At 45.6% G+C, this 72,089-nt stretch overlaps 1 protein-coding gene and 2 pseudogenes across 1 annotated transcript; 1 reads left to right on the top strand and 2 right to left on the bottom strand.

The window, feature by feature from the left end:
• The first annotated feature begins 18,186 nt into the window (after nucleotides 1-18,186).
• On the top strand, nucleotides 18,187-39,324 carry LOC146183670 (anaphase-promoting complex subunit 10-like). Its single transcript, XM_084608744.1, has 4 exons — nucleotides 18,187-18,589; nucleotides 22,803-22,897; nucleotides 22,984-23,146; nucleotides 38,968-39,324. Exons 2-4 carry the CDS (start codon nucleotides 22,807-22,809, stop codon nucleotides 39,203-39,205), a joined length of 492 nt encoding a protein of 163 aa, XP_084464870.1. The 5' UTR covers nucleotides 18,187-18,589; nucleotides 22,803-22,806; the 3' UTR covers nucleotides 39,206-39,324.
• Nucleotides 39,325-48,059: 8,735 nt separating this feature from the next.
• Nucleotides 48,060-54,085, bottom strand: LOC146183669 (uncharacterized; annotated as a pseudogene).
• Nucleotides 54,085-60,537, bottom strand: LOC146183668 (uncharacterized; annotated as a pseudogene).
• Between the last annotated feature and the right edge of the window lie 11,552 nt (nucleotides 60,538-72,089).

Here is a 72,089-nt window from a genome sequence, read left to right as displayed (position 1 = left end):
CCGTCTCAACTGTTGACTTGATTGCGTCAAGCTCATCTTGGCACGTAGTAAGTAATAGTAAATTAGCTAAGACAACTGTACCTACCTGGCTCGGCCTTGCGCAATGCGCGAACTCGCGGTATCGTGTGCCGGCATTGGCAGCTTTCGGCCCCTGATACTGGCGCAGATTGCGGGTTCGCATTGTACGCAGCAGCAACGAATTAAGCACCCTTACCTAACTTACTACGAGCAAATAAAAGTTACCGCAATATCAAAGCTCCGTGTGCAGTTTCACCACAAACGACTGAGCGGTTGAGTCGGAGAGATACAAGCCACCGCGGTAAACACGTAGGATACGTATGCTGTATCTGCCCCTTGCAAGGTTTCACATGACGTGCAGTGATGAGGAGGCACCGAAGAAACAAAGAAAACAACTTTATTTCGAGAGAAGGCCTACAGCATTTCTCTAGATAAGTCCTAGGGCATATTCCATTATGCCCTGAGGCAGTACACAACGTCATTAAAAAAAAATATTTCTTTCCGCGGCGAAGCGCTGTGCTTTCTTAGTCGCTCAGCGGTATAAATTACCGCTAAGAACACAGTATTTTTTCGCGCACATAATAATGATCAGCGCAATTACACTGTTGTCTTGCAAACTGTGTAGCTTAACGGGTGGAGAACTGCGAGCCCGTGAAAAGAGAGATGTGATATGGTCACTCGTGAAGTCGGCTCACTTTAATTACTTCCATTTACTTCCAGCTTGGCCTCAAGAAGCTGAACAACTCTGATCGGCATAATTATTCGAAATCTAGCTCTACACACACTCTGAATCCACATTTGCTTTGCCTTTTCTAATTCTTGTGTCAAGCGGCAGCTTTGATGCAACACTTGAAGGGCCTGTGGGCGGTCGCACACCATGTGGAGTTGCCGAGATAAGCAAACAGCATCATGTTTTGTGTGCACGTTTTCTTGGCCGCAGCCAGAAGCGAAACACAGAGGCATGGGTACAAGACTGCACTCACTCGGACAGAAAAAGTCACATGAAACTGCGCTCCAGCTATTGTTAGTCGCAGCAAATATATTGAAACAATTGTTTCGGCTCCAGCGGCCAATGCTTTACGGCGCTGATACCAGTCTGTTGAGCATTTCGATTAAGTATACTGTCAGTTGTACTGGGCAATTGAATAGTCGTGATGAGACGCTAATCTGTGCCTGTGGGCAGTAATTAGTTCTTCTTTTGACGGTCTTTCATAGGCATCAGTCATAAAGTGGCGCTCTGAAGCTATGCTTGCAGCTTTCTCTGTGTGGAGAGCCGAGACCGTTTCTCCGGATCCTGGAGGAGCCTGTGGATGTGCACTGCCTGAAATAGTCATCGAGATTGCAACAGTTTGCTTAGTTTTTCGTAGAATATTATACGTAGAAAAAAGTTTTAACTTACAAAAGGTAGGCTTCATTTTCACTGGAGCGGCACTGAAATGTCATTTTCTTGATTTTGCCATTTTCACTTTCCAGCGGTCTTCTCCTTTTTTTGTGTGTGTGTGTGTGCCGGGAGCCTTGAAGAATTTTCATTGAAGCGAATAACAGCCACATGTGACCTAAAAATAAGGTAAATATGAATGATTTTCTCAGACTTTGTAAAAAAATGTGTTTCTTGTTGCCTACTATCAAAATGATGCCGAGTAGAGGCTACTATATGGAACCATTATGCATTATATTCACATCACTGCAGCAGAGATTGCTTCTGTTTTAGCTTCTATATTCAGCGCCTTTATATCGAATTAAGAATGTGATACAGTGATCTTCAAGCAGCAAAATGAATTTATGACATGGGCTATACAGCATCATATCGTGAATCATCCGTGTTCTCCCTGCTGCTGTATTCTAGCGATCATCATTAGTCCAAGTGATCAACTGAACCTTGAGCATTCTTTCAGTTTCAATACAGCAGCTTCAGGACATTCGAGACGGTTCTAGAGGGGTCGAAAACTTGCGCTGATAACTTTCAGTTCTTTAAAAACTACCTTTGTCTTGGGAGTTCACCAAGATGAGGAGCACAAAAGAGAGACGAGGTGTTTTTCCAGTCTTGCCTCTATGCTTGCCCTCAACTTTGTGTCATTGCAGTGTCTCAGCTCTTGTCATTTCTGTCTGTATGTATTCCTGGTGCGCTGTTCTTTATCTTGTTCCATCTGCCTATTCTCACATAACAGCAATGACTTTCAATGAGGACCCTTGGGTGGCCTGTGCAGTACGTCTATAGCCTCCTGTCTCACTTTTTCCATGGAAGGAGATTACAGAATGGCTAGTGCTACCATCGTACCAAATATGTTTTTACCATATTATTGGTTTGTTTTGTGGGGTTTAACGTCCCAAAGCGACTCAGGCTATGAGAGACGCCGTAGTGGAGGACTCCGGAAATTTTGACCACCTGGGGTTCTTTAACGTGTACTGACATCGCACAGCACACGGACGCCACTTCGTTCCGCCACCATCGAAACGCAGCCGCCGAGGCCGGGTTTCGATCCCGCTTCCTTGGGCACAGTATTCGAGCGCCGTAACCACTGCGCTCCGAAGCGTCCTCGAATGTCACAAGTGTGCACCGCACTTTCCTCCAAATGCATGAAAACTACCTTTGACATAGCAGTGTTCCAAGTTTTGAAAAGGAAGACACAAGATAAGTTCATGTAATTTTACAATAGTGTATTTAATATCAGGATGGAAGGATTGTGGGAACTGGCTCATTGGGTGCCTACATTATGCAAAAGTTGGGACTGGGTAACGTGGCGGGCACATTTTTTTTTTGGCAGATGTCAGGGCCAACTGCTGTGAATCGCAATTGTAGGGTCTCATTTTACCTGGCCTGATAACATGAGAGCTCCAGATCAAGCACTGCACTAAGGAGACTGAAGTCAAGTCCAACTTCCATAAAAAGAAGGCACCCAATGCGTCCAGTAACACAGCAGCTGCTCCCTCCTCACATAAAAAACAAAAAAAAAAAACAAAAGACGAACTATTTTCTCTTTTTCTCCACACCTCAGCACTGCATCATAAGAAAGACTGTTTTGAGGTGTTTGGAATAGGTCACAGTGCAATTTTTCAGCCCTCCAGGGCTATTCCATAGCCAGAACTAAAAGCCACCTGTTTAGCTGCAACTTCCAATGGGCTGCTTAGCAAGTTGAAGAATCAAAAGGAGCAAAGGGAAATGGAGCAAATGAAGCACAAGCTTTCATAGATGAACTTCTGTTTTTCGTTTTCGCTCTGTGTTCTATTTCATTTGGCTGCTGTTCCTTTTATAATAATAATATTATTTATGTACGTACATTAAAAGCTTCGTGCAAGGATTTATTGTTTGCACATGCCATGCAGAAAGGTTGGATTGCATAGTCACACTGGAGTGAAAAATAATTTCTTGGTCTTCTTTTTCCTTCAACTTACCTTACTTGCATCCCACCATCCGAGTATGCAATTGATTTGGGAGCAAACCTGATGACCAAGTTGTGAAAAGATTTAAGGGAACATGTTTGGGCTTTGGGAGACAGTTGTTGAATGTCGTTCAAAAACCAGGAGTTCTTATGGAGTTCAGCTTCTTGAAAGCACATGAATCTGGTAATAATATATACATAAAAAATTTATATATATATATATATATATATATATATATATATATATATATATATATATATATATATATATATATATATATATATATATATATATATATATACAGCCACACAGTCGTGCCCCGTTAATATGGACGACCCGAATTATGGACAGTTTTTCTGGGGACGAAACGTTTTCAATGTATTTATGCCTCGTTAATATGGAAACTCGTTGTCTGGGCACTGGACAGGGGAAGAACGCACACAGCCCACTTGGGCTCATGTATTTTGGTCTCGTTAATATGGACAGCGTTTCAAAAAGCAGAGGAGTCGCGAACGCACGTGAAAGAAGGGCGCGCAGGCCGCGAACCTACGCAACAGCCAATACGGCCGGATGCCTGAACGAGTCCTGTGGCCCGTGGGGTTGCAAAGAACCAATGTGGGCGTGTCGTCGTTTTAGGAAGGGGGGGGGGGGGGGGGGGGGGGGGGTGTACGAAGAGCGGAAAGGAACGTACACAGAAACCGTGGGTCAGCTAAGAAAGACGCCGAAAGGAGGGAACCGGGAGATTTCTGGGTGCAGCGGAAGCGCCGCAACGAGAGACCGCAGCCAGGAAAACAGCAAAACTTGGTTGCAATATAGGTATATCTGCTGAACGTGAACAAACAGGCCGGTAAGAGCGTAAGAAAGAAATCACAGAAAGACAAGCGCCTAAAGTGGCGGCGGGAACTGAAGTTCCATGAAGCCGTTAATGCTTTTCGGTCAGAGTTAAGAACACTCACGAAATAGAACGACAAAAGAAAGCGACGAGCACGCAACCGGGACCGGGCGTCCCCTCCTGGAATCCCTTCCTTCTCATTCTCCTGGTTTTCGTCACTGTTGCTATTCCGAACTGCCACATTTCGCACCCTAGGCGGTCCCCCGCATATGTCGGCTTCGCTTTCAGTCAATGATGCGGCCTTGACAAGGTAGTCGGCTAGCCGTCTTTCTAAACTGTACAGCTTGCAGTGTTTGTTTGATAGGAACACATACAAACGGCGCCAGGAAGGGGCTGTTCGATAGTCCTCTGCATAGCAGCCTGCCACCTTGACTCTCTCGCTTCCTTGCGGATACAGTACAAGGCAAAAAAAGAGAGAATCTGATGAATAGAAAGGCAGAAAGGTTAACTAGGCAAAAAAAAAGTACAAAGATTCAGGAGCCTGCAACCCTCAACTTTAGTTTGACTTTTGGTATGGCGGGAGTTAAACGCAAAAGAGCGGAGCTGAAAGTAGGCCCGAAGCGGGAAATCTGAAGACAAGCGGCAAAAGCCATCTCAGTTACTTCAAGCCGTGAGGGACTGGGCCCAAGTTAAACTAGGCCTCAACCTCACCTGGTATAGAGTAGCATCGATACTACAGGACTCCGATAAATGGCTCAACGTATGCATCGCAGCGTCAACCACAGTCCGACCGCGTCCAGTACAGTTCGAAGAAATGGAGTTAGCCTTGCTAATGTGGTTCGGGAATGCGCGCGAATGGTGCTGTCGTGAGCTATGAAATACTTCAAGAAAAGGCTCGCTGCCTCGGCAAAATTATTGGTACGTACAGTTCCTTCTCCTCCGTCTTGATAGGTATTCGCTGTGATGACTTACGAAATGCTTTTTCAGTAAAACAGGACGATGTTTACTGCGAAAAATTATTCTACACTCTATCTAGGCATTACTAACTTTAGCTATTCAAGAGGATGGCTGACAAGTTTTAAGTACAGACATGGCATTTCGGGTCGACGGATTCATAGAGAAGGGGGTAGCATCAACATCTCGGCAGATTTTAATTACAACTTTAATTACAAACGCAGTCATTTTTACAATTTTTTTCTCAATAAAATACTTTTCGCTTTTATTCATGACTCGTTATTATGAATGACTCGCTTTATGGACAGTTTCGGTGGGAAACCAACGTGTCCATATTAACGGGGCTCAGCTATATATATATATATTCCCACCGTCGGCGCGTTGTTTTTCCTCCCGCTTTGCATTTACTGCTGTTTATTCCCAAAATCACCATATGACAAATTCCTGTAAATGTAAACAGTATAAACATAAAAAAAAACAAGAAAAAAAAAACCCCGAGGTTTACCTTGCACTCGTAGACTGTTCGCTCCTTTATATATATATATATATATATATATATATATATATATATATATATATATATATATATATATATATATATATATATATATATATATATTTCCCTGATGAGTTGCATTGTTGCTAGTATTCTAGTGAATCGTAGATGCTGAATTACAGCTGAAGACAGTTTTAGCATGACATTTATAAAAAAGACCCCAGGTCTTGTACTACTATATTACTGTGAAAAGAAATCTAAGAGATGTTGTCGAGCAAACATGCTGCACTTTGTCTCCTTTAAACTTGTCAGTATAAGACAGTATGGAAAATCCCACTGTATTTGTGTTCCGTACTTGCATGTATAACCAAGTTGCCTCAGTGTTAAAATATCTTGCAGTCTCAGCAGTCACACTTACATCATTTTGTTTCTTCACTTCATTATGGGTTTCCTTCTCTACTAGGTCATATGTCAACTTGCTGTTATGTGCAGATGTGTGGAAAGTTTTTCCGTGAAGTTCTATTTGCGTTACCTATCCCTTAAATTTATCATTGGTTGACAAATGCCACAAATGTGAGCCGTGAACCTGCCAAACAACATCAAAGTGAAAACTTTAGAAAAAAAAAAAACCTATACAAAACAGATTACCTCTGCTCATTCATTGCTTGTTTGCAAGGAGCTCATGTAGGCATTTGCTGTATGGTCCATCATGGCCTTCATGCTTATCGCATGTGGTTCAACAGCCTGCACCACATGATGATGATCAGGTCACCATTACCCTGGCCCAGGGCAGCAACACAGACTTGTGATTGTCTGGATCCATGGTTCTATTGCTTCACAGCCCTTTGACCTGCTCACAGCTTCCAACTTCTTAAATGCAGTATAGAATAATGTTATTACCATGTATTCGCCCTAATTATTAAAGCAAGCAACTGCATGCATCTTTAGTAATGCGCCAAGCATCAAAATAGTGCTGTATGGACAATTTGCTGCTCTTGCAATATGTCCGGATAGTTGGGTGGCGGTCTGTAGATAGATGAAATTAAAAACTTATTACATAATAATATATGTCAGCAACGTACCTTTTCCCCAATGGTTTACAACGATGAAACATTCTGTAATTCAATTGTTTGCATTGTATAATCATTAATTTGATTGTTTTTATGTATAGACATGCAAGCAGCACTTGCCAAGGACACTCTTGGTGAGGTTGAAAATAATTTCTCCTAATATTACGCAGAAACTGTCGCCTTTTGTTAAAGACTGCATTGATACTCGTTAAGGCCAGGACCCATGCTCGCGCTAATGGGCACTGCAGCTGACTTCACTCAGGTAATATGAATTGCAGCTTGCCAATTTTCGTATCGCAGCATTGCCTTACCTCTCCTATTCTTACCTGTTCCCCATTGTAGGATATGGTCAGTCTGAATGACAACAACGCTGTACGTGCATACTTGGTGCTGTAGCCTTGGGAGTCGCAACGCCCATCTCCTGCGAGGTCCACTTCCATTCCATCCAGCTGGCTTATGATCTGCACCTGCTGTTCCTGGAATAGCTGGGACAAAAATAAGTGTGCATTTGTGAGCCACTTGTAACATTGCGCCAAACTGTGTCACTCGATCGTTGCACTGCTGCAATCGCGTGCGCTGTTTATTTTTTCCTTTTTACGCAAGCTTGCCATAAGGCAGATTATAAAAACGCGCGTAAATAATTTTCCGTTACTAACAGGAGAAGGCTCCTGCTCTTATTGTTATCTGCAGACCTCTTCCCTTGTTGCGGGTTATCTCCTCCTCCGGCCCCCCTTCCCGCAGAAAAGATCTAGCTGTGTATAACTCCTGTCTATGCTCCTGTCAAAAATCCAACACTTACACTTCCGATCGGCAGCTGATCGCTTAGCGATTAAGGGGCACAACTTTGAGCGACTAAGCCAGTTCACGCAAGTTATAACGTTACATTCGCGAGCCCCCCCCCCCCCCCCCCCCCCCCCCCCCCCCCCCCCCCCCCCCCCCTTCCTCTTGCTGAAGGATAAAGCCCCTTGGCGCGTGTTTTTTATTTATTTCTATCTCTTCATTGCTGACAGTGTCCCTTCTCTTTTCTTCTTCGTTCTTTATCAACCGCCCATCTCGGTTCTCACGTGTTCCTTCCCTGGCCGCCTCGGTTGGTGAACTTGAATGCGGCTCCATCCGCGTGACATTTCAGGGTGCGCTCTGTACAAGCACCATACGGTGTAAAAAAAAAAAAAAAAAAAAGAAAAAAAAAAAAAAAAAAGGCTTCAGGGCAGGAGTCATGCTGCGATAATAATCGGGCACCGAACAGAGTTTGTTTACTTCCTGTCGGCGCGCGCGTTCGCCGTTTCCCCGCAGTCAGCTGACGCCGAACGGCGGCTCACAAACTACACCACAGCGCACAACTAGGCAGCCCCCTTCTCCTCATCCCTTCTTTTTTTCTTCTTTACAATCGATCGTTATCTTTCACGAAGGGGATCGTAAAGTCAAACGCAAGAGGAGCCTAAACACGAAGGTTTCAAGGTTCGAGCAAGTTGCAAGAGAGTTTCCCTCTAAGACGCCCGGAAGGCCGCTCTCCGCGATCAGGATTCTGAATTTTGTAGTCTTTCGCTTGCATCTCATACTCTTGTTACGGCACGGATATTATAGACCCCGATCTCGAAAAGATAGTATACGGCTTATATGGGTGCATTGGTGCATGGGGTCAACTGGCATAACAGTAAAAAATATAAAAATCCCGTCGTAAGCTCGCCACTGGTTTATTTTGAGCAGTGTAATTCTCAGTGATCATGACAAATCTCGTTTATGCACGCCACAACATCGAGCAAGATCGCCTGAGTTAAAAAATACAAAAATCCACGCTGTACTGTGATAACGCGTGTAAAGCTAATATCACAATCTTTTCATTTTACACTTACCGGCAGCGTTGGAAGAAACAGCGTTGGTACCGCTCCTTCACGCAGACGCAGTCATGTGGAATCCCCAAATCGCGAACCACATCCGGATAAAATTTATACGCATCGGGAGAGAAATGCCGTCCACAAACGTAGCTAAACGCTTTCTTCACCGATGCTAGCTATCCGATAAGCTGTAGCCACTGTTTCCGGAGGTTGGCGTCTCGAGGCACTTTATGCAGAATGTTTTTCCCGCCGTCACTAGCAAAACCTTCGCAGCCAGGGTCTGCACACTGTAGCAACGCTCATGTCCCGTCAAAACAAAAATTCAGCGCTTCGATAACTGCCTTCGCGAACTCAAGAGAGGGGCCAATCTAGCCCAGAACTGTCCTGCACCCGTCGCGCACAGGACGTAACACAAAGTCGAGGGTGAGGAAGGCCATTTTCAGAATGGAAATCTTAGAAAACAGGAAAGACTGCTTTCTAATGTGTACAGTGTGTATCAGTGACAAACATAAGAACGCCACATTTGAAAGGGGTGTCAGGAGACGTCGGTTTCATCGCCCTCAACGTCGGCCAAGCGGCCGGTCGCAAGTTTGTTTGTGTGGGTGTGTGTGTGCACGCGCTGGATGCCTAACCAGATGCGTACGCCAGACCACCCAGACATCCGAACCGAGAAGGGGCCGTGAACGGACGCCGATGAGGCGACGAGGATTCCTGTTACCGCCGACGCCGAACAATATTGGCTCCGCGACTGCCAGGTTCCAAAAGTCCACGGAAGCTGGGCGTCTCACTAGTACAAAGAAGGAGGCAAAAAGGAAAAGGAAACAAATTAAGGCCTTCAGAGTGGAACACGGCCAAGTGCCGGCGCAGAGAGTGGTTTGTGTCAATTTGTGTACATTTTTTTTTGTCATTCGTGTAACCGAGTCAATCAGTTGTTAAGTTTACCGGGTAATTTTTTTTTTTTTGTAACGATATTCATTGTCTCATGAACATGCGATACACACAAGCGCCGGAAACCTGCCGCTGGTAAATCTGTTTCGAGTTGTTTTGCTGCTAATGCGGATTGCCTCAAAACAAATTGGCTAAAATTATATCCTGCCAATTGCGTGCGGCACTGTCAGATTCATTTAACATTGCCGCCAAACTGCGCTGTCTCCTGACGCGTGAAAAGCAGCCAGCAAGTCGGATTTTAGGCCGGGCATGCAAGCTTTGATGAGAGGCCACACCCTGACAGAAGGTAAGTTGTGCTGCAATGTGTATATAGCTGTAAATAAATTCTGTGTGCTGTAATTAGAGTGAATGTTCCATGTAATCGGGAGAGTAGTGAAATCGGAAGTAAAGAAGAAAAATAAAAGAAGAACCTTTTCGTAGCTCAAATGAAAGCCGTTCTGTCTGCAAAGTTTCGCAGATGAAAAAAAAAAAAAAAATCTTACCGTGATCAAGAGCTCGAACTTGTAGCCATCGTCGGTGTGAGGCGTCGCTTCAACATCTAAGCTATCTTTCTTTAGCTTCGAAGTTTCCCCGAAATCTGCGCATCATTGCTTTGTACAAGTATGGCAGTGCTTGAGCGAATGGTATAATAATTCCCTCGCTGTAATGTGTATTTTAATAATAATAATAATAATAATAATAATAATAATAATAATAATAATAATAATAATAATAATAATAATAATAATAATAATAATAATAATTGATTCACAGGAAGGGAAAGGCACAGTGTCTGTCAAAGTTGTTTCTGTCGACACCTGAACCGCGCCGTACGGGAAGGGAGGAAGGTGAGAGTGAAAGTGGAAAAAGAGAAAGGAGGATCCGTAGTGGAGGGCTACGGAGTAATTTCGACCACCTGGGGATCTTTAACGTGCGCTGACATCGCACAGCACACGGACGCCACTTCGTTTCGCCTCCATCGAAACGCAGCCGCCGAGGTCACAATCGAACCCGGGTACTCCGGCACAGTAGGTGTGTGTTATCCCTTGAACGTTTCTGAAAAGCGTGATTCATGATGCGAATATGAACGGTTCTCGAGGAGCCTTGCAAAATACTTCTAGTTGTTCTGCTTTATTTGAGCCACTCATTGTTTCAGAAATTATTTTCGTATATTTCCGGATTTTCGTATGCTTGTGGTCATGAGGCACCTCGTGTATAATGGAGGCCGATTGGCTCACCTAGCATGATGTCTCCCCGCCCGCCTGCTGCAACATGAGCAGAGATATCACACGGAATCACAATCCACCCTTTTAAATTGGTCAGTTCATTATTTCATTTTGCGAGAAATAACCTCACAGTTAAGCATTCTTACGAACACTCAGCAGCAGCTGTTAAATGCTGCACAAACTTTTGCGACGGGGGGCGTACTTCGCCAGGCATTTTGACCGCAGTGGCGGAGCGGGACGAACGTGGGATCCTCACTGTGTTCTTCACTGTGTTTTACAGATTGGTCAATTTCTTCTATAATATGTTCGTGCAAGTTCCTTAGTTTCCGTCGCTGCTGCCAACCTGCTAGTGTTTTCTTTGCCTGTGTATAGCCCAACATGTCTCGGTGTTGCAAGTGCCGGAAAAGATTGAAAGATGAAGAAAATGTCATTACATGCAAGGAGTGTGAATTTTGTTTTCATGGCTCGGTATGCTCCGGAATGAGTGAAACGACATTCGCTTCAAAACGAGAAGCGGCCAAAAAGGCATGGAAGTGTGAGGCATGTAGACTCTTAGGTGGAGGGAAGGGCGACACCTCAAATAGAGACCCGAATTCAGATTACGATCTGAGACTTCTTTTTGTGGAAATAAACAAAAAGCTGACTTCCCTTCTGCCTCTAAACGGAAAGCCAGACGACTTAGAGAGCTCACTCCAGATGTTACATGAAGAGTTTGCTTCTGTAAAAGAACGCCTTGACACGCAGGATAAAGAAATCAAGGGTAATAAAAGTAGAGTTGACAAACTAGAAAGGAATGCGGACTCAAAAGTTATAGCCCAGCTAAAGCTTAGCGTACATTACTTAGAATGGCGCAGCAGGCGCTTGAACATCGAAATTAACGGGATTCCTGAGGCGCACGAAGAGGACCTCTTGGCAAAGGTCAACGAAGTGGCAAAAAAAACAAAAAAAAAAAAACATGGCATGCAGCACCTCACCCAGAAAGACGTACTAGCCCTTCATAGGATGTCTGCGAAACCCGGAATGATAAAAGGTGTGATTGCCCGTTTTGTGAGGCAGAGGGCGTACGCGACACTTGGCTAAAGAAGAGGAAGACCTTGAAGGACATAGACGATACATTATTTATCACAGAAAACATGACTACCCACTCGAGGGCGTTGTTGAAAGCAACAGAAGACTGGGCTAAACAGGCCGGCTTGACATACGCGTGGCATGCCAACGGGAAAGTTTTGGTGCGTAGAAAGCATGGTGACTCGGCAAAGGTTGTAAATAGCGTGATTGATCTGTGCCCTATCAGCAGCTGAGTACGTCGCCGTGCAGTTGGAACTCTGAGTACCTCTATCCTGAAATGGAGGACCTAGGACTTGTGACACTGGAAAAACTTAGGAACGATCTTGGTGGACAGAAACGCGGTTATCTACGCTTTCATTCAAATACTCAATCCATATTCAACAAGATTGCTGAGCTGTAATATTTGTTTAATAGACTTCAAAAATGTGTTGATGTGCTGATGGTAACCGAAACATGCAGACAAGCAGTTGTGGTTCCATTGACCAATCTAATATGAAAACTTTTTATGTTAATAGAACGACGCGTAGAGGTGGTGATGCGTCGGTGCTAGTAAGCTGTCTTCTGCAGCCTGCCTTGCTTTCAGAATTTACTTGCGTTACAGACGATTATGAGGTTGTTTGTCTGCAAGTGAATGACGTCGTAGTTGCCACTTGCTACCGCCCTTCGGACGGTTCGGTCTCTGAAATCTTTGTGTTCTTAGATAATCTTTTGTCATTTGTTAACCAAAATAGGTACAATGTGATACTTGCCGGTAATTTTGTGTGCTTAGATAATCTTTTGTCATTTGTTAACCAAAATAGGTACAATGTGATATTTGCCGGTGATTTTAATCTTGATATGAGCAATTATAGCCTCCCAAAAATAGATTTTGAAATTGTGTTGGTATCTAATTGTTGTACAAATAACATAGCCTGTCCCACTCGAATAACACTGTCAACGCAAACAATTCTAGATTTGGTAATAACCAGTTACGATCAGAACTTTGTTACCGCTGGTGTTGTTTTTATGAAATTAGTGACCACTTGCCTGTGTTTTGTAGCATAACAATCGGTAATCGGGCAAACCTCCGCCACAAAATGGCTACTATTTATCAACCTGTTACACCAACCCTCTTAGAAGCTTTCCACAAGCAGTTAGGAACAGTCTGTTGGGACGTTTTTCAAGCAGCAGACGCTAATGTCACTAATGACACTTCTTTAAGCTTGTTTCTTTTGGTCTATATCAACGTCATTTTGTTTTAAACGCTGCACGACAGACAAGATATGTCGAGAACCTTGGGTGACAAAGGACCTATTGAAGAAGACAAAAAAAAAAAAAAAAAAAGAGCGTCTTTTTAAGAATTTCATCGGATCTCGTGCACAATCTGATCTCGCTGCGTTCAAGAGATTTGGCAATGGTTTAACTAAGAAGTTGAAAAAAGCAAGGGACCTCTACTACCAAAACTTGTTCAGTTCTAGCGGAAAACGCACCGGCCTAATGTGGAACAACTTAAATACGCTAATGGGCCAATGTAAGAAAAAGGAGACAGTTGATGAAATTCTTCACGAAGGACAAAAGGGGAATGGGGAAGCACTGGTTAATATTTTCGATAATTGTTTTGTTCACAGGGACTTAAACACAACCAAGACAGCATCCTATAATACTAGGGAACGATAACTCTGATAAACTATTTTTCGAACCAACAGATGCAAATGAGGTGTGTTCTGTTTTCTTGAGTTTAAGTAATTCTCAAACCGTTGATGCCGACGGTTTACAAATAAGACCTGTGAAGGATACCATACATATAATCAGTCCTATTTTGGCACATATATTTGATCTTTGTATTTCTACAGGAGTTTTTTCTTCAAAAATGCAAGTTGCTCGAGTGATAGCTTTATTTAAAAAAGGTGATAAGAGTGTCATATCTGACTACAGACCTTTATCAATTCTTCCTGCTTTTTCTAAAGGTCTAGAGAAAATTATATTAAACCGCATATCGCGCTTCTGCTCCAAAAATAATCTTATCACTACCTCGCAGTACTGCTTCAGAAAGAACAGGTCTACAGAGTTGGCGTTGCTGGACCAAAAGGAATATATTCTACAAAATTGTGAGGACAAACGCATTGTTACAGGCATTTTTGTTGATTTCACTCAGGCTTTTAATTATGTTAGTTATAAAATCGTGTTTGAAAAACTGAATCCTTGTGGAATACATGGACTTGTTTTGGCACTGTTGAAGATCTACCTGTCAAACAGGTTTCAATATATTGAAATGAATAGATTCGCTTCTAGAAGAAAGCATATAGTCTCTGGGGTGCCACAAGGTAGTATTTTAGGTCCTGTCTTATTTAATTTATATATTGATGATATTGTACACATTTGTGCAGACATTAAGTTCATTATATACGCCGATGATACAAGTGTCTTGGTATCATCTTTTTCTGAAGCTGAAGGAATCCTTAAGGCGAACATTGTTTTGCGTAAATTAGACTCCTGGAGTTGTAACAATCATTTGATAATTAACGCGAACAAAACCAAAGTAGTTGTTTTTAGATCAAAAGGGAAACAAGTATGTTACAGGAAAACATAATATTTAGATCCGAACCGATTGACGTGGTAGACAGTGTTAAGGTATTTAAGGTATATTTTACATCAACATTACAATGGGAGGATCATATAAACAGTCTAATAAGTAAATTGAGTTGCATCACGGGAATTTTAAATCGCAACCGCTATACTCTCCCGAAAAGAGTTAAACTGATGGTGTGCAATGGTCTCTTTGCCTCCTACCTAAACTACTCTCATTTAGTTTGGGGAACTGCAACAAACCCAAGCCTACTACAGTTGCACAGGCTACAGAAAAAGATATTACGAATCATTGTAGATGTCGATTACACAGCACCAACTTCTCATATTTTTTCATCACTTAATGTGCTAGCCATAAACAACCTATACGTGTGTAAGGTGTGCCGGCAGTACCGTTTGAATACCCAACGAAACTGTTCGACTTTGAAAGAAATTGCAGAACTATGCTCTAACAATCCAATTTACAGAACTCGAAATCTATAACAATGCAATGTTCCAAAATGCCGCCAAACCTATGGACAACAAATGCTCCGTAACACATTTCCGCGATTATTGAACATTGTAGAAATGCGTGGTATTGATATATTCAATAGGTCCCTATCATCACTGAAAATATATTTCGCAACGTACCCTATATAGGTTTCAAGCTGTAGTTTATTAACGTCAATTATGCTGAGGATATTGCCAGGTGCATCTTGATTGTCTTTTTTCTTTTTTTCAGAGTGTATTTTCTGATGTGCATTATGTTGTCTTTTTTATTTATTCTTTCTTTTTTTTTCCTTCATTCATCTTTTTTAACGCCTGTAACCGTTGTGTGCCCACTTTCGTTTCACCCTGCATGCTACATGCCTTAAGGGGGCCGAGGACTTCTCAAGCCGCAGACACGGCTTTTCCTGATGTGCATTATGTTGTCTTTTTTATTTATTCTTTCTTCTTTTTTTTTCCTTCATTCATCTTTTTTAACGCCTGTAACCGTTGTGTGCCCACTTTCGTTTCACCCTGCATGCTCTACATGCTTTAAGGGGGCCGAGGACTTCTCAAGCCGCAGACACGGCTTTTCCCTCGGCCTCCTTCCACTTCTTTGTGGTGAATAAAATATCCATGATTGAAATTACGTCAACCAGACTGACGTCAACTGGTACGACACTATAGAGAGAAAAAAATCAGCGCCGATTCCAGGCGGGTATTCCACGTGATGCACACTACGCCATCTCTGCTGACAGGTGGGAATAGGAAGCGGCGTACTGGAAAGAATGCAGTGTAACATTCTCTTTATAGACAGCCTCCTTTGCACTGCATACCTCGCGTATGTAAGGAGATCAGAAGTTTGGACAACAGGCACGCATTCGTGAAGAGGGTGAACCAAGGTGTAGCACAGATTATGCAATTCTTTTTTACAATTTGACGACGTACGGTTCCCTTGCAAGCGGTCACGAATGGTAAATAACGTTGTAGGTATTTCAGGTTTCATGGTGCGTCACTGGTCTTCTGAAACTTAGATATTTATATGGGACTGGTGTATTCAGTTTACCTGCTGCATTACTGCGCAACTGTTTAGTTTATTTCCCCCGTTTAGTTCTACTAATTTAATAGGAGTAGTTATGTTTCGAAGCCGCTGTCCAAGCTATCACCCTGCGTGCTCGTCCAGAGGGCGACGGTCTGTTCAGCTGCTGGCATTCGAAAGGGTTCTCCTCTCACCCGCCGTGCTCGGTTGCGCTGACCGGCGGTCTGTTGAGTTGTACCTGCTGGGCACCTTGGAGTACTACCCGGAGTCGAACCAGGTTTACAGCATGTTTATTGCAACTGGTATCTCCTTTTTTTTTTTTTTTTAAATCACCCCTGACAGCCGTTAGATAGACTCCCTAAACAAAGACCATATCGTTACGCCAATAGGGACATTCCAGAGTTCAAATCCGCCGCCGTGGTCACGTACGTCCTTGCCGGACAGCCCGAGTCCCGTGGGAATGAGCTTCCTGGCCTCCGCGGCTCCTTTACACAAGAGCCCAGCGCGCGCGCGCACACACACAAACACACACCTCCACACACCGTGGATGATCTGCGGTTCGGAATAGTGCTGCTCGCCTTGCCGACGAGGGACATCCGGAGTCGTCTTGCGGGCGGGGTTGAGTCGGCGACTTGAAATCCGCGCCAGCCAGGCAATCCGCGATCCAGGGTCACGGGAAATGAACGAAAAGTCACGCACCGCGCTCCGGCTCTCAAGTGCACGCCCCGCAGCTGTGCTCTCGACGAGCAGGCGCCAGTCCAGAAGCCGGCGGTGTGGTATGTCGCGTTGATGAGCGCAACAGGAGTGAACGCTGTCGAGCTTAATATATAGTAGGAATAGGTCAAAGCTCGCCCTTTATAGTGGTTTAAGCCGACTATTCCTGCATATATTGCGTGCCACTGTGCTTTATAAGCTCAAAGGTTTTAATATGCAGTGCTTTTGTTCGTGCTGCGAGGTCTGCGTACGTATCAGCATTTCCACGGCGCCGTGAACGATACTGGCATCTGACACGCCACGGTGGCTCAGTGGTCTATGTGGGCCTAAACGGCAGAAATGAAAAAAAAAAATAATAAAAAAGCCACGGCGGATCGGTAGTTGGCGCGTTCGATAGCTGCAGCCATGGATGCGAGATAGAATCCCGGCCGCGGCGGCCGCTTTTACGATTCGGCGAAAAGCAAGCCGCTCGTGTAGTGTGCAATGGCATTGCACTTTAAACAACCCCATGCGATCGAAATTTACGGTAGTCCCTCACTACGGCATCTGTCAGAGCCTGAGTCGCTTTGACACGTTAGACGCTACAAACCAAACCAAACTAGACCAACCCAATGCTAACCACTTCAGAGTACTCAATCTTTAGAGTGAGTGCTGTGGCGAATACGAAATTGTTGAAGCCCATCGGTCGTTTGGTTTTAGCATTGTAGAAGCTCTTTCATGCACCTTTTGCGGAGGTTAGTGAGCTCTTCCGCCCTGCTTGATCGCAAGAACGGTACTCGTATTGGTGGTGTCAGGAGCATTGTATGATTCATCAACCCTTGTTATTTGCTTCGAGATATTATCTGGAGTATGTGTTGGCGAATGTGGACCTACGAAATTGTGGCTAGCTAAGCCGAGTATGTTTCTATACACATAAGTAATGACGAGGCGTGCCAAAGAATTCAATTGTCTCGTCGACTGAGACGCCGCACTGATTGTGCCTTTTATTTGCTTTCTGCATGTTTTTCAATAGCGAAAAAATGATACACTTCAGTGGAAGCTATATCCATTCTATGTTTTTGTACCAAAAATTTCAGTAAATAGAAGGCACGAAGTTCAGTCACAAAGCATGGAGCTCAGACGTAATTAGAGAGTTCATTTCTCCCTGTACTGGAACGTATGTGCTCGCCCGAATTCAATTTTCTAATTAATGACACTATCCACGCCGTGGGCGAGGGTACACGCGTTCATTCGGGATATTTATGGCGTTTATTTCTTCCTCATTAGTAGAGCCAGACACACGCACTGAGATACTCAAGTATGTCAAATAACCCGAAGAGTGACGGACAGTTCACAACTAAAGTTCGAAGAAGGCTCATAATTGAATATCCCGCATGTTAAGACTACCCGCTATGCTGCGCGAATAATGGCACACAAAGGTGTTACGCATCATTTTTTATCTCGCGAGCGAACAAGAATCCGCAGCGAATCGGACGGCTGTCGCTTCGCCGAGCACCACCATGTTCCACGCGGCAAACAGGGGAGGCTGGGGATTTCTAGGGACAAGTGGCATTGAGCTGGGAAACATTCTGCCATTCGTTCGTCATGTGACTGCGAGAGTGAATGTAGTACCTAGGTTCGTGTAACTAGATCGGGGATAGACGCTTGTATCCCCATTCCCTTTCGCCAGCGATAACGGCTACCCAGTGTTCTCATAAGCGTCGTCCGCGTCAATAGCTTGACAGTGATCCGAGAGTAGATAGCCCGCGTACTGAACTGACGAATGTGCTGAAACGAAGACGAGCGGCGCCCATCCAACGCAGTAATAGAGCGAGCAGCAACCAGGCCACGCCAAGGTTGGAGGCGAAGCTTCGTCGTCTTTGTGTCCCTGCTTCGTGTCTAAGCTGCGCTGACTGTGCCGTAAACCTCGCCAGCCTCGCTCAGCGAAGTGCTGCGGCGACGTCGACGACGTCCACTTTTCATTGCTTCTGGACAGCGCTATCTGCGACTGGCATAAGAGGTGAGTGAATCTTGTGATTTTCTTTTGAAGGCGTATGCGTAATCCATGTTAGCTTTCTGACGCAACTTAAAGCGACAGAATGCGATAGGAGCGAATGCTAGCGATTGGTATCTTAGTTGAGATAATGAACACTGAACGTTTCGCGAAATCACGGCAACCATGGTCCATAGCTCTGCGAATGTTATTTCACTAGAATTGGCAAGCATGGCAACTATGAGGCTGGCGGATGAGATAGGAAGTTTGCCGGAATGAGATTACGTAGCCGGCGTAGCATGGGTTTTACTGGAGGTCTATGAGAGGCATTTTTCCAGCTTTAGGGATTGCTTAATTAACAGTCATGATAATGTCGACGATGAAGGGAACTTACGTGCAGCTCCAACGAAAAAAAGATTAGTACAAGTGACTCGTTAAGGCAGCAGAAAAATTGAAAAGACGCGGCGCTGTTGTTGCCGTATGCGCCGATTACCGTCGAGTGTGCCAGGCACGTCTTATTTCTCAGAGCGGCGGTGGTCGGTACAAAGCAGCCCATTCCAGCACTGGACAGTGCGACAGCCCGATCATGAATGAAAACTTGGGCTTGTGCATTGCTTATCCGCGGAGTCATGCGCCGATGTGGCTGCCCACATGATTTTACCTATTTATTTATTAGCTAGCACTGTGAGCGACGGTGTCATTATCGCAGTTATTCTTTTTAAAAAATTGCTGGGTGAAATAATGGTTAGCTTAGCAAGTGTTATCTGTACGCATCAGCCATCTTTCCTGTTTCATGTGTTTTCATAGTGTACTCCACTTTGGTTTCATCTCTGCACAGTATGCCTGCGTGAAATACAGAAGAGAAATTTTGTTTCATTGCCTGTACGTTGACTTGTGTGCTGCGTTCTTTTATTGCTACTTTGTTATCTTTGGCTGATCGGGCTGCTGTCGTATTGTATTTTGTCATATTTGCCATTTCTTATGCTGTATGTATCTATCCCCCTCCCTCCACAGTAATGCCTAATTGGCGCTGTGGGTGAAGAATAAATAAATAAACAGCAAAGTTTGGGATTAGTTTGATGGACTGCCGTCGGCCGCCCACCCCGACTTTGCAAAGTAGTGGGCACTGTACTGTTGTACGGGAATAAAAGCGTCGCATATCGCGAATTTTTCGGTTCGGTTACGAGGCACTCGTGCTAATTATTTTCCGTTGCAGCTGCACAGCTGTCGATAGGTGGAGCGCAGTTTGAAATCGCTTGTTTTTCGCGGCCGCTTTGAACGCGGCCTTGTTGCGCCCGTGTCGCCACGTTTCGCTGGTGGCCCAGGTCAAGCAGCGCGCAGTAAACACGGTGCAGTTTGCTTACCTCGGCAACCCGACATGACATGCGGCTGCTCGCGCGTCTTTCAAGTTTGTCCTCAGAGGAGCCGCTTGTAATAAACAAAAAAAAAAAAGAAAAGAAAAAGCAGGGCAAACGCGAACTCATATGAGTTGTCCAGCTTCTTGAGGCTTGCATGCTTGCTGCTTGAGCTTCACGGCCAAACTTGAAGGCACGCCGGCAGTCGCAAGCCGTGTCGGGTTGCCAAAATAATCAAAGTAACTGTTTTCCGCGCTTGTCATTAACATCAACGACGGGCGAAAGGAGCGACCCGGGCCCATCAAGACTGCGTTCGGCATAATGCGAGTGATGAATCTATGTTCCATATATTCACAGCAGCCGCGAACATTTCACGGTAATTGGCCCCAGCGGCCAACGCTTCGTGGCGCTGGCGTCGTGATGGGCACGTTGACGAGCATTTCGGTTAAGTATTCTGACGGCGGTACTTGTCAGCTGTGTGCTTCCAGTTGCTTTAAAACCTTATTTATCAGATTTCGGCTCAAGTTGTGGCTGTTTTGAATATTGACATGACACTTTTATGAGATGCGTTCCCTATTATTGTTTCGCGTTGGGTTGCATCAGGCTCAGTGATGGCCAAAAAGGCAAAAAAAAAAAAGCCATGGTACGGTGGGAGTCCTTTTGCTGCCGTCCCTAGCGCTAGGATGTAGCACTCCAAGCGAGGGGGAGGGGGGGATATATCAGAATGGACGGTCTGTAAATAAGTGCTTAAATAGTATACCTCCCATGTAGAAGTACTGAGACCTGAGACCGTCTACTGCCGCCAGCCTCCAAAAGCCAAATCCAGCATCGTCTTGTGCTCTCCTTATTTCTGTGTTCTGTCTTCTGGTGGTTTTAAGATGAACCAGAATTCCTGCCTAACATTTCTTACTCGTCTTCATTTTCCTCTCAATTAAAAATGACCTGCTTTTTATCTCCTCCTAAACTCATTTCGACACTACAGATGATCTGTCCTCCTACAAACATAGACGCGACCCACTGAATATCATGCATGCTTACAAATATTACGATTTATTTATACCCAGCTAAAGGTTACTGTTGTCCATGTGAGCTGCGCCGCAGAGGGTTCCGCCCTGCAAGTCCGACAACGTAATATTGCACTGAAAAACACAGCGGACAGCTTTGAATGGGCTTACCGTATGTAAGCGCCTGGCGCCGCTCTGCTGAGCCGCCTCACCGTCTGGATATCCGACGCTCGGGAACTGAATGGCTTCAACACTGCCAAGCCACAGATGGCATTTGAGCCTCTGCGGCGTTCGCATGGCCGGATGTCGCTATTCGACCCTCGGGAATCGAGCCCTCGAATCGTTCCGATTGCGCAGTCTGAGAACTGAGTGAAGGTAGCCCACAATACTGCCCACACCTAGCCGCGAACGCAGGTCAGTTGCTCCCTCGTTTGTACAGCGGCCGCTTCTTGATCGTTTCATGGGTGCATCGAGAAGGGTCATGCATAATTATTTCGTACGCGCAACAGACTTAATTATGCGTTTGTCCCTTTTACAAGCTTAATTTGAGCTTTGCGGTGTGACCATTGAGGGCGTGGATTGACTACTTGTTTCGTAGCTTCAGTTCTACCAGTGTTCAACATGTCCTTTGGCTGTTGAGTTCTCAATACCCATTTCTCCCGCCGAGGTGGCTCATTTCTTCGGGCGTTCGTCTACTCAACTCAAGGACTCGGAATCGAAACCCGGCCACTTTTCAATGACGGCGAAAAGCGAGACGCCTGTGTGTTGTGACATATCACTGCACATTAAACAACCTCAGGGGGTCGAAATCTCCGCAGTCCTCTACTACGCTGTTACTCATAACCTGTGTCTCTTTGGGAAGTGAAACCACCCTACAAATTACACCAAACCAACTGCCATTTCTATGCATATCTTTGCGGACATGATCATGTGGTCTAGCATTGTTTGGTTGACTGTTTATTCTGTGTCATTCGTTAGCTTGCAAGTGCAGTTGTTTGTGCGTGTTCAAATTTTTAAATGCTCCTTATGCTGAGTTTGTTTCCGGAACTACGGAAAAGAACTTGAACCACAAGACGCCTCATCTACCAGTTCTGACGGTTCTCACTCGTTCTGCTATGCTATACGTGTACGATGTAGCCCACATTTCCACCACGGTATACCCCAGAAGTCACCTCTTACTTCTTTTTAGTTATTTGTGCGCGTTCGGTCAAAATGTTTCTAGGCGGTCAAAGTTCGCATTTCTCGTGGTTTATATGTGACCTTTTATTTTTGTGGTCTCTGTCCGGAAATTCATGGGTCGAAAACCGGTTGCTCATTGTTCGCAAGTGCCAAAGGTTTTCTCTGAAAAAAACAAAAAAACTTACGCGCTTCCTGTTTCAGAAAAAAATAAGACATTGTGGTATTTTTATGTGGTGATTATTTATTGATCAGTCGTGGAGTGCCTTCGCTAAGCGGAGGACTTAAAGAAGAGAAAGAATGTCTCCACGCTTGCACCAGGTGGTGGCTGCGCTGCACGAACTAGAGTGACTCGCTGTGACGCACAGTCGGACCCCGCTTTTATCTAATTGCTTATGAAGCTGAACATCGCTTGAATTTGGCAACGTGTGGGCTAGTTTATGAGGCACGTGTAGAGCAGATCCGAACCGCATGTCGTCGTGGTCTCGTCATCGCGCTTCCGCCTAAATGACAGTTGGATAACGACAGCTTGCGGATATTGGCGCGCGGTCAATTTCAGCCCATTCTTTTATTTTCACTGTAACGTTATCCGCCTTGCAAGAGAGGCATTTTGATCCGCATAACACGTAAATGCACACTCATCTGTGTCATCCAGTTCATAGGGTCAACGGAAGTATCCCCTTTCCTTCCTTCTCTTCCTATTAGGACCATGAACGCTGTCGTCCCACGTTTGGAGATGGAGCGCGGTGTCCGGGACGTCGGAGAACAAGCCCTATGGTCTCTCTCATCCTGCATGCGCGGTGAGCTCTGGATCCAGAGTACCAGTGAACATCGAATTCTAGCAGGCGATTCTCAAGTAACCTCTCTTCTTCGCACGCTTTCGCAGGGTATGGCATCCATCAACTGTTGGACGACTCCCTTCACACCTACTGGCAATCGGACGGGATTCTGCCACATGAAGTGAACATTCAGTTTGCAAGAAAAATGCCAATTCACGCGATATGTCTGTACCTGGACTACAGACGCGACGAAAGCTACACCCCCAAAAGGTATTAGTTTGGCTTATGTCACTCGACCAATTTACGCTATCGCATAGGACGTAGCCCGACAGGAAGTCTTGTGGACGACGCAAACGCCGAACACATGTGGGATGCGTGGTCACGGCATTTTGGTGCCAAGTCTCGTAGGGCCGTTTTGTTCTTCCCGGGTCCTCGTCCTGGAGAGCGTGCAGCTTTCCTTGTGATCGCCCCGAGTCCAAACGCGATGCTGCTCTGGTGCACCGTGAGGAATGTTTAAGTGGCCCGAGCTCGCGGCGGCATGCACCGCTACTCGACAAAGGTTTCACGTGGGAGCGTAGATTGAAACGGCATTTTCTTCGCTTATAATTGCGTCGCGGGCCTACTGCCATATTGGTGTCTCTAGAGCTAATGGAAATAGCAGTTATGTACTAATTTTGAGGCTAGCTCATGCAGGCACAAACGGAGGCGCCACCACTGAGACGTCGGTAGTGTTCTGCACAGTATAGCGTTCTGTATTTCAGCCAAATCTCTCATAGGCCGGATATTTTCGACCACATATAGACGCGTTCAGTCGCACGTTACACGATCCAGTTACAACCATACTTCCGCATTCTACGATGCCTTATTGCGTAGCTTTGCTCGAGGAAACAGCGGCGCGTCTCATTTTGGTGTCAGCCGTGTGTGAAGGCGTGCAGATGATGCTTACGTTGACCCAGCTGTGTGTATACGGGCTCCATGGGTGGCCCCTAGCGTGTAAATACTGGTTTTACATGCGATATTTAGGTAGGCGATGATGCGTCCAAATGGAAAGAGAAGAAGCGTGCTTACTGTCTGAGGAAAAAAAAAAAGAAGCCTTTATGCCTTTGAGGGATGTAAGATTTCAATATGAATGGGCCATAATGTGTATCGCATATCTTTTTTTTTTCTCCCCTCCGCGGTCGCTTTGATGATAGGTTGCTTACATCACGACCCAACAGACCGGATAGAACTGGTAGAGGTATCAAAGCAAATCAGTAGGCGCAAGGTGACCGACATAAGGAAGTATAACATGGGGAAAATTGAGCATGCTCTAAGGGACGGTCGTAGCCTGAAAGTGGTTAAGAGGAAATTAGGCATAGGCGCGAAAATCGGATGTATGCACTTAGGGACACGGCAGGTAATGCCATTACTAACACGGACAAGATAATTAAGGTAGTCGAGGAGTTATAAACGGACCTCTGCTGTACCCTTAGTAGTCAGGACAAGAATGAAATTGGCTGTAAAGAAGAGCAACCAGACGTTCCGCCAGTAACGAAGGACGAGGTTAAGAAAGCCTTAGAAGCTATGAAGACGGGAAAAGCAGCCGCGCAGGATCAGTTAGCTACAGATTTCTCAAAGGACGGAGGGGATATTGTGTTAGGAAAACTGGCCACCCTGTCTACGCAATACCTGACGACATCGGAAGTACCGGAATCATGGAAGAATGCTAACATTATCTGAATTCATAAGAGAGGAACGCTAAGGACAGATGAATCAGCTTACTATGAGTTCCGTGCTAAGTATTTACCAATGCAATAGCTAGTAGAATCAGGACAACATTAGACTTTAAATGAACCAAAGGATCAAGCAGGATTTTGGAAAGGGTGCCATCGATCATATCTACACTATAAACCAGGTGATAGAAAAGTACTGTGAATATAACCAGCCCCTATACCTAGCGTTCATTGACTATTAGAAAGCATTTCATTCGGTCGGAACCTCGGCATTCATGCAGGCATATCGAGATCAGGGTATCTGTGAAAGTACTGGAAAATATCTATAGGGGCTGCACAGCAGCAATACTTCTGCATAAAAAAATTGATAAAATTTCTATTAAGGAAGGTGTTAGGCAAGAAGGTATATGATCTCCCCAGTGCTATTTACAGCTTGCCTAGAGAGTGTATTCAGAGACATATAATGGGAGCAGTTAGACATCACGATCAATGGAGAACATAAGAATTCATTCAGCTTGCCTAGAGAGTGTATTCAGAGACATATAATGGGAGCAGTTAGACATCACGGTCAATGGAGAACATCTCAGTAATCTGCGATTAGCTGATGACATTGCCTTGTTAAGAAACTCAGTGGACCAACTGCAACTAATGATAAATGATCTAGACAGGAGTAGCAGAAAGGTAGGCGTAATATTAAGAGGTAGCAATCGTGCTGAGTGGATCAGAGAAATAACTCAAGATACTGATATCCTAGAAGAAATTAAGAAGAAATGGGCATGGGCAGGACATGCTGGAAGAGAGGTTAACCGATGGTCACTAAAAGTAACCAATTGTATTCTAAGGGAAGGTAAGCGCTGCGGGGGGCGGCAGAAAATTAGGTGGATGAACCATATTAAGAAATTCAAAAGGGTCCAATGGCTGCAGCTAGCACAGGACTAGGTTAAACGGGGAGGCCTTCGCTTTGCAGTGGGCATAATCCGGCTGACGATTATGACGATGATGATGATGGTTATGCTTATATCAAGGTCGCGTATGCAATCGCAGCATTGCTGACCGTATATTCATGTGTCGATGAGTGTCAAATAAGCCAGGCGATAAAAAAAATCCGGGAAACCTTCATCAGGGTGCCTCGTGAAGCCATGATGCATGCAGTTATGAGACGCCGGACACCACATGCCGCGCCATATTGGCGCAGTTCTTAAGTAGCGTAGCAGAGTCCGGTGCTTCGTGACGTTATGGAGCAGTTGCACGCTCGGTTTCTTTTTACAGCTGCCGTATGTAGCGGGCTGAGGCTCGTGTTGGTTGCTCCCCTGACACTGGCAAACAGTCGCCTGCCTTCCTCGTCTCTGGCTTCCGCCTTCCTCGTAATCGACCTGTACCAATGAATCTAGCACTTAGGCGGTATTACACGTCGTAGAACTGTCTGAGTCAGTGGCGTCACGAGGGGGGTGAGGGGGGCGCGGGTGCAGCGCTCAGTGGTGTGCAGCTTGGCAGTGAGAGGGAGGAAGTTGCGGGGGGAGAAGTGGATTATTGTGTAAAGATGCCAAAATGCATGCAATAGTGCCGCTGAGACACTGACTGACAACTGTGATCTTATCAGAAGGATTAATCCTCCTCTGTGGAGAGCTTGAAAACACATGCCTTAGTTTATGCCAGAGACTCCACGCCCTTTTAACATTGGACCGGGAATGTGCACGTGCGTGTACCACGCTGGAAACACCAGCCTTAACTCGATACCCATCGGAAGCCCCATGCGCGGGAGCTTGTTAGCCGACACCCACTGGCAGATTTCTCCTATAGTCTTGTGCTTTAAATATGTCTGGTTTATTTATCTCCAATGCCTTTCTCGCTCCTCGGCCCACTCACACATCCATCTCGCACTTTGAAAACGCTGAAAGGCACGGAATGCCTGTTGCTCAGTGGAATGGCAAGTCTGATCACGCGCTGACTAGAAAAAAAAATAATAATGAGCAGGAAGGCACCTTTAGCAGGGCCAGGTGCTTTAGAAGGGGAATTTAGAGTGTAGCCAAGGGTGCTCAGTAGTGCATTATGCCGTTCTTACCTTTTTTCTCTGAAAAACGTAAAATAATGCTACTAATGAGAAACGCAACAGGCTCCCAAAGCATCACTGGGCGGCGCTGCGATGGATGGGATGGGATGGAATATAGGAGCGTCCCCTTTGAAATGGGGTGGTAGCAGTAGCTATCATGATCATTTTTCTCCCTATATCTTAATTATTGTTTTAGATTGGATAACTATACCATCGTTTTATTTCTTGAATTTTTTTTTTCTACATTACTAACATTATGTCATTTTTATGTTTTTAAGCCACCAATCTTCCAGTCGTTTTTTGCTAGCGTCCACCGCCGGTTTATTCACCCGGCCACTGATATCTCTAAACCCCAGAGCTTCAGGAACACTGACTGCGCCTGCCTCAACTGCCAGATTGATACCATTACATTCGAGTATAATATGGTCAATTGTTTCGCTGGAGTTACCACATACAGCACATGCGTCATTTTCATTGTTAAATTTCTTTTTGTGGCTGCGTGTTCTAAGGCGCCCTGATCTAGCTTCAAAAAGTAGGGCACTGCCTCTTGAGTTATCAAAGAAAGCTTCCTTCCTGACCTGCCTTTTCCACTTTCGGTATAATTCCACACTCTGTTTCTTTTCCATCGAATTTATCCAATTTTTACCTTCTGTGTTTTTCACCTGTTGCTTAACGCTCTTTATTTCTTCGTCCTTGTGACCAGCATACTAACTGTTTAGTTTAGTTCTTTTCCTCCATTGTGAGTCAACACTTTTTAGGTATAGTTATTTAAATACTTTAGCTGCCCATCTGTTATTGTCCAATTTCCTCAGGCATTCCTCATATAATATTTCACTCTTAGCTTCCCGTACTTCGAAAGATGTTCAGCCCATGTATCCCTGTACCGCCTCATTTGTGGTTTTGCCGTGGGCACCTAGTGCTAATCCTCCGACGGCTCTCTGATTTATTTCTAATGTCGACTGTACCTCTGATTTTAATCCCAAAACCGCATTTCCGAAAGTAAGCCCGGGCGCCATAATTCCTTTCCAAATACCCCTCAAAACCTCATACTTTTATCCCCACAATGCCCTATGTTTCATTATCCCTGCATTTCTTCGCCCTTTGGCCTTAAGTGATTGCTCATGCCTTCCAATGCATGCCAATCCTTGGTTTACCCATATACCGAGATATTTATATTCTGGTACTCTCGGTATTTTATGACCTTGTATTTTAAGATTCTGATCAGTTGAGCAGTTGAAAATCATCAGACCCTACTTAACTGCGCTATAACTGAAGCCTAGAGCGTCCCCTTCGTCTCCGCAATACTTAACTAGAGTTTGCAATTCTTCCAGACTCAGCTAGCAGCACAATATCGTCTACATACATTAAACCGGGGAGGCGTTGCTCTACCGCCTTTCCACCTAATCTATATGAGAGGTTGAAACTTAAGTTACTTTCATGTATCTTCCGTTCCATGTTTATCTCATAAAGCATGAACAGCAGCTGTGATAGAGGACTACCTTGTCTTAATTATTTGCATACCTTGACAGCTTCCGTACTTCTTATCCCTTCCCGTGTAATTTCTACTTTGTTATCCCGGTATATTTGCTGTAGGAACTCTGTTATCTCACAACCGATACCTGCGGCTCCTGATGGGCAGCTCCAGTCTGTGGCAGAAAAACACACACTGGGCTGCCGTCGACTCTCGCTGCCTTCGCGGCGTGCGCCGCGCGCTTTCTCGTTCGAGCATGCGGCCTCGCAGTTGCATCGTAACATGCTGCCTACATTCTGTCTTGATGATTGGACAACCTGCCGCGTATTTCCACGGAGGAAACATAACTAGAGGCGAGAAAAGTTTTATTCACTTCTGCACTGTATAGGAGACTGCGATGAGTAATTATTGATTGTGAATGCGTTTGCCACAGTAGCGGACATGTAGGAAGTGTATCTCGAGGTCTGCTATGTAATTATGTTGTCTTATATAATATGTTCAATAACTGCAAAAGTATTATCAGTACTCTGATATAAAGCGGCTCGCTCTTTGATTATCGTTTTGGCCTGTAGCATCAGATCTGTATAAGGTCTTGTATTTCTTATTACGACGTTACTAATGCAAATCTTGCAGTAGAAGAATAAGTTATAGTCCAAAGGAGGTGTTTCTTCAAAAGCACGAACGCTAGATGTCTCAAAAACACGTGAGTGCTCCGCGCGCTGTACGCGACATAACCGGCTCGCTGGCTCGGAAGGCAAGCGAAATCCAAGCTTGTACTACAATCATGTTTTATTTCGGTTCTTATTAAATGGTTGTGCTTCATTTATATTTGGTTTGCATTCACGAAACCTGTGGCGCGAATAGGGTGCTCTGTGCGAGTAGTGTCAATCAAGCCATAACTATAGGATCGCTTTTGTAGGGCACTTCCGACATATTTTATTTTCGTTATGAATAATATTAATGTTGGTTCAATTATTGGCCAATTTGTGAAAATCTGTAAAAGCTTCTCAGCAAGACATGTTTTCCAAACTTCGCACGCCGAATATCTGTTGATTTGGTTGCTTTCAGAGCACATGCAAAGCAGGGAGAGAGCACAGGAAATCGGCAAAGAGACACGCGGGGAGCGAAGAGCAGGATAATCCTCCACCCCCTTCCCTTTGTATGCATTGTGTTAAACCATTGTACTCTTCTGACGCCTCTCCAAGCTGTCTTTGTCAACTATCAACATTTCTGGGTTTATGGAGAAGGGGGAAATTGGCTCTTTTCGTTTCCACAAAGAGCAGGAGACTTCACAGAACGCTCTCATGCAGTTGGAAAACAGGTCTTGCAGAAAATCTTCGAAAGGAATCTGCAAAGTTTCGCACGTGAGCCTCGTATTTCGGCGCTTTGCCTACTATTATGGCTGCCCATGACACAATGCTACTTAGTACCTCCGTTTGGCATCAGCGGAAGCGTTTTTGTATCGCCAACTAACCGCCAGGCGCAACTCTATCTTCGCACGTGCACAGGAAGCTAGCGGAGGGTCTGCTCCGGCTACGCATGGCCTCCGAGATCACCTCCGCGCGCACGTTTCTCTCCGAACGGCCGGAGAGAGCGTAAGTTGGAAAAGGGTCGTGGCACCGTCTTTCGCCGCACCCCGGCGCTCGCCACTTATGCCACCTATGCACCTTTGCATTGATGCAGGCGCAGTCACTGTTCCTGAAGCTCTGGGGTTTAGAGATACCAGTGGCCGGGTGAATAATCCGGCGGTGGAAACTAGCAAAAAACGACTGGAAGATTGGTGTCTTGAAAGCAGAGAGGTGACATGACATAATGTTAGTAATGTAGAAACAAAAATTTAATAAATAGAATGATGGTTTAGTTAACTAATCTAAATCAATAATTAAAATATAGGGAGAAAAATGAGCATGATAGCTACTGCTACCACCCCGTTTCAAAGGGGACGCTCCTATATTTCATCCATCCATCCAAGTGTTCCGCCGCAGCTTGGCGCAAACTATAAAACACGAGTTTCCTCAGCTTGCGCTCGTACCACAGTCGAGCTGCAAGCTTTAAAATGCCACGTACATTTGCGAGTTCATTAACTCGCTAAATACAGTATTTACGAGCGTGGCGACATGCATAAACATCCATCGCACGAATGCAATTCTCTAAATAGTTCCGCCACAGCCACATGATTATTGGTTGCTTAGATGCATCTCACGATAGCTTTTTTTTTTTTTTTTTTCTCGCACCGTTTTAAAGCAGCTTTGGAAGATCGTAAGCACGCAAGTTCGGTAGAGTCCTTACGGAAAACAATTTACATGTGTTTTTATAATATGCCTTATGGCAAGCTTGCGTAATAAAAAAAAAAGTTCGATAAAGGTGAAGGGTTATACGTTCAGGCACCTCTGCCGTCATATGAGTATATGCGAGATTTTCGGACGTGATCCCGTTAAAAGCTAATCAGCTTATACGATCGAAAGTGAGGAGAAGATATTACCTCGTTTTTAAACTATGCGGCCCGCCATAGCATAAATGTGCGCAATTATCACGCGAGTTTCCGCTTATTTCTTGTTTTCACTTGTTTGCATATGCTACAGACTGGGTGCAGTGACTTTATTTTTAATTTTTACTCCTGTGCCTATACACGCAGAGGGCCAAGCCGAGCAAACGGGTTAATTCAAACGAATTATGATTAGATATAGAATGGCACTATTATACACGCCTGCCACACTAGTTAGCAATTTTTCATTAACTTTCAATGATATGCGAAACTTATCAGAACATTTTTAGAACTAAACATCCGCCGGTTGTAATGATACTAGTCACTTTCTGAACAAAATTTCGAGGCAAACACTGTGAGCAATTTAAAAAAGACATGTTTCTTTATTTACAAAACTCATGAGGTGGACAAAGAGAAAAACAATATGGGCAAGCACAATCAAGAAGTACACACAAACATTGTTATTTACAAAGTTCAATCACCACATGATGACTACTTGCGTAGTTAGTTTTCTATTGGCAAAGATAAAAGGGATGCGGGGGATCCCAGCGACGCCACTTCTACGAGTTAGGAAGGTGGATGAGAGGCCTTCTGTGATGGAAGGAACCAGCACTCTATGAAACCATGCAAAGCAGAGGGGAGTGTTTATTTTGAGGCGAAAGCGTTTAATACCTCATCGTTGTCAGCAGTTGTCGGCAGAGGCTGTCGGTGTCACACTTTCGATGCAAGTAATTAAAAATAAATAAATAAACCTTATCTCCATCTGGATTTGAAATTCAATCCCTTGGATTCTGCAGATGAGCGCTTCACCAACTGCGTCATGCCCCGAATCGTGAAACGTTCTCATAATTCTCCTTGTCTACCGTGAGGATAGCGGGATTGCGCGAGTGACAGATACTGCGCCTTTATTTTCCTGTAAACTAATTATAGGACGCCGGTGAACTTTGATGAGTTCAATGGAATGCAGGTTGTGTTCGACAAGGGATGCGCCATGTACCGTCACGACAGGTCATGACGTCACCAGGGATTCATGCATAGACGAAGCTGACCCCGCCGGGCGTCCTATCCAGGCGTCCGTGCAGCGCCTTTCATATGATGCTTCCTCGAACGCCGCACCACACAGCAAACAGAAGCAGACCAAGATGTCTGGAAGGCGTTAGTACATTAGGCATTAGCGGAATTTCAAATTGATTTACAGGATAGAAGAGGCGCAGTCAGTATCTGTCACAATTCTCCGCTCACACATCTGATCTACCTCGCCGTAAAGGAAGGGAGGAAGGTAGAAGTGAAAAAAGAGAAGGAGATAGAGATGCCGTAATGGAGGGCTACGATCCACCGCGCCATAATGGCTTTCGCCTCATCGCACTTTAGTGGTCCAAAGTGCCCTTTAGAATTTTTTTCAGCTCCGGTCATCCGAATGTTCTCAGAAGTAAAAATTAAGAGAGCCTTCGGAGCAGTGCTGTCGTTGTTCGTAGGATAACGTGTGCACGACATAGCTCCGCTGCTTCTCTTTTTTCCCTCAACATCCGGTTGCAATATGTGAACTTCCACCAGCATAGTTTCTAAACCATGCCAACCGCAAATATAAAAGAGCTGTGGTTATTAATTTTTGCCCTGTACTATCAGCCTCCAAATTCTTAAATTTGCCCCGCCGCGCTAACTCAGCGGCTAGTAAACTCCACTGCTGAATTCAAGAATGCGAATGTAATCATGACCGTCAGCGAAGGCTAAAAGCAAAGCAGCCGTGTACAGTGCGATGTCAGTGGGGAAAGTATCTGGAGTCCTCTGCTGCGTCTTCCCTCATAGACTTAGTTGCTTTGTATGTTAAACACTGTTAATAGAACCAATCCTTTCTTATCAACCGGCAAGATGGCGTAGTTATTTTTTCCACTTGTCTTTTGTGTACGCTTCAGATTTTCCACTTTTGTTTTTCACCCTTTGAATAGCTGGAAGGGAGGGGGGGATATGCAGAGCTCACAAATTTTCGAGGGGTGTTCTGACAGCGACACAATCCCCCTGGCTACGCCGCTTCTAGAGTAGCCGCTGCTCGAATTCACGAAGATAAGTATAGACGTCATGCATCTTTAATCAGTGCGCCATACAAGATCCTATGCACGTCCTCTATAATGGACGTCACCTCTTCTTAAAATTCAGCGAAGGCAGAGCGCAGATGGGACAGCAACTCAAGAAAGCTTGCAGTGTCTACGCCGCAGGGGTTTTGAAATCGGGTGGCTGATTTTTTTTCACGATTTTCTGTGACTACATCGCACTCTGCTTGCAAAGGAGTAATATGTGTTATTTAGGTGAACCGAAAGAGCACTCTTCTCCGAATTCTTGCTTATGAAAAATAAAAAAAAAAAAAAATCGGTGACCTCTTGAGCACTTTTAACCGGAAACGGGTCGTTAACCTTCACTAATGATAACGCCCGTTTCAACAGAGCCGACCGAGTGCTGTCAATTACCTTGCTAAAAAGAAGAAAATTTCGCATTTGGTTTTACGAGGTATATAGCGCCTAGCTGAGGTTCTTGATATGATTGATTAATCAGCCAGCTTGTTTAACTGCAGTTCTTTGCACTGCTTTTCATCTCTCGACATTTTGAACTTTCACGTTTTACAAAGCACATAAGTTACCTGCAATTGCTTCACGACTGTTTTTGTGTGTAAGTGTCCCATTCCATCACAGAGAAACCGCCTTCATTAACTACCGGCTTTGAGGCAGGCGATCGATGTCAGTGCCTTGAGGCTTTTTTTTTTTTTTTTTGTATATAGCTGCCCTTACGACGTCGACGCCTTCGCTGATCCAGCTCCTCAGCATCCCTCCTCGCCATGCGCTCTCTCACAAGCGAAACCAGCTCCACTCTGTCAAGCTGAGAGTGTAGCCAAAAGTTTGGTCCTAGGCTAAGCGCTTTGTTGTCCGCATCAGACACTTGTGGATTGGCCAATATGTGGGTGGCTTACTGGGCTTGGGAACAACGAGGTTCCCTGGGAATGAAGGCTACGATCTAGCGCCTCATGCAATCAGCGACTTGGGCAGCAGATTGTAAGGCTTGGTAAAAGCGCCTTCCGCCTCAACCTTTCTCTAAAGCAGACAAGAGACGCAAGAGCGCCGGACTTTATTCTGGGATTCGGAACTAAAAATCTTGTAGAGCCCGACGTTTTGCGTGTGGTACGGAGGGATAGGTCTTGCCAGCCGGCTGAACTTCGACAGAACAAAATCATTCTCGGCGTAATACGCAAGCATCCTTGCCTGTCAGGTCTACGATATTAGGAATCAGACGTAAGTTGAAGAATGGTGCAAAACAACCATTGAAAATAAAGTACCCGATGTAAGGTAAATTATTCTGCAAAAGGGAAGACTATTGAGCCATTGCGTTGGTTCATATGTTTCTCACCTCTGCCATGTGGAACTACATGTGTCAGCCATACTGGCCGCTGCTTAAGCGACAGGTTGAGAGAGCATGCAGTCGATGTCACAATAGACGGAAGAATTGCACTAACCATGCATAGGGCAACCTGTGAATGCATTCCTTATTTTTTAAAGTATAAATCCTTCGCACTTGTATTAGGCAACCACATGAACTTTGCGAAACATATGTTGTCTAAAAGCGTAATCAAATGTTTGAGCGTGCCTTCGCTTCGCTTATTCAAGAAGAGATAGGCTACTTAGATATGAATAATTTCGGAGTGATCGTTCTGGTTCGCTTTTTTAGTTTAGTTTTTTTGTTTTTGTCTTTGCTGTATGTCTTCTGCAGTTAATGCGAGAGTGCGCGAAATATACCCATATCGGTCGGCTTTGTGTTAGTCGCTTCTTGCCTCCCTGCACCGTTTTTCGCGCCGTTGTCTTGCACAATTATTGACGGTTCTGCGAAACTTTGACACGGAACAGCGCCAAGCACCTCCTCGCGAGTAATTCCTTTGACCCTCCACACCCGTGGAATTCGCTCTGGTCCACTTGCTCTGCTGCTGTCTTCACTGCGTGACTGAGTGTGATCGGCGCATGCGGCTTTAGATCGCCCTCTCGCACTCCCGCGTAATTGTTGTGTCCAAGAGTGCGGTGGAGGTCCGGTGTTGCATACGTGCGATGATAATGATGATGATTTGCTCAGTCAAAGTCAAAGTGTTCTCAGCAGGTCACTCCTCTTCGTTCTCCCCGTTCGCTCGCAGACCGCAGCACGCATTAGTACTACTCCGCTACCGGATCACAACCGCTTGCCCTAGACAAGTTTAGGTCAAGTAACTCCAATAGACATTATTACAACTTTCACCAATTTTTCAGTGCCTATCGAAACTCCTGGAGAACCAGAGTGTCGAACCTAAAATTTTTCTGGTTCGGTTTGGGTTCGAATTCGAGATCGATTTCGGCTCGAGAGACACATTCCGTTCCGGTTCGATCCAATTCGACCCTGCCCGAACCGGTTCAAACGGGCTAAAAAAGCGTTCGGCCGCATTTCTTACTCCACTTTTTTAATGCTCAGTATTATTTCCTGTTCCCGTATCTAGTAACCGCTGTAAATTCATGTTCTAGTCCGTCTGTTGTTTTTGTGGTCAGGTGTGACGCGCTCCACTTTGCTTGCAGACCTGAGCAAACTATTGTGAGCACTGTGTGGTGCTTCATCCTCCGCATGGCTGAACGTGCTGCTTCGTCTTCATCCTACTCTCTCTTGTAAATGCCCATCGTCATCGCGGGGTGTGGTTGGCTGCAGTGTGCGACGAAGGCTTCAGGTCTCCAATAAAACCTGATCCCCAAGTCTTACCTTCGCGTTACCTTACAATATCTATATTAGTGACCGACAATTAGAGCAGGATGGGAGAAAATGATTTCTTTTCTTTGGCCCTTAACCAGCTAAAGCAGTCACGTGTTGAAAGGAAGTTAAAAGAAAACGTTTGCTGCTGCGCTTTTCAGATAAACAAAATTTCACATAAATTTTAGTTGAGAGCGAAGCCACTACTACAACCTGTAAAACAATTCTCCGTCCGGCTCCTACTGAAGAAATTTCAAATCCTACCAAGGTCAAACCTACCACGCACGCCAAGACCAAACATTTATATACCGTATGTGCGACTGTATACCACACAGCACGCGGATACCTTAGCATTTCTCGTTTATATGGAGGCGAAACCCAAAGGCACCCGTTGTGTCGTGGGCCGAAAGGCGCTGACAAATGTCCCCCCCGCTACGCGTTGGGATCGGAGTCATCATCGTATTCGCCGGAGATCTGTATTAATTGTCTCGTTCCTGTGGCCTCGACGCGATGCGGTCACTGTCTTGTTGCGTGTCGTGGTTGCCTGCGCGCGCTATATACTTTCTCCTAGAACCACTCTCAAGCTAGACTGGTATGTTTGGTCCCATAATTGACAGCAAGCATGACATGACATCATGGCTGCTCGCAAATGTTTTACTATATGCCCAGTAAATGCTGCTAGCTTTTTGATTTGGCCACTGCCAGCTTCAAGGAAATGCGGCAGTTCATAAGCTTGCCCACTGTCTCACCTTCCGGGTAGGCTATGAACCTCCTGCAAGCAGGGACAAGCTAGTCAGCTATGAAGAGATTACCCAGCACTATCGGCTAAATAGGGTAGAATACCCCCCGGCAGATAGAACACTAAATAACAGCCAGTAAATCATCTGGAGGCGCTTGCAAACAAATACTTTTCCGAATCCATACCCGTAGCCATGTATTGGTGCCCAGAACAGTTTTCAGACAGATGCAGACTATGTGAGGATAAGGCGGATCTGGTACATATGTAATGGCCGTGTCCAGAAATCTAAAGTATAAATCACGACACAAAAACAGAATTCTGGGAGACTACTGTTCAGCTCACACCCCGAAACTCAGCTAGGTATAATCTCCAGGCCGCCGTCTAGGCAGGTAGGTTGACGCCTATCCTGTATCTATTGGAGATTAAAGTTTTACCAGCACCAGCATAGAAAGACCAGAGGAATCGGGCTTGACAAGGGCTGTTAATTTAGTCTAGAAGATGCTGTCTCGACGCTGACTTCTGTAGATCGCACTATGAACGCTACTGTAGCTAGTGAATACAGTTCTTGGCTCCGCAACGTCTCCCTAAATTTCATAAGCCCCAACGGGGTGGCGTAGTGTTTAGGGCGCTCGACAACTGTGACCTAGGAACCGGGATCGCATCCCGGCCTCAGCGGCAGCTTTTGAGACGAGGTGGATAGCTAGTCGGCAGTGTGTGCGGTGTGCTGTGCGATGTCAGTGCATGGTAATGAACCGCAGGTGGTTGAAATTTCTGGAGCTTTCCACTGCGACGTCTCTCATAACGTCGGTCGCGTTGGGATAATAAACCCCACAAACAAACAAGAGACAAATAAACAAGCGAAGTTTCATAACACTCGAGTCTGCTTATTCTGAGCATCTTTTCAAATGAACAGAGCAATTGCTGTGTACTTCTCTTTCCTCAAGAAACGCTTCAGGCTTGTAAACTCTTAGTGGGAGATGCTGTTGCCGCCTGTAGCGGTACATGATCGGTGCCGGCGATCCTACGCAGCCGCTTCCATGTGGGGACCAAATGCTGTTTGGCTTCGCACCTTTCCTCGCTTGCCAACGTAACGAATATCGAGGGTCTCACGCTGCAGTTTGCCGATTTCACAATTACTGCCATTCCCTCGTCTGTTATTTTCCTTAAGGCCTAGGCGCAGGTTCCTTCGGCCCACCTGACCTCGTCCCTCTCTCTGCTTTTCAAGGTTTTTTTCCTCAGGTTACTCATAGTTACATTTTCTCTCAATGGTGTACATCTAGCTTTCAGTGCCACTTTTCTAGACTGTCTTCGTATTTTTTTCGACACCATGGTTTTACAGGCAAAAACTACAGCACACTAAACAGAGCTTGAGAATTAATACTCATACCAGTAAGGCCACTCAGTTCCTTGCTCCACCTAGTCTTCACAGTTGAAAATCGGAGCTTCACTCGTGGCATAGATTCACTTTCCAAGGCAAATAAAACAAGCAGACATTGATATGGACAAAATCAAGAGAATGCAAAGGGGGAAATCGGTTTATGGGATCGTCTTTGTCCTGAGGGTATACGTACAACTCGAGAACAGAGCGGTAAATTGCCCTCCAAGGCGGCCATCCCACCATCAGCATCGGCTGCTGAAGTCTCGTCAACTAAATTGCATCTGCTGGCATCGCATCGCATATGGCGGCTATGCATGTGCCATGCGAGTCATTGCGACATCGTGGAACGACAGGAAAATAAAATTATTTGTGTGAAATTTGTGAAAGCAGATCCTTTTGTAGATGGATATATAAATATTTATCTAAATCAGCTGCTCAAGTTATGATATATATGCTATTCGTTCACTTCTTAGAAAGGCTCTCGTATGAGGCAACATTGTCCATGCGCTGAGCCATTGCGCAGTGCAGCGGCCTCCCGTGTTCGGGATGAAACGATACCCTGACGCCAGAGATTGGTGCCATGCATGTGGCGACATGTTTTCCTTCGTTCTTTTCATCTTTTTGCTAAAGACAATTTTTCAATATGGTTGCGTAGTTTGCGGTGCGCAGTGGCGCTTTGGAAATAAGCGAGAACGTTTTACAAGCAGCCAGAAACTAGAAAATTATGAACGTAAGTTCCAGCAAAAGTGGGTCTGAATTCCGTACCGCGAGCCAGTTCGGAACGCTTCTTTCGATTTGTTCCTACCCGGGTCCATTTCGTGGTGGATAAAAAATTCGGGTTCAGTCAGTTCCAGGCGAAAAATTGGGCTCGGTTCCGGTTTTCGGTTGGGTTCCGGTTGGTCACCTTGTCCATGAAAATCGCTATGAGATGCGCAGGTTTTCTTTCTTGGCTTAGGTGGACTAACATAGCTGTGCTCTCCACTCCAGCCGCCACGCGCGCTTGAGTGCACGTATGAGCGTCGCCTCTTCAGCCGTGCCAGCTTCACATTTTTAGCCGGATGTCTAGAGATAGGTATGACGACAACTCAACTTGGCGCGCCTTGTGCACCGGGCGAACCGCCCCCGCCAGCGTTCCTGTCGCAACTACGCAGGCAGGCGGCGCACAGCATCTTGGTGCGATCCGATGGTCTGTGCTGTGGACAGTGCTTTCGCTGACGGCGCGAAACTGAGGAATGAAATAACGATATCTAACGCTACAAAATGGGTTTCGAAGAACCAGACAATACGCCCGTCCCGTAAGCTTAAGCAGAATTGGAACCAGAGCACAGTAGGTGCTCGCGGAGCCCGCGAAGCAGTGCGAGGAACCGTTTCAGAACCCCTCTTCTGGCTAGAGAGGTTGCCCGAAGCAGCTAGAGCTGGTTAAATTCAGCCTCTGTCCCATGCATGCGTAGCACCACAACGCACAGTGCCACTGTTGTGTACTGCTAACATTTGTTCTGATCTGTGTTTTCAGGGTTTCCGTGAGAGTGGGAAGTACTTTCCACGATCTTCGAGAAGTCGATACTATCGTCCTCAATCAGCCAACAGGATGGGTGCGCATCACTCCGCGAGATTCGGCTGGACGCCCTGTTCGTGCCTTCCATGTGCAGATCGCTGTGTTGGAAAACCACATGAACGGTCTGAACACTCACATACGGCATATGAAGGTGTTCACGCCTCTCCCGCCGCTCTTCTTCACACCTCTGGCCTAACGTTTCATTCACCATTCAGTAATGCCAAGCCTACCGTGGCGTGTTTCAACCTTACCTTCCGCAGCCTTGATGACAGGTTTTACGAATGTAAGCTGGTAAATAAAGCGATTTGTTTCTGCACTCACCTCCTGTTCTGACGCCTTTTGTTTACATTTTGGTCATTTCCGCCTCTCCTTTCTTTCAGGCTCAAGCATAATAACTGGCCTCTCTTAAAAGCCCAAGACATTGATATTGTAGTTACTCAATGCAGCCAGGGAACAATTAATTCTTAGATGTCAATTTCGCCGCAAGGGGCAGCTGCTAAAGTATGTATTGATGTGTACTGTACGACACTACGTACTCCGAGCGCACACTCGTAGCCGTGCGTGGCATCGCCATGTCCGGCGAAAAAGGGGGAAGCCTGTCCTGAGTGTTTGGTCCTTAAAGTTCCCTCGACGGAGGCAGCAACACTTTGACCCCAGCTTCCCGTAGACTGCACTGGCTGACCCGACCGAGTAGAAATCGGCAGTCGCCCTTTCCTGTCCTTTTCTCCACCTTTCACTTTTTTATATTCTTTATCGCAACTGCACTGTCTGCTTTTTGCTTGGACGTTTTCTACTTCCAAGCGGTGAGAGTTAACCATGTGTGGCTGCTACCCTGAGTGGCGGCTGGCACCGAGGCCGAACGTCGTACTTTTTAAGGCTTCCAAACTTATTCCTCTTGATATCCCTCCCAGCAAAAGGAATGTCCAAGGAAGGCCCTGAAAAAAACCGCTCTTGTCCCCGATTGTATATTTAAGACCTTAACTGAGGCTACAGGCCAGGGTTACAAGATTAAGAAGTCAGCAAACGGTGACTGTGACAGATATACTGTGCAGCAACCAACAAGAAAAAACTCCGTCAAGTGAAAACATTTCACAGAGATGGAAGCGCCGATCTATTTGCTCTATGATGGCTGGCTGCCTGTGCCGGAGCTTGGGATCCGGGCTGCGCGATGAGCCGGGAGATAAGGACCTCCACAATTTTTGCCTGCCCATGTCGCTTTTTGTCCGAAAACCGGCGTCGAAGGAAGGTCGATGAACGACGTCCTGGAATGCGGGGACGACGCCCTAATGACTGCTACATGGGCGCTGTTGCGAGGATGGCTAAGGTTCCGAGAACGGGAAGAAAGGACCCGAGGTGACATAGAAAGCCGCAAAAGGACCGTGGGGCACAGAGGAACGAGAGACGCGCTAGGGGAGATCGATCCAGCCTCGTCTCCCGAGGGACGACTGCCTGAAAATACGAAGATGGCTCCCTAGTCTTGCCAGCTCCGTATATTGAACTCGCCGTGTAAACCATCATCATCAGTGCTGCCCGCACCTATATGTCTTCATCTCCCACCTCAAGCACCGGATTATCGCAGTGGCGTCCAGACGCAGCCTTAAGACCGTCGGGTGAGCGGGGGCATCCATCTCTATTAAACCTGTTGTTGGCCTTATTTAGTGTGTAATTCCTGCTCTCCACCCTGAAAAGAGCCCTATAATCGGGACGTCACTGCTCCATTCCGCTCTAAACTGCTTTTCCTGCTTCATAGTGCTCCAACACACACTTTTGCTCCACAACTGCTCCATACCGGCCGCCTGGCTGTTCTGCCATCAAATATAGCAGAGTGCGGATTTTTCTACACACAGCGTAATTGATATTACCTCTAAAAAGGGATTCCATGCAATTGTATTAAGTTTCCATAAGCACACTGTGTCAGCGGCATGCAGCGAGCTCCGTGTACACGCTCTAGGGGCCGCTTTAGTCGAAACAAAGGCACCACAATGGTGGTAGTTGTAATGCACCCCGCGCTGAGCTCAATACATATAAAAGTTTTATGAACTAGAAAAGCCTAGAGCTTAACAAATTTGAAAGTAAATTTAAAACAAGTCGCAAGCGATTGCAGAGAAATAATTACGAAAAAATGTTTTCTGCACTTGACATAGCACCATTTCGAAGCCTTTTTAATTCCCGATGGTGAGAGAAGCGAGCAAAGCGGTCATTTCGGGTTCCTCGATCAATTAGGAAAGTTGTCTGACAGCGCAGAACTCGAGTTGTTCTAAGGGTTCAGCTCTAAAAACAAGCAGGCACTTCACCATCACGTCTCTTTGTCAGTACCAAGCATGTCATGGCTACTTCACACATAAGCATACTTGAAGCATAAAGACCTGTTCGATTGGGCCAATAACGCGGTAGTTGTCCCATTCCTGCCTCGTGCGCTCTCTGCGCCCACTCGCGCGCTTCCCTGCAGAGCTTACAAATATCAACTAGGGACTAGTCAACGTCTGCTGTGTACAGCTGTGTACAGCTGCCGGCCATCTGGTGCACCATAGACAATTTTTGTTTTGCAATTAACTAATTAGAAGATATTTTTTTTTAATTTACTAACAATTGCCTTTAGACAACAGATGTGTTTGGCAGAGTTGGCGAGCATCTTTTGAAACCCCTATTCCATCTATTTCCGATAATGAAAGCCTCACGTGTATCTTTTTCCAAGCCTTAAAGAAAGCCGGTGAAATGCAAAAAAAATATCACGTGACTGGCGCATTCGTGCGCCACGATTGTGGTGCTCTCAATCGTGGCCCGAGTGAACGATATCAGCTGCGACTGTGACTCGACAGCCCAGTCCCAGCGGTAGGCTGATATGTTGTCGTTGGTTGTAGTCGGCGCGATGAGCTCGTTGCGACTTGCATCTCAGGCGCGCCGACCATGCGCCGACTGCCTGAAGCGGACGAAGAACCACCGCAGACATATATCGGGCTGCCGCTCAGCGGGGTCGTGGAGCCAATGCCGCAGCTGGTTGCGTTCAGTGAAAGTCGGGTTAAGAGCAGCACAATCGTATCGCACAAATGCGTCAGTCACGTGATATTTTTTGTATTTCGCGGGCTTTCTTTAAGGCTTGGAAAAACGATACACGTGAAGCTTCCTTTATCGTAAATAGGTGGAATGGGGGTTTTAGAAGATGCTCTCCAACTCTGCAAATCACATTTGTTGTCTAAAGGCAATAGTTAGTAAATTAGAAAAATAATCTTAATTACTAATTGGTTAATTGCAAAACAAAAAATTGCCTCTGGTGCACCAGATGGCTGGCGGCTTTAACAGGTAGTTTCTGTGGCCTATCTCAAACGTTCCATTTTTTAACCCTTGGCTAAAGTTAGCTTGGACACCCTGCATATTGCTAGAGGATACGCCGATACAGAGAGCTGCAAAAAAACTAGAAGGTTACGCGCTCAAGTCACAGACTGGACATTTGCCGCCGTCGGTAGGGGCTACTTTCTGTTCCCTGCGACTTTGAGCGGATTTCTCTGGGCGTGCGTTGACCTGTAACATTTGGTGGCAGCAGCAACGGGATGCCCCTCACTCGCGCCCTTTGCCGAGCGCCGGACGAGGCCAATAGACGAGTTCCGCCATCGGCTGATGTGGTACATGGCGCAGCGCAAGGCGGCGACAGGCGCGGCTGATGGCCTCGCCCTTTACAGGGTGCTGGAGGCCGTCGCTTCGCAGAACGGGTCTATGAGCCACTAGAGCTAATGGCAGCACAGGTCGAGCATATGGACCCACGCAGGCCTCAGCTCCTCCCTCTCTTCCCCCTCCCCTTGTGCTGGCTAACCTGAGCCGCGTCAGCCCAGAGGCTTTGCCAGTCACCAATACTCCACAGGCGCTCCCGTCTTGCTGCGTCCTATCCAGACTGCACGTCGGGGTCGCCGGATTTGCCCACATGCGACGCCAGCACTCCTTTAGAAGCCCACACACTGCAGCTGGACGCCATGGCAGCGGCAAGTGGGTGGTGGGAACGAGGAAAAGCCCTGAAGTTCGTCGCCGTCTTTCTCGTCTTCTGACGCAATGCCCTTCGTCGCCGTATACGTAGCATCTTTCCCATTAAAATATTCAAGGAGTTTATTTTGCGCAGATAGATTTCTGCCGACAGATGTTCACCGGAGGGACACCAAATGCATGCGTACATTATTTGCTACAGGAAATGTAGCTGCAGTTCATGGAAGGGTGTTTAGGTCGGGAGAGAGCGTTCCTGTCAGCTGTCGTCGTCTTCACTAGCATTAAGTGGTCAGTGTCTCTAGCGCTCTACGGATGCCCAAAGTCGGTGAGAGGAGAAGAGCGAGGAAGTGTACGAAACTATCAAAATAGCTGCTTGGTCTTCCCGAATGGTTTCGTTTCGTAAGCGCAGGCGCCGCGATGAGCCATTTACATAATACATTCGCCGGCTTTACAAAGATCATAATAGCCCATATTTATAAAATAGCCTATAATGTACTATCATATCATGGATGTTTTCGTGCTTTCCAGTGTTGCCAGCGGTCTTGAGAGAGTGCGAGGAGAGGATAGCCCCAGCCGACGAGCGAAATACTTAAAGGATATTATTTACGCTGTGAAAAGATCCTGGAAGCGAAAGCCTCACAGCTCAACTGCCATGCATGCAGAGGTCAAACGCGTCAGGTACGAGCCGTATTTATGTTAAGAGCTAAATCTAAGCTACTTTGTTCTAAGCGCGCACGGACCACCTGTCTTGGACTAAACTCTTTTCGAGCGATATCAATACTGTGAAGCCACCGAGGTGAGGTCGCGGAGCACCTCGTTGACTTTGCAGCAGAGCATCCGTAAGAGAGGTACCAGTTTCGATCCCCTGTGCCTCCTATCGGGTGGATGGTTTCCCAGCCTTGTGCTCAGTTATTATGGGGAGTGAAATGCATAAGAAAGATCATTAAGATCTTACCTAGACGGAAAAGCTTTCCTCCACGTACCGCAATCCCATTGTGGCAAATTGAAGCAGACAGTTACGGGATTTGAAGATGTATAGGCTCCTTTTCCAAGTTGTGGGCCCTGAGACGCTGAGCGATGGTTTATAGCCACAGCGGAGATCGGTCAATAACCTGCTGGCAGTGGGACGCATACCCACACCTCCCGAAGCTGAAGCTGGTGCTGTATACCATAAGACCACTGGTAACATGGTCCGCAGTCTGGTAATAGCGGTGGAACTACAAAGTAAAAACTCATGAATTTGGCTGAATTCCAGTTAGTGCAGGAGCGAAAAAGAAAACGCACATTACTCCGACCATTTGTAAGAGCAGCTGCCAATGACTGCTTTATTTGGAAGACGTTTGAAAGTTTGCTGCGCCGTGCAGCTGAATATATTATGTGTGACATTCATTATGGCCATACTGTGATGACCACCCCGTTTAAATGGTTTGACAGCGAATAGAACGAGTTCTCTCTTCACTTCCGAGGTTCATCCGATGCGTCCCGCCTCCTGACATATCGCACGCAGAGATGATCAGGCGGCCCATACTCCTGCAGGGCGGCCTCCAAAATTGGGAAGCAGCGCATTCAACTATTCCCTATAGAACTTTCAGCATTTCATACCTAAGTGGAGTCGAACGGCTCGTTCCCGTCCTCGATCGAGTATCACGTTTGGATAGCAGTGAGCTGACGTGAACCTCTTGCATAAAGAGTTCACCATGCAACCAATCCCGTCACGAATGATATCAGCAGGCAATGCAGCTAAGACAGGGACCTGGAATTTTCTCTGGCACGTACAGGGATACGCGAGAGCCGTACTTTTCACCTTGTTCCAGCCAGGATCGGTGGGAGGCAAGGAGACGCAGCTCTCCACTCTCATTGAAGCGTGTTCACAGGAGCTATTCACAGAATTGGATTTGGAGGAGTTCATTTAATGGTCAGCACTTGACACTACCCTTCGATCTCCGGATCTCAGCTGATAAAAGGGAGAAACCGAGTTACAAATTATAAAGATGGAGATAGAAGCAATATCGAGGCGTGAAGGCCCCAGTTTGCTACTTACAAGACTTTAGCAGAAGTAGAAATCAGAAAATAGCAATTAGAGCAAGCCATTCGAGGACGCCATGTCGAAACGGTTTTAGAGTGATTAGAGAAGAAGAAGCCAACCGAAGAAACAATTTGAGACTCAGAAATGCATGTCAAAGGGAAATACCCAGTCGGAGCTGCAGCGCGGTAAGCAGACCACCACGGGTTCATGCCCAGATGGCCGCTTGCGTTTTGGATCGCACCGTAGAGCGCAAATGCCGTAGTAGCGAAGGCGCAAAAACAGACGACGCCAATAAAAAAAGTTTTGTTTTTCAGAATGGTACTAAAATCTTCCTAAAGTAATCGGGCAACCATAAAAATTTTTAAAATATTTTTTTTTTCTTTTTAAAGTATATTTAAAGTGCGAAACCAATATTTCGCACCTTAAGTGCGAAATATTGGTTTCGATGGAGCTCAATACCAATAGGAAAGAGATCCATTGTTCTTTTTAGACAAACTCTACACTTTCGTGCTATTCCGCTCTCTTTTTGCAACTTATAGCCACAATATTGAATGCTATGAAGTTTTTATTCTAGAACAACATTTATTTTTGCATTATTTTTGGCCAAATCTTGTAATTCTTTACCAGGTAGCTCTGCGCCCCATGATGCTTTGGGCGCCCATGGGGGCTGAAGGGGTCGTCAGGAAGCTCCATGCAAAGTCCCATAGATGGCTGCACAGCTTTCTCTCTAGGTAAGAGCAACAAACTATGCTATCCATGCCTTGGTTTTTGGACCCCCTAAAATGCTATTAATTGTGCATAATTTGTACGAAGCGTTATGCAACGTGTGCGTGAGTGTGTGAATGTCTGCTTAGTCCGGCGTTAATCTTAGCGCATTTTTAAACGTGAGAGCAAAGAAACCGAGCACCTTTGGTGAATGTTTTAGTGATATTTTCTTTGTTTTCGAAAATTACAGGTTAAAAAGTTTAATACATTTCAATCTCCTAACGCAGTTAACTCTCTTTTAAAGGAACGCATCTGATTTGTTTAGAAAGAAAAAGAATTAAAAATAAAATTTGATATTAAAGATGGACACCACGGCAAGCTACCTGTACCCCCTGAAATGTGCATGCATTTACGCCGCTGCCACGAACTGACTATAAACAGGCACTGCACATGCGCACTTCATGTCGGGAGATCACCAGTCGCGGCCTTTTGCGGACTTTCGGCTTGGCTGGGAACAAAAGCCCAGAAATCGTGAATGTGGAATCGAATCCCGGTCGCGCCGGTCGCTTTTCGATGCAGCCGAAAAGTAAGGCGCCCGTGTGCAGTGCGATGGCAATGCACGTTAAACAATCCTAGATAGTCGACATTTCCGGAGTCCTCCTTTACGGTGTCTCTCATAGCCTGACTCTCTTTGGGACGTTAAACTCCATAAACCAAATCCTCTTATGGTGGGGTTTGTAAGGCCGCGGTTGTCATTTTACAAATGTTGTGGCGGACCAGAAGAGGCTCACACGGGAGGATCGAGAAGCGTCGCGAAAGAAGCGCGACCAATTACGCACCCTGGACCGCATCTCGGCTCGTGCCTCCCCACCTCCGTCAACACGCGCTCCAAGCCGTCTGGCGACAGACTGCGATGGCAGCCGCTAGGACCTTCTGGAATGGGAAAGAAAGCGCAGCTACCAGCTTATGCGTCCTACGGTCTAAACATGGTAACCTTTGGGTTACCATGTTTACCATGTGTGGTAACCTTTGGGTTACCATGTGCACCTCTGTAAAGGTGCACATTTTCACATTGAAGTATACTTATAATTTAAAGGTTACAGAATGTAACCTTTCCACTTTTTATCTTTGTAAAAGTTACAAATGGTAAAGGCTAATTCTTTTTATGCATAGATTACACACCTTTTTGGTGCTGTAACCTTTACAAAAGTATATATCATTGAGTTAGGCATAGGTTACATGCTCCAAAATGTGTAACCTTTGTACGCCACATTGGATGGCGTAATAATGGCAAAAATATCCTTCCAACTTACTTAAGGCGGTGATATACAGAACTCTGCTGGATTTCGATTTGAATACAATAAAAACTGGCCAAGCAAGAGAATGGTTTAGAAAGGAGAAAAATGACAAACATATGATAGTCAAATTCTTCATTGACTCCAACATTAAAACGGTAGAGGAAATACAAAACAACAAAACTTCGCAAACGTTGTGTCAATAAAGAAAAACTAAGAAATGCAACGGATGCAGGTATGCTCAAGGCATCATTTTTTCTAACTTTTTCAAAACAATATCACAATAAATGAGCATGCAAGGCACAGAAATATGGGCCCATTTTACAGCATTACTGTTGGCATGCCACAAAGAACCACGTTGAACAAGCAACTCAATAAAGCAAACGCTTGCTTCGAAAAGAACTTGTATACAGCATATCACAGTTATTGCAATCTAATTAAAAAATAGGCACTTTAATTGTACAAAATGAACAAAATAAAAGCCCAATTATGCAAGACCAAGCGCCATGTCAACTTGACATTTTGTGAGGGATACAACAGACAAAAAATATAAATGGTAAAAATATCACAAATGGCAATATTGTGATCTCATATTTTATCACACTTCTTAAAAGAAAGATTAAAATGACTACAATAAGATACCAAGAAAGGGAGTAGAGGCAGTGCAGATAACATGAGTTCTTTTAAAATTTGTGGTCTTATAAAAGCCTCAACAACAATCAATTTATTTAAATATCTTGGGTAAGCAGCATACAGACGTACATGTACCTAAGAGCTTTCAAAGGTGCGTAACATCAGCGAATTCAGCACAACTTGCCGAGAATATGCAAACAAAAGCCCTCCGTGACTCCTCCAGTCACTTTATTAACAAAGATGCCCAATCACAACAATAACTTGTAACATTAACCGTGTAACATTAACTTGAAAACACTCGCATAAGTACATCAACTTGTGTACTGCAGTAAAAAAAAAATACTTGCTGAATTCAGCTGTAGAAAATATACTTCAACATATTAAAAAGTGAACAACTGAAAAAATTTCTGGCTAGAAAATTAGAACACATTGCTCTTTTTCAAGAGCATGAACAGGCTCTTAAGTTGGTTTGTCAACAGTCCACGTGGCACTACAGTGTCTGGCAGGGCAATCTGCTGCAGCAGGATGATTATAGCGGAAAACGCCGGCGGATAGCCGAGGTTCTTTATATAATACGCCACCAAGCAGATGATGAGGGCACGCTCTAGGATGCCGTTGCTGATCGAGATCACTTCTTTAGTATTTCCATTGTAAACGCAGGTGGGCTCAGCACAGGTATATACATGAGGTGCAGTCACTTGCAACTCTTCACGCAGTGGGATCTGTGGAATGTTAAATTAGAGCCAGTAAACAACAATTCATACTTAAAGCATGGCTGACATTCTCACCAGAGTGAAACATGATACACAAAGAACACGAGATTTTTAAGAGGATTTGATCACAATAAAAAAATGAATTTTTCATCATGAAAAGCCAGGATGCCAAAGAACCTGTGAGATGAATAAATAAGAAATATTTCACAAACCTTGTTGTTGAATGCATGCTTGGAATGGCCTTGTAAACGCATTCCAATGTAACAAAATGTGCATCTGCGTCCTTCTTTGGAAGAAAATACTTCAACTACTGATTTGAGTTTTCCTTCCAAGTCTCCAATGCTTCGCTTAAATCGGAGTTCCACTTCAAAGCAGAGCTGGAGAAACGTTGTTAGAAGAAAGCGTAAATTAGTACGTTACAGCAAGCATTCATGTAGAAAAGTTAATACAGCGAGAGTAGAAAACTGGGCAAGTTGGTATGGATTCATCTTGTTGTGGCACCACAGGGACGAGGATAGATACCGATAAAGACAGACCAAGAGCACTTGGTCTGTCTTTCTCAGTATCTGTCCTCGTCCCTCTGGTGCCACAACAAGATGAAAGTCCATACAGTTAATTGAAAGCAGTCGTTAGTATTATTATTAGAAATAAATGTTTTTCCTCATGCAACTAAATCGGAGTGCAATTAAATTGGGTTTGTAATAAATTCAATAATATTTTAGTTAACACATCACAAGACCTCGTTTCTTCACAAATCGTAATTTTTTAATCAGCTGCCTGGTATTTACTGCAGCAGGCTATATGGCAATGCTCAGTTCTTATATTCTTGCAATATTCACTTACAATACTTTCTAGATAGAAATACTGGGGCAGCGATCATTGTGGCGTTTGCTACGGTTCTCGTACGTTATTTCAAGCAGGACTCGTATTCATTCTACGTCGAGTGCCACTGTTGTCAGGTCAACAGATCTCAAGGCCTGAAACACGTCACAATAAGAAGCACATATGAGGTATATGTACCCAATTATATGGCACCAGAATTGTGTATTAGAGCTAACCTGTAGCTCGGCAACAGCATTCTGTTTCGTGACCACTGGAGCAGGCATAGAATCAGTCGTAAGTGCTGCATTTTTCATCCTCCTGTGCTTCTGCACCTTTCGGGCTACTAACAGCCTCCTTATGGTTGGCTCTGTAAATTATAAAGACACATTTTTTTCTAACTGCGTTGGTGTGGGCAGCCTTGATAGTCATGCATTTTAAACACCTGAATAAACTTGCTAGTAGCCAATACATATCAGTATAGACCATTGATGTTGCTTGCCCAATGTAAGAAAATTTTTATGTGGTACTGACTGGTTGACAACACAGTAAAAGCTCGTTAAGTCGAACTTCACGGGACCGAGGAAAAAGTTTGAATTATCCGATGTTCGCATTGTCGAATAGCCTCGAAAAGCGCTGGAAAGAACCATATTGGCATATCGGTAATCGGTATATGTACCGTATTTTCTCGGGAAACGAACCCACTCCCATAATGAACGTACCCAACCCTGATGTTTGCCTAAGAATTCGAAAAAAAAAAAAAGCGTCAGTCAACGCTCTTCGTTTCGCACCGTCACGGTCCACAACGCATTTCATGGCAGAGCGCTAAGATGCTGCGCAGCGATAACATCACAGGTGTGTTTCGACGTTCACTCTAGCAAGGAGGAAAGCGCTTGTCTGATTGTGGAAGCCTCGTTTTCAGTACGCTCGCCTTATCGTGCCATGGATGAGTGTGGCGGATGCTGTCTGCTATCACTTTATCATTGGAACGCGTGACAGCTGCAAACGCTTTTCGCAGCGAACGAACGATGCTAAAATCTGGCGTCACGATCGCGGCTGACCGCGTGCTTCCGATGGCGACAGATGCGTGAAAGGAGGGACGACACTCGCAAGGAAAAAAAAAAAAAAGATTCTCGCACGTAATTTGTAGCGCCCGTCGGAAGTCATAGCCTTTCATGGGCGTTGGTTGGGACCGCGCGGACAGTATGTATCCGTATTTCTGAATTAGCAGTGCTGGAAGTAACGAGTATTGCGAGTTTCGGAGGCTGCGCGGAAGAGAGGGTAGGCATACCGCCACCGCGGCCGCCAAGCCTTAAGGCCCCCGTATAGTCCGACGTAACGCAAACGCGCGCGCACATCGGCCTCCGCGACGTCACGTCGTCGAAAAACCGAGGTCTATAATCCAACGTCACGGCGTGATGGACGTAGCGAGCGCGACCCGAAGCGGCCCAACGTCGCCGACGCGCAAATAGAATCTCGCCTTTTTCTCGGCGACCGCGTCCGCCCAGTCGGCCACGCATCCCAGCATTCCTCACATGCAGCGAAGATGGCGGCTTGCTGTGTAGGCAGCGGCCGCGCGCGCGTTTCAGACACTGTTGCGGAAAAGCTGCTAGAAGGCATTCGAGGGCGGCCCTGCGTCTATGATACCAAGCGGATTGACTAGAGAGACGTTCAGAGGAAAACAAATGCCTGGGATGGAATCTGTCGGCAGTGCGGCCGGTCACAGTTGTGAGTTCTTCGCTGCAGTGCGTGTGCCATACCCGTTTTAATGCAGTGCTCTAGGAGGTGTAACGATGGCGTTGTTTCAGTTATCTGCAGTACTTTGAGTGGAAGAATACCAGTTTCGCATCGATTTGTGACCGGTACGCGTCGGAATCGAAGGTTGTACTCGATTTGGCTACACGGAACGTCAGTGGCTCAGCCACCAGGGAATTCGCGAAACTGATGGAATTCTACAGGAACGGCGCCTGACTGAGAAAGTGATCCTTATTACTGTGTAATCTGTAACTCTTCTGTAATCGTACATATACTTAACTTATAATTACTTTTCTGTAAGACACGCACGTGCACAATCATCGTTCCGTCTCTAGCCGTCGGACTCAGGCCGTTGTTGGGCTGGACATCTCCACGGCTGGCTGTAAATGCTTTGTGCCATGTGAGCATTCGCATCTTTTTGAACATTCGCAGTAAACACATCGCGCCATTGCCTTGATCACAACAGTAATTAGTGCCTCGATAGGCAGCCAGTTCCTACCTGGAGGTGCCCTGTCGTTTGCTCGAAAATGCACACCGAAAACGTACCAGCTCTCGAGGGCGTCTTGTGCGCATGCGCGCCGTGGCACCGTGCGCGCCAGACTGTAGAGGCGGCAGTGTTTTGACGCGCCCATCGTAGCCGACGTACCGTCATAGAGTAACATATATATATGTTACTCTATTATACCGTGGCCGACGTCGCCGGCTCTGCCAGTCGCGTCGAAAACGTCGGACTATATGGGGCCTTTACCCTCTGGAGCAGCCGGCTGCCGGGCCTGTAATGGCGCCATTTAGACTTTACCCACTCTTCCACGGTTTTATCTGGTTCCATCCTCTGTCTTCATTTAGGAAGCGGGCAGCCTCTAACTATGTGGAGGAGCTTTATTTTTTTTTTTTTGCCATGTGTTGTGTGCCAAGCCGCCCAGACGCAGCGGCGCGTAGTTCGAATTGTCCTTAGCGGAACACTCGCTTTCGAATTAGCGGGCTTTTTTATACACAGATCCCTATGGAGCTTGGCTGGACCAAGTAGTGTATTCCGAATTACCAAACAATTCGAAATGTCGAGGTTCGAATTAACGAGCTTTCACAAATTTTGGGACTAATATCATTAATTATGTGTTGAACAGAGGAGTAATAATATACGTAAGTAAAAATGAACCATAGCAGACAGTCTCGCATCTGTCAACTGGAAATAAAGACATCACCTCCTTTGACATCCAGAGCCTATGAAGCAGACCTAAATTGTGAAGAGATAGTAGTACTACATGAAATGACAGTATAAACAGTGAATCTCATTCAGAAGCAGCATCACCTTGCTTTACAAATCATGCTACGCCAAAGTATGCTTACACAAGCACCAGTCCTTGTATCCAAAATTTGGCTGTCAGGTTTTTGCTCATCCCATAAAAGTAGCGGATATTTTGAGGCAAATGCATCACCGAGGGCTTTGTACATTGAGCGCCTTTAACCTTTGTTCCCAGTAGTATAAGATTATGATCACTAGAACGAAAATAATGTGGCTGTTATAAGCAACTAGACGCTCCTTTCTAGACTTTGCCATAGAGAAAAGCCAATGTTGCAGTTATGCAATATCTGTATAGGCCACTTACATAAAGATTTAAGCTGAGGGTAAATTATAACTGCTGATCACATGGATTAGCTTTTTCAGCAATGAATAGAGGGACCGCAAAAAGTGAAAAAGAAAGATTGCATGACTGTTTTTCCAGTGCATTGTGACTTGCTGAACTCAGCATTTGGGAAAACAGTTGTGGATTCAAAATAGCTCGCTTGATCTGCAAATTTTCTACCATATGTCCTAATTTGTGACGTCTTACAGAGCAGTAGTACATTTTTAAACCCTGTATTAAGTCGTGCGGCCCCCTTATAATTCAGGAAAAGTTTCATTGGCTACTTTTGAAAATTGCTAAAAATATCAGTCAAAATGCAAAAACTATTTCAGGAACATACTCTGAGCCACGGTAAGTGCAACATACTGTAACCATTAATCATATTTATTTCCAGTTACTTCAAATTTGTTAGTTAACCAATAAAGCAACCAAATATGGTGGTTGGTGCCAATCAGGAGTTTGTACTAATGGACAAGGTGAAAAAAAAACTAATCTTTAATACACTATCTCAAAGTACCTCAGAGCTTTCTTCAGCACAAAACCTAAATTGAATGCGATAAATGTACAGAAAAATAGATGGAAATGCGGGTCTGCTGATGCCTGGCTGCAGCGACTACAGCACTAAATTTCACCTCACTTGGACTATATCATATACCATCTTTTGCTGGCTCGCACAAAAATAGCATTCACGTAGATAGCTATGAGTGTCGTATTCATCGCACTGCTAGCGAAGCGGAATAATGCATATGACATTGCAAAATAGCAAATATTGCTTGGCTGGATGCCATTGTTACTGTAACAGCAATAATGGCAGATCACGTTCTCACCAAGCTTATTGCTCATTAAATAAGGGTTATGTTGCTTCGAAAACTGATGTGACACCGCCACTGGCCCCTCCAATGTAGGCTAATTAGTGAGGCTCAGTTATTGCCTATGTGACCAGAGGAATAGTTTGACAATTATGCTCGCCAAGACTGAGAGTTCGTACCGGAAATTAGCTTTTTTATTAAAGAAAAATTACTTCTTATCATTTACCCCAATACAGCCATGCAACTACAGTACTAAGCTTGACAGGTTTCTCAGAAACCTAGTCGTTGAAGTAACAAATTAATCCAATATTACAATTGCCTTCAACATGTCTATTTGTCAATTGCTCTTAACTTTCAATACTTTTTTGTGTTCCAGATGTTTTTCAAGGATATATTGAAAGTGTTCGCTGGTCACTCGGTATATCAGCAAGGTGCACTACATTCAGCGAAGAACAAGAAAAACTTACTCCAGGAACAATGCCATTTCTACCCAAAGCTGCCGTGACAGCTTTTTTTTTTCTCACCTGTCCGAAAGAGCTATCCCTTGCAGGATTGGTTGAACACACTCAGATAATTCTGGCATATTTGCATGGAGCGAGTCTCACAATTCCTGAAAGGAAATAAACTAGTCTTTATTCAATGAAAATCTGCAATAGCACACACAAGATCTATTTTGCTTTGAGTAAGCAACTTCAGGAATAAAACATTCGAAAGCCACCAGCATTACAACAAGTATGACTCCTGAAGACATTTTGTAATAGCATACAAACAGTCACCTCTTGCATAAGTATACAATGGCCAGGGATACAAAAGAAGTTCAGGTTTGCTGACAACATTATGCGGTGTCTTCATAAGTACAAATGCATTCACTCATTGTGAATAACTACCTTAGGCCAAGATCAGATGAGTGACGAAAATTTTTCCTTCCCAAAGTACAATTGTCTCTACTTTACCAAACATTGAAAGGCCATGCTGTTGAAACACAAGCACATCAGAATTTGAGATCCTGACACCAGAGACAAAGGCTGAATGCATGGACATAGCTGTTAGGCTAGCTTGTATTCTTTGCTCTACGTTTCCTGAAATGCGAATGCACCAACTCGCCCAATTTAGCATTCTTGTGCAGCAGAGGGATGCAGTCCACATGGCAAAAAAGCGGATGATACACACACTGGTGTACCTACATCTGATTTAGCGCTTCTCTGTGCATAGCTCAGATTAGGCTGCCCTGGTCCTATCCACAGGTCACTGGACATTTTCATCTTAAAGTAATTGGCTACAGATAATGGGACATTATTTAAATTCCAGAATTTTTTCGACTTCGGGAGAGCATTTTTACTTTCAAACCTCATTGTCCGGTGATGATGGGAAGGTCCGAAGCGCCGTATTGGAGACACCATGTGCACCTGCATGTGAAACTTAGGTTTAAATAAGTTGGAACCATACAGCTGCACAACAAGTTCAATATGGTGGGCTACCATGCACTCAATGTCCCCAGGTGCGTCTGGGGAAATAACAGGAGAAATTAACAGCTGTGTGATGATGCACAGGAGCCTAAAACATTCACAATTAAAGGGGCTCTTGCACAGCCTCTTCAAGCATACATTCATCAATAATAAAGAAAAATGCAGAAGTAGTATCAAACTAGAGCTTGCCGCACAAGGAAGACTAAAGTCAGGCTCAAAGCTTGGAGGGTAATCACTCTTACTCACTTGTCTATGAAAGCAGAACTGAGACAGGGCAGTGTTAAGTTGGCTTAAACTCATCCGTGCTTCCTCCCTTACAATAAACTTACTAAACAGTGACAACTCCAGAGGAATGATCGACTCTTGAAAACTGTGCATGGGAAGTCTGTGAGTATAAAGAAATGAGAAATTTCAGTAAGAACCGAGTTGGACTTAATGCCACATTGTGCCGACAGTTCAGCATGGTCCTTTTTTGAAGTGCCTGCATTAAGTGTGAATAGGCCCTGCTCATATTTTGGCTGTGTACGTGGTGGGCATTGGATTTCATTGTGCAAGTTATGAAATTCAGGTGTGGGAACTTTGCAAGTCCGGCATGCTAAGCGTACATACTTGCTGAAGCTTTCCTTAAAGCCTGCTATATTGTGGAATGCCAGTGAATCTCCAATTTAGGCAAGTAAAAAAAACACAGAACACTTGTTCACCAAAGACAATTTTCAGAATGCAGCCACTGTAAAGTTCATTTAATGTGCAAATGGAGCCTTAAAGAAGCACACGTTTTACTTCTAATGATTTAAGAGAATTTGCTTTCCCTACTACAAGCAAGAATACGTTGGCTACATTGTACCAGTCTGATGGTGGTATGTTGACAATAGAAACATAGAACACTGCTTGCCTCGGCAGCCTCTTTTCATGCATAGTGTATTGGTCAATTCAATATCATCTCAGTACAGAAGCATTGCAATACTATTTTTATTATGCGACCTTGCACCTGGGTGCATTTGAAATCGTGTACTCTCAGTGAATTCTTTAAGTAACCCATTGCTTGATGTGTCCAATGCAGACTGAAAGAGGCGAGCAAAGGTTGGATGATGTAGCAAATTCTCAATCAATCCCTTCAGTGGCACAAAATATGCTCAGTCATCATGTTCAAGCTTTACTTCCTCTGCAGGAATATAAATTCCCTGAGAGGTGTACAAGAACTTTCTTGCTCGGTCATTTTCAAAAGCAGACACATCGATAGGTGTTCTAGCAGTTGCTAAAATATCTGCCACTGCCGCAACAACCGCATCGGCTCCACCTATTGCACAGCGATATTGTGACTCGAGCTGCCTTGCCAGGCATGAGAGTTTTGTGAGAATACCCCGCAAAACTTTCCACATCACAGTCTTCATAGTATGACGCAGCAATTAATAAAGTATTGCTTGTTTTCAGCTGCAGCAACTGAGAACGATTGTCTCTGAGCCATGGGAACACTAGATTCCTTTTCACGACTACTTATAAAGAAGTAATCATTGCTTTTAGATCATCATCATCAGCCTGACTATACCCACTGCAGGGCGAAGGCCTCTCCCATATTATCCAATTAACCCGGTTCTGTGCTAGCTGCATCCACTTGACCCCTGCGAACTTCTTAACCTCATACGCCCACCTAACTTTCTGCCGCCCCCTGCTACGCTTTCGTTCCCTTGGAATCCAGTTTGTTACCCTAAGCGACCTTCGGTTATCCTCTCTTCGCACTACATGTCCTGCCCATGCCCATTTATTCTTCTTAATGTCCACTAGAATGTCAGTAACTTAAGTTATTCCTCTGCCCAACTCTGCGCGCTTCCTATCTCTTAATGTCACCCTACCATTTTTCGTTCATTAGCCCTCTGAGTTGTCCTCAACTTAAATAAAGCCCTCTTGGTTAGCCTCCACGTTTCAACCCCATAGGTGAGTACAGGTAAGATGCAACTGTTGTATACTTTCCTCTTGAGCGATATCGGTAAGCTGCTAGTCATAATCTGCGAGTGCTTGCCAAATGCGCTCCATCCCAATCTCATTCTTCTTGTTATTTCCCTTTCATGGCCCGGATCTGCGGTTACCACCTGTCCTAAGTAGACATATTCTCCTACTACTTCCAGTGCTTCGCTACCTAACGTAAACTGCTCTTCCTTCCCGAGGCTGTTGAACATTACATCAGTCTTCTGCATATTGATTTTTAAGCCTACCTTTTTACTTTTCCTGTCTAGGTCATCACTCATTATTTGCAGTTCATCCCCCGAGTTACTTAGCAAGGCAATGTTATCAGCAAATAACTGAGGTATTCTCCATCTACCCTTATCCCTAACTGCTCCAATTCCAAGTCTCTGAATACTTCCTCTAAGCAAGCTGTGAATAGTACTGGGGAGATGGTGTCTCATTGCCTAACACCTTTCTTTATAGGAATTTTGTTACTTTCTTTATGCAGAACTACGGTTGCTGTGCAGCCACTATATATATCTTCCAGCACTTTCACGTACGGCTCGTCTGCCCCCTGATTTCGCAATGCCTGCATCACCGCAGAAGTTTCTACTGAGTTAAATGCTTTTTCGTAATCAATGAATGCTATGTATAAGGCTTGGTTATATTCCGAGAATTGTCTATCACCTGGTTGATGGTATGGATATGATCGAAGTAGAGTATCGTTTCCGAAAACCTGCTTGATCCTTTGCTTGATTGCAGTCTAAGGTTGTCCTGATTCTATTAGCAATTACCTTGGTGAATACCTTATACGTAACAGACAGTAAGATTCGTCTGTAATTTTTAAGGTCCTTGGAGTCCCCTAATTCTTATGAGTGAGGATAATGTTTGCATTCTTCCATGGTACCGGTACCGTCGATGACACCAGGCACTGCGAATACAGGGTGGCCAGTTTTTCTAGCATGATATCCTCCCCGTCCTTTAACAAATATGTAGTTAACTGATCCTCTCCAGCTGATTTCCCCCTTTTCATAGTTTCTAATGCTTTATTGACCTCGTCCTTCGTCACTGGTGAAACGTCTGACTGTTTTTCCCTACCGCCAATCTCGTTACGGCCCTGACTACTTTGGCTACTGTAGAGATCTGTATAGAACTCCTCGGCTACTTTGACTATCTTGTCCATATTCATGATGACGTTGCCCGCCTTGTCACTTATCGCATACATCTGATTTTTGCCTATGCCCAATTTCTTCTTTACCGCTTTAAGGCTTCCCCCGTTCTTTACAGCATGCTCAATTTTATGCATGTTACACTTCCTTATATCGGTCACCTTGTGCCAATTTATTAGTTTTGATTTCTCGGCCAATTCTATCCGGTCTGTTGGATTGGAAGCTTTCATACTCTGGCTTTTCTTAATCCAATTTTTGCGCCTCCTTAGACAGCTTACCGGTATCCTCTCTAACTATCCTACCGCCTACTTCTACCGCAAACTCAGTAATGATATCTCTGAAATTATTGCTCATAGCTTCTAATGTCGCCAGCCTCGGTTAGAGCTGAATATCTATTCTGTAGCGAGATCCTGAACTCTTCTGCCCTCCCTCTCACCGCTAATTCATTGATGGGTTTCTCTGTTACTAATCTGTTGTGTTCCTTCTTCAGATTTAGGCTAATTCGTGAACTCACCATTCTGTGGTCACTGAATCGCACTTTCCCGATTACCTCTACATCTTGCGTAATGGCGGGGTTGAACACAGTATGAAGTCAATTTCATTTTTAGTCTGCCCGTTAGGACTTTTCCATGTCCATTTCCGGTTCTTCCGTTTGCTGAAGAAGGTATTCATGATTCTTAAGCTATTGCGCTCTGCAAACGCAACTAGCAACTCCCCCCTGCTATTCCTAGAACCAGTTACCTACTGCCTGGTCTCCTGCCTGCTTTTTCTCTATCTTGGCATTGAAGTCGCCCATTAGTACAGTATACTGCGTCTTTACTTTTCGCATTGCCTATTCTACATCTTCGTAGAAGCTTTCAACTTCCTGGTTATCATAACTACATGTAGGTGCATAGGCCTGTACAACCTTCAGTTTATACCGCTTATTAAGCCTAATTACGATGCCTGTCACCCTCTCATATATGCTATAGAATTCATTTATATTGCCCGCTATATACTTATTGTCAAGGAAACCTACTCCTAGTTCTCGCCTCTCCGGTAAACCTCGACAACACAGTACATGTCCATCCTTCAGTACAGTATATGCCTCATTCAGCCTCCAAACCTCACTAAGCCCTATGACATCCCATTTCATACCTTCTAGTTCCTGTAACAGCACTGCTAAACTAGCTTCACTAGCTAGGGTTCTAGCGTTAAACGTTGCCAGGGTCATTTTCCAATGGCGGCCTGTCCAGCGTAGCCAGAAGTTCTTAGCACCTCCTGCTGCGTCACAGGTCTGACCGCCGCCGTGGTCAGTTGTTCCGCATCCGCTGGTGACTGAGGCCCGGGGTTTTATGGAACTAATCATGAGAGTTTACGGCCAATTACTGCACCAGGGTGGCCAACTCCTGTTTTGGTGAGGGAGTGCGTTTCCGGTGGTGTTCACCGGCATCAGGTCGCACCCCAATCCTGTGTATGCAATTCCATCGACACGCGGATTTGTTTTTTTTTTCTTTCATCCGGTGGAGAGTTGCGTGGCACCGTGATTTTAGCCCCGGTCCTCTTGCAAGCGAGGCGGATGTTATACCGCTACGCCACCGCTGCATCTGCTTTTAGATGAAGTGCATCTACCATCAGTATGCGATTTGTATTTTGGCATGTATAGAAACTGCTTCCTGCACTTTGTGCATACCAAAGCGACCTTGTTCATGTGCACCTCCCGGACATGTAGCCGAAAAGCATAAAAATGTCTGGTGGTGAATCTGCATGCCACACAGATGTGTTTTCTGACCTTGCTGCCTTTTGGTGGCTCACAGACTTGATTCACGCTTTGATGCGGAGCTGTGCTGGAGGGAATTTCATGTGCTAGTTTTGCGAAAATGGTGACTTGAATTGTATATATGTCGTACATTTCTCCCAGTATCTAACTCTTCATTATTATTTCATAATGAATAGCTGTAGCTGTGCACAGTAGCATGCAAGTATGAATAAAATAAATGTTTGGCCAGTTGAAAGCATATTATAAATAAATAAAAACAATATTTCACAACCAATTCAAAACTCTTATGATGATGGTTAAAGTTACTGCTCTGTGCAAGCAACATAATTACAAAGACCAAAACAGAGACTGTGCCAATTCTCAGTGCTCTACAAATTCTCAGTAGGGGTTCCACGCTGCTTAGCCAAGTATTCAGCGAAAGCATTAGCTGCGAGCGTTCTTCTCTTTTTCTTCTTCCTCAGCACACATATAAAGTCCCGCTTTAACCAACCCGTATGAACGTGCCTTAGTGGCCTATAGTGGTAACATGAATGCCAGGGTCCTAGCAGGCTGATTCTGACATGACCGTCCCATGTGAAATGAGAGATCCAAGTTGGCAGCTCCTGCCAGCTCGTGTGTCACGTGGGGTGTGACGTCACAGCGTCACGTGGGTAAGACGTAACTGCGGCCGGGTCACGCGAAGGCTTGAAAGTGCGAGTAGTATGCTTTGGCAATAAAAGGTGTGACAAATTCCACTACTGCTTACCTGCTGCAGTGCGTGCAATGCCAAGTTGCTCTTCTGTGTCTGGAGGAAGTTCTGACATGTCAGATAACGGATGATCTTCGACCCATGATCAGCCATCTACAATGGTAGGTTGACAACAAATTATTGATTTAATGCCTGTCAAGGCTCTCCATGCTGTATGTAATGATGACTTTGATGACCACTACCATCGTTGACTATTCCTTTGTCTCCTTGTTTTTATTATTTCATATTTTGATGGATGCTGTGTTGGTGTTCGTGTACAGTCTTGGTCAAAAGTCCTAAAGCTAAAGGATTTTCATCTTAGCTGGAAAATGAAGCCGTCATGAAACCGTTAAAGACTATAGGGCCAGGAAATGCTTTGGTATAGTTTCTTGCTGTCACAAGAACCCATTGCCTAGTATTTTAAAGGCCCTTCGACCTTTAATGATTCCTTCACTGCTTCATTTTACGGCTGAGACGAAAATCCTTGGCTTCAGAAGTTTTGACCAAGCGTGTACCTAATGGCATGTATGCAATAATTCACAAGGAATCACGACTACATTCCTTGAGGTAATGTTTTTGTATTAAATGACTTATCACGCATCGTAATACATAACATGTGAGTAACAAATTGAGACAACTTTTGGGAAGTGATTTGGGTACCTGAAGATGCGTTTTAACAAGCGCGTAAATTGAAGAAGAATATATTTGCTTTCTCGCAATGATGCGCAAGACATTAGTACAAATAGAATGTCGTGTGTAATTTGACTTCAAGAGCTATCTAGGCCATAAAGAGTTCCCTTCTCACTGAATTTTAAACTAGCCAAACAATGACTGCTACTTAAAATTACAATCATAGATTATATGAGGTGTAGCAGAAAATTAGTAGGCATTATATCTGTTAAACTGTAATTACAGTATGAATGCAGGGGCTTATTTTGGCAATGGCCTGGGCCAAAGTTTTCGATTGAGCAATGCCCAAACGCCATGGCTACCAACGTGTGGAGCGCAATCAGTTATGGTTGTTAGATATCGATTTTGGTCCGAATCGGAGGCGGTGAAATTTCGAAGCGTTGCATTTGAGCCCCTATATCGGACTTAGTTTCATGTATCCGCACGAGGAAGCATGCTCGTCAGTGTTGCCAAATGGGCATAAATAAGAAAGATCATACGGACCAGATTCTTGGTCGTTGGTGGTGAGCATATATAAGTGCTTTTTATGGTAAAGGCATATAATATTTGCTACATAGCAATTTTATTGCACTACAAGGGTGGGATAGCCTCAATCAAGAGCTTAATTGACATCGCGTGAAAGAGCAGACAAGCTATCTTTGCTTCTGCTGGCTTCTGTGCTACTCTAGTTCACAACGATAACTGGACTAATGAAAATAAAGCATCAGATAAAACCTCAATTTTATAGGTTCCCAGGGGAATACTGCATGTGGTGACTTATGTGTATACTAACTGCCCGCTCCTAAATCTGAAGAATGAAACACACTAAACTATATGTACATATAGTCTTTAAAGCTCGGAAAGCAGTGAGAAATTCGCACCGAAGCTTTTCGTCACTAAGGCCTGTTACGACCGTGCATCATCCGCACTTGCGCGCTCTATTGTTCGCCTGTGGGCATGGATAAGTGCTGTGGATATGTGGTGTTGGTACAATGGCTCTAAGTGAGCCTGTTTCCAGGAATCCTGTTTTGTAAGCCTGTTTTGCTTTGTGGACACCCTGCAAATGCCAAATTGACCCTGTCAAGAGAAAGTCTAGAAAAACACAAAGAAATGTCCCCCTGCGGGAAATAGCCGGAAGTGCTTTGGTTCAATTGTTCACCCTTCCCGTCGAGAAGCCTTATCGTCCAGTGAGGAATGCCTACTGTCCAAAGGAGACGACAGAGTGACACGTCCGCTGACGTGCAGGACAAGAAAGGAGCATGACGCATACGGCCATTAAATGATTTCCCGGGAATGCAGGAAAGATTTGCAATTGTCGAAAACGGACAATGCTGGGAGCGTATGCGGCGCGCACGTGCACTTGGGTTTCTGAGAAGTAAATCCACTTGCCGGAACCAGCCTATCGATTCTTGGCTGAAGAATAGAAATGTACCTCCTCGCCGTTCCCAAGCTTTTCGCGCCAACAAGTGACCAGGCTCAACGAAACAATGCCGGGCCAGTCAGTGCTTCAGACCATCAGTGCAGTGATGTGTTCGATTGGATGCCGATATCTGAGGGGCGTGCCCTGGATTTGGTTGGTCAGCATCTTCAGAGAGGGGCTGGACATAGGGTGCTTTGAGGACGCTGCAGAGCACGAAATGTCGCTCTGAGCCCTGGGTAAACGGCTCATCCAGACGCTTCTCGCTATGAACTCTTAACGCTTGCCATTTTGCTGATGTACCCTTCTTTTTCATGTAAATAATCATGTAAATAAGTTTTCTCAAAGTGCCATTAAACCTGCTTGTATATATTTTACCAACTTCGAAGATTCAATCCTTCATCAACCCCGAGTCTCTGCACGCTACCAAGTGAAGGCCGGGTCGACGTAGCCCCAGCGTCACGACAACTGGTGACCAGCGTTGGGATCTGGATCTACAAGCTACAACATCTGGTGATTCGAGGTGGATCTGAAGCTACAAGCCACAACATCTGGTGATCGGAGGTGGCATCTCAAGCAACAAGCAGGAGCAACAATCGGCCAACAAGAAAGCAGCTCGGAACATCGATCGCATGTGTGGGTGAGTGCTTGGCTTTTCTTCTGATGTGGACCAGGTTCTAGAACAGGGTTAGATTTTAGAACTGGTAAAAAGAGTGTGGAAACGCCTTTAGGTTTGGTAGTTTGCACAGTTGTTTTGGAAGTAGCCGACACTCGGAGCGATCATGGACCTACAAAAGCTGCAGAAACCGGAACTGTTGCAATTGTGTGAGGAATTGGGAATTGATACAAGTGGTTTGGCACGAAAACCCTTGATTATAAAGGCAATCACTGATCTGGGAACCGATGATGAGGAGCTCAGTGAAGCATGGAACCTCATCGGTCAAAAAAAGGAGCAGCTCAGACAGCAGAAAGAGCGGGAAAAAGAGGAAAAGGAGCGCGAACGTGAGAGGGAAAAAGAGGAAAAGAAGCTAGACATTGAGCTCCGGAAATTGTCCCCAGCTAGCGGTACCTCGTCTCAACAAGGAGGCAGATTTCAAGATGTCAAAGTACATGCAGCCATATGTGATATCAGGGGATATCGGTCTGTATCTGGCTAACTTTGAGCGAACCTGCGAAAAACTGTCCTTCCAGCGAGACACTTGGTCTCAAAGATTATTGACGGTTCTGCCCTGCGAGGCAGCGGAGGTTGCCGCGCGGCTAAGCAAGGAGGACGCGGACAACTACGAGAAGGTCAAAGCTTGCTTTCTGAGAAAGTATAGGCTTAGCGCCGAGGCGTTCAGACAACGTTTTCGGAACGCTACTAAGTCCAGGGACGAGAGTTACCCTGAATTCCTGTACAATTTAAGAGTTAATTTGGGCGAGTGGCTAAAGAGCACTGATTCCTGCAGTGATAGGGACGCTGTAGTCGAGCGAATTCTTTTGGAGCAGTTTTATAACTGCCTCCCAGAAAAAGAAAGCAATTGGTTACAGGACCGAGGCGAAATTAAGTCGGCAACTGAAGCTGCCGAACTTATTGAGGAGTATGCTTCGCGCCGACAATTCAGCAACCCAGCAATGGATAGGCCCCGCAATCCCAAGTTGAGTGTGAATAACCGTCAGAAAAGGCACTTTGCTAGATTTGCAAACGAAGAAAGGAAGGCTTCTTCAGGCAAACGCCCTAGAAAGGACGGCAGTGAGAAAAGAGGGGAAGTGACCAACGCGCAGAACACAAAGAATAAGCTTGAGGCTAGGAAGCCGCTCACATGCTTTAGGTGTAATGAGCAGGGTCACATTGCCGTCAACTGCCGGAAAGAAAAGACTGCTTTCTCGTATGTCAGTGACTGCGATGAAAATATGCAGCTTTTAGAACCCTACCTGCATGACCTAGTAGTCAACGGGAAGCCTTGCAAGGTACTGCGCGATTCGGCCGCAACGATGGATGTTGTCCATCCGGCGTATGTGTCGCCTTCCGACTATACAGGACAGTGTGCATGGATCCGCCAGGTAGTGGAGGAACAGAGTGTGTGCTTGCCAATCGCGAACGTGGTCATCGAGGGCCCTTTCAGCAAGTTGACAACCGAGGCTGCCGTTTCAGGAAAGCTTCCTAAGTGCTATCCGTATTTGTTCTCCAACAAATCGGACATGCTACTGCGAAAGAGGGGCATCCTTTTCGGAGACAGAGTTGTGCAAGCCTTAACACGTTCAAAGGCGCGAGAACTAGCTACACTGCTCATTCCAGAAAAATCCACAGCGGAGGAAACGGCAGTTAAAACAGTGGTCGATGCGGAAGATAGCAGGACAGAAAACTTTGAGAGCGAGGCATCTCAAATAAGTCAACTTGAAAGTGAGCTTGATGAGACGCGGAATGAGGACGTTCTTGAGAATAACCTCTTGCCGCCAGTGTCTAGTAATCTCACGAGACTTTTAAGTGGAACCCGAGAGGACTTAGCTATGGAGCAAGCCAATGATCCTAAGATACAGGAGCTTCTCCAAAGGACGGAGCAGATAGGAGAACTAAAGAAATCTCAGCTGTCCGATCTGGGCGAGATAATAACAGAGTTTGAGGCCTGCTTCGTGGACAGGCCAGGCAGGACTGATTTGACTGAGCACGATATTGAGCTGACTTCAGACGTGCCAGTGCGATCAAGGTGCTACCGTTTTTCTCCAAGGCAAAGAGAAATTCTGGATAGGGAAGTAACTCGCATGCTGGAATTGGGAGTAATAAAACCCTCGGAAAGCGATTATGCTTCGCCTATGATCTTAGTAGAAGCTCCAGGTAAAGACCCTAGGCCTGTGGTAGACTACCGAAAGCTAAATTCTCTCACCAGGGATCAAGTGTATCCTATTCCGAATATTGAGGAGAGAGTAGAACAGGTCAGTAGAGCGGCATATGTGACTACGCTGGACCTTACTCGAGGATACTGGCAAGTACCGCTCACTGAACGCGCCAGCAGATACGCGGCTTTCGTCACTCCGACGGGCAGCTACCAGCCAACAATGATGAGTTTCGGGCTCAAAAATGCCCCATTTTGTTTTTCCCGACTCATGGATAGGGTTTTAAAGGGGTGTGAAACATTCGCGGTGCCTTATTTAGATGACATTGCGGTTTTTTCCGACTCATGGGCGGACCATATGGTACATCTAAGAGCTGTACTGAGCCTTTTGCGTCAAGCTGGACTAACCGTAAAGGCCGAGAAATGTTGCCTGGCAAGGGCGACCGTGGACTACTTGGGTCACAATGTAGGTCAAGGTTTCAGGAAACCCAGCGAGATTAAGATTTCTGCGGTGGCAGACTACCCGCGGCCGAGCACGAAGACGGAAATTCGAGCATTCCTGGGTCTGACTGGGTACTACAATCACTACATCCCTAACTATTCAGCTTTGGCCAGCCCTCTGACCGACGCTCTCCGCAAGACAGAACCGACAAATGTAGTCTGGGACGAACAAAAGGAAGCCTCCTTCGTAAACCTGAAGGCTGTGCTGATTAGCCGTCCGGTATTGCGAGCTCCAGACTATGGCCGAGAATTCACGGTCCAGTGTGATGCCAGTGATCGAGGGTTAGGTGCTGTTCTCTGCCAGAGAGATGACGACGGTAATGAGCATCCCGTGCTCTACCTGAGCAGAAAACTGAGTTCTAGAGAGAGGGCTTATTGCGCGTCAGAGAAAGAGTGCGCTTGCATTGTGTGGGCCATTCAAAAAATTGCAGTGCTATCTTGGAGGGGCCAAATTCACCGTAGAGACGGACCATTGTCCCCTGGCTTGGCTGAAAACTGCGACATCGAAGAACAGTCGCCTTCTTGGGTGGAGCTTGATTTTACAGCAGTACAATTTTGAAATAAGATACAAAAAGGGGAAATTAAATGGGAATGCGGACGCGCTTAGCCGCAGTTTCTAAGCGGTCCGAGGTGTTCCTCACCATGTATCCAAATTGATAATCAGGTTTTTTTTTTTTTTCGTGGGCTGGTACATGTGTGACTCTGTAAAGCAGCACGTTTGGTTTTCTAGGCATACGTGGGTCCTAACGTCTTGAGTGTGGGTTTTTCTCGAACAACAATGGCAGTTTTCTTTTAACCTGGTCTCTTCAGACGGGAGCCGAGTACTTGCTTGGACATGTGGTTGAGTTTCAGACAGCTCGAACAATTTGGCCTACGACAATCAAGACAACGCGACAAGCAACAGCGAGCTTCAAGCGTTCATGTACAGGCCATTAAGTCGTCTCTTCATGCAGCAGCTGCGACTGCTGCCCTCCGAGACTCTTCTGGCGGGGGAGGAGGCTGTTACGACCGTGCATCATCCGCACTTGCGCGCTCTATTGTTCGCCTGTGGGCATGGATAAGTGCTGTGGATATGTGGTGTTGGTACAATGGCTCTAAGTGAGCCTGTTTCCAGGAATCCTGTTTTGTAAGCCTGTTTTGCTTTGTGGACACCCTGCAAATGCAAATTGACCCTGTCAAGAGAACGTCTAGAAAAACACAAAGAAATGTCCCCCTGCGGGAAATAGCCGGAAGTGCTTTGGTTCAATTGTTCACCCTTCCCGTCGAGAAGCCTTATCGTCCAGTGAGGAATGCCTACTGTCCAAAGGAGACGACAGAGTGACACGTCCGCTGACGTGCAGGACAAGAAAGGAGCATGACGCATACGGCCATTAAATGATTTCCCGGGAATGCAGGAAAGATTTGCAATTGTCGAAAACGGACAATGCTGGGAGCGTATGCGGCGCGCACGTGCACTTGGGTTTCTGAGAAGTAAATCCACTTGCCGGAACCAGCCTATCGATTCTTGGCTGAAGAATAGAAATGTACCTCCTCGCCGTTCCCAAGCTTTTCCCGCCAACAAGTGACCAGGCTCAACGAAACAATGCCGGGCCAGTCAGTGCTTCAGACCATCAGTGCAGTGATGTGTTCGATTGGATGCCGATATCTGAGGGGCGTGCCCTGGATTTGGTAGGTCAGCATCTTCAGAGAGGGGCTGGACATAGGGGGTTTTAAGGACGCTGCAGAGCACGAAATGTCGCTCTGAGCCCTGGGTAAACGGCTCATCCAGACGCTTCTCGCTATGAACTCTTTACGCTTGCCATTTTGATAATATACCCTTCTTTTTCATGTAAATAATCATGTAAATAAGTTTTCTCAAAGTGCCATTAAACCTGCTTGTATATATTTTACCAACTTCGAAGATTCAATCCTTCATCAACCCCGAGTCTCTGCACGCTACCAAGTGAAGGCCGGGTCGACGTAGCCCCAGCGTCACGACAGGCCGTAAAATTTTCAGCTGTTTTGAGACAAACAACCTTTAGAACACTAGGCCGTGGACTCAGCCGGGGCACGTTAGCAAATACAGCCTCTTGTGGTTTGCTGCCTAGGCAGAATACAAAGTAAAAAAAGGTGATAAAAATTGATACTTCACAAAAATACGAGGAATCCTGACACGCGATTCAAGGCAGCAGCCGCGGCAGAACACAAATTAAGGTGGCGCGCTTTGAAGAGATAACGACCCCTTAGTATGAGAGGAAGAAGCAGCACGTGCTCAAACGGTTGTTCTCTCCGCCAAATCTACATGCGTGGAAAATTTTCGACTTGAGTCAACACTCAAAGACCTTAGTGTTTCTTGTTGGTTTTCAATAATGAAAATAATAAGAACAGGTGACACAGACCTTCTTCTAGAAAAATTCCGAATAAAACTCAGAAGGTGCTTAGAGTGCCTAACTTGAAATTGTGCCAAAACGTACGAGATGTGAAAGTTTGCCCACGTTGCCAGCTGTGGAGACTAATCTAGGTCTCTCGCACTCATCTGAATGCATGATTTACGAGCCAACAAGCAAAAACTAGTGCTTTTAGTAAATGGCATTGTAACGAAACGTTCCTCCGTGACGGCACGGCTGCTCGGCCGGGTCGAGGAAGGGGGCCGATGGACGCCATTAGTTGACTTAATTTATTAAATATGAGACCGAACATTAGTTAAATCGAATGAACTGATATATATCAAACAGCAAAGCAGTCAGTCATAGTACGCAACAACTTCCTAGCAGAGGTCCCGAGCAGCACCTCGGACGGCCGCCGTTCCTCTTCTACCTGGCGCCAAAACCCCCCTGAAATACGTTTGCCCAGTATTTTGGGTATCCTTTTGGTTACCAACCGGAGAAGTGAAGAACTGATAGAACGCCGGTGCCCACGTGCACCGCGTGGATTCCAGAAAGACACGATGCATTTTCCCTTCATACACAAACACACAGAAACGGCAGCAGAAACACAACAAAAACAAACACAGTCGGTACAAAACGCAACGCTCCGTCCGCTTTCTCAGCCTTCGTCACCCGTTCCAGAGATATCCGGTCTGTCACGCGGTGCGCAGTCCAGAGCCATAAACTACCGCTACCTCGCCCGCGAACCGCCGGGGGACGGTCTATTAAACGACTTTCGTTTGGCGGCTGAGAAGCGAACTTCCTTCCGACTCGCCCCTCTGCAGCCGGTTAACAATTTTTCGAACGGCTTCGGAGACGGTCGGTCGCAACGCATATCCTCACAAAGAAAAGTCAAAGACGACGGCGTCCGCTAATCGCCCCAGCGTGTGACCTCCTCCCCTCTCCCCTCCCCCGCCTTTAAGGCTGTCTGTACAACGGCGTGCTTAGCTTAATATGGGGAAACAGCAACAGCCACTCCGCGCGGGCAAGAAAACAGATCGTTCCTTGGCTGAGGCTTTTAGAAAAATTGCCGCGTGAAATCTGAGTAGCTCGCTATGCCAATATAATATCCATTTCTTCGTAAACCTTGAATTTGCAGACAGATGTGAAGTCCCGCTCTGATAACCCTGCTTCTGCTATTAATTAAACACGCCACGCATGCAACTTCGTGTCGAACAGTAGTACAGAGATATATATGCAAAAGCGACTGGGGCTATGCGGAACTGCGGAAATCGAGCATCGTACTGTGAGCATACCAGACGCAATTCGCCAGACGCTAAAGGTTAGCTCCCTTCCCCGGAACATGGACCCCAGCTTGCATGCGGCCCGTAGGGCAGCCCGGGCGAAGTATGTGCAACGAAATCTAGCTACAAAATCCTCAACGGTATACACGGACGCTGCTCCGTATACAGGAAGCTCACATAACAGCTCTGTGGCGGTAGCTATTGATTCCAACCTAAAGGAATTAGCTAGCGCCTCAGTCAGGGATTGCACGGTAACCGAAGGGGAGAAGCTGGCCGTTGCTCTAGCTGTAGTAGCCGGTTATCGAAGCAACACGTCCCTTACCTTTCTTACAGATTCGAGAGAAGCGTGCCGTAAGAACACGAATGGCCGCATTGGTCGCGCCGCGCTCTGGCTTCTACAGAGCGCTACCCCACCAAAAGACACACACAACATCTACTGGGTGGCTTCCTCCCAATCGGACGATCTACCGGAGCGAGTCAGCCCTTCGTACTCAGACATTCACAACTACTATAAGGGGGTACGGATCCACTATCTGCCGCCTCATCGTTACCTAAATCAACAAGAGGCAGTGTACTGGCGAAGACTGCAGACAGGAACATTCCCAAACCTACATATATCCTTAACACGATTTACCCGTCGCAATATCGGGACACCTGCCCATGGTGTGGTAGCAAACCTTCGTTATACCACATCACGTAGGAATGTAGTATTAACGCGTAAAGACCCGAGTGCGGAACAGTGGGTGAGCCGGCTCTCCTACGGCGATCTGGGTTGCCAACAATGTCTGATCCAGCACGCTGAGCGAGCAGCGAAGTTCAGCGGAGCCCTGGAATAGGGGCACCGACCGTGTGAGAAGAAATAAGATGGACTTCTTGTCTCTTGTCTGCTACTGGCACAAAGCAAAGATCAATAAACTTCTTTCCTATCCTATGCAGAGTGTGTGCAGGGTTAGAAAGAGACGTCCTTCATGCGTTTGACAGATCACCTAGCTGTTATTTCGTGGTCGCTGCATACTGTGCCTTGTGCAGTGGAGTGGAAAAACGTTTATTCTCGATAAGAGAAAGAGGAGGGGCGATATACAGAAGTGGTGTCCTCAGTGCAGGACCCCAGTGGCGCTAACTCATTCGCTTGCTTAGGTTCTGTCAAACAAATATCATAACCCGAGGCGGATTGAAGCGCCAAAAGCGTTCAGCACAGAGATTAATAGACAAATTAGAGAAGTCCCGTTTAATAACGTATACCGCATCCAAATTCTGCAGGCGTCCAGTTTCATGAATACAACAAATCATACCTTATACCGAGCACAAGTCCACATAAAAACCCAGATCGGCGAACAAGAGACAACGGTTTCACAAAAAAAAAAAACAAGAAACCTTTTGGCCGAAATTACAAATATCTTTCTTGAGCCCACTAACCTTGGAAGCTACTTGACTGCGGAATATGCTGCGGCACTCTAGCAACGCCACTGTCATGCTCTGGGCCGCCTAGGTAAAACACGAATTAAAACGCTCGATGGAATCATTAGGCAAGAAATGTTTTCCCGCTTTATATAGGGACGCGCTGCACACTGCACCACACTGAATCTTTAGCTTTCTTGCTGACATGCTGCGTAGTTCGGTGGCGCCACACGTTCAGTATCATTTTAGTGTGCCCAGTTGTATTGCCAAACTCTTATGACTCGCCAGCAATTGGTAATCAATGAAACGCCGCGCAAAGTTCCAGGATTCAGATTGAAAACGAGAGCACCGCCGTGCGTTTCAAGCGTGCTCTTTTGTAGGTATGCAAAGGCGTACGCGCGTGCAAACAATCAAGAATTAGTGCTGGATTACCCCCGTATTATTGCACTCATTGACGCCAAAGACATACGGCAGCAATAGTGTAAACCCAATATTACGGATAACCAAACTTATTGAACGAAACCTCGCGCAATAGTTGACTGTGGCACTCAAACTACTGAACCAGATTTCTCTTCGAAGTGTACTGAACGAGCCTCACAGATGAAGCTGGCAAACAGAGAAAATACGCACATTGACAAGCATGAAATAAATGACTTCGTAAGTCGTTATTATGCATATGGCAAAAAAGGCTCCTCATCCAAGTCCGTTATTCTACCATGAACCCCTAGAACATGGTTGCAGTAGTCGCAACGAATTGCGCTGGGTTCGGAGGCGTCTGCCGAGCACATAACGACGTAGCATCTACAATCACAGTGATGTTCGTTGCAGCTGCCGCGCAGCGTACCCCACAGGGCCCTGCTGTTTAGCGGCATTACTGACGCGATGCGACGCAAACAAACCACTGAAGAAACGCCACCAAATCACGGCGTGGTTCAGGAACGGTCCCAACTCGAGTTTGAAGAACAAAGCAACCTACGCAATGCTGCAACGTCCGCGTCTTCCCGTCGTCTAGACTTGCTGGCGTGCAACAACAGCAAGCTTCAAGCAGAAGCGCCGCTTTTCATTGGGTCAAGGGCCGGCTGTTTGCGCATGCGCGTTTCACGCATACTATAGAGCGGACGTCATGCGATATTTTTAGTAGTTCTTTGCCAGTTACTTGTTTTTCAGCACCGCCGTTCGTACCGTGGGCGCCTTACGTTTTGATGTGTGATACATATTA

This window comes from Amblyomma maculatum, chromosome 7 (assembly GCF_055883805.1).
Source record: "Amblyomma maculatum isolate TAMU_Amacu chromosome 7, ASM5588380v1, whole genome shotgun sequence".
NCBI classification, from domain to species: Eukaryota; Metazoa; Arthropoda; class Arachnida; order Ixodida; family Ixodidae; genus Amblyomma; species Amblyomma maculatum.
Note: the sequence above shows the minus strand (reverse complement) of the source record. Positions and strands in the feature narration are given on the sequence as shown.

Bases quoted from the DNA above. Each gene is read 5' to 3' on its own strand.
- LOC146183670 (XM_084608744.1), top strand. From the start codon at position 22,807: ATGAACGCTGTCGTCCCACGTTTGGAGATGGAGCGCGGTGTCCGGGAC. The intron at 22,898-22,983 runs GTGAGCTCTGGA...ACGCTTTCGCAG, and splicing joins TCTCTCATCCTGCATGCGCG to GGTATGGCATCCATCAACTG. The intron at 23,147-38,967 runs GTATTAGTTTGG...CTGTGTTTTCAG, and splicing joins GAAAGCTACACCCCCAAAAG to GGTTTCCGTGAGAGTGGGAA.